This window comes from Sinohyriopsis cumingii, chromosome 5, assembly GCF_028554795.1.
Source record: "Sinohyriopsis cumingii isolate HCF-2022 chromosome 5, ASM2855479v2, whole genome shotgun sequence".
Lineage (NCBI taxonomy): Eukaryota > Metazoa > Mollusca > Bivalvia > Unionida > Unionidae > Sinohyriopsis > Sinohyriopsis cumingii.
In genome coordinates, this window is record NC_142965.1 from 143,549,446 (window position 1) to 143,621,534 (window position 72,089).

Genomic DNA, 72,089 nt, shown 5'->3' on the forward strand with positions numbered 1-72,089 from the left:
CTCTCCTGAATCAGAGTGAGGAGACGAAACGAAGAAACGGTTATTTGTCAGTCATTTTCAAGCAAAAAGTCAGGATCGAATTGATGACTTATTATTACCTGTGAAGAAGAAAAAAACAACACAAATCAATGGATACCTGGGAACTTTATTACCTTTTGAACCACAGTTCGTACACGTCTTCTTGGAATCCTGTCGTCTGTGCTCAAGATGAACTCCCTCATCGCAAACCTCAAGACCATCTAGCTTATGTGATCAACACGGACGACAGTCATCTCCCATGAACCCACTGGGTAGCCGTTTACTTTCCTCAAGAAGGATGTGTGGAATATTTCGATTCGTACGGATTGCCCCTTTTGGAAGATGATATCATTGACTTTATGAGAAGAAATGCTCAGACCACCCGATTCAATAATGTGAAATTACAAGGCACATATTCCTTGGTGTGTGGACAATATTGTGTGTATTTTCTGCATCATCGCAGCCTGGGCTATTCCTTAGAACATTTAGTGACTCATTTTGATCCTCGTTCATCTTCTAGAAACGATTGAAAGTAGATCAATGGTTTTGTGACCATTATGCTTATCTTTTGTCTCAAGCTAGGAAACGTAGTGTCCATCAATGGCCTAATGAGTTCCAACAATGGAAATCACAATTTCATTCACAACGTTGTCAACCCTGTTTAAAGTAGAGTGTTAATTAAAAAAATGTTTGATGTTATATTGTTGAATTATTATTAAAAATGTTAGAGTTGTTGTTGGTTAGTGTTAAGTGATTTTGAATAAAAAATGTTGTGTTTTGAAAAAAAATGCCGTTGTCTTTTGTTTGGCTATAAGAATGTTGATTCATGCTCTTTGACTTCTCTCTATCTCTCTCATGACACTCATTGATCGTTTCGGCTCGAAAACCGTGGAGGGATGTTTTCCTTCACGTCCGCGTATTGACTTTAAGAACCGGGACAGTTTCCAGTCAAACCATCCATTGTCGACTCATCCTCCTACGAAAATGTGCTCCAAACTAGCTAAGCTAAACGAAGCCTACGTGAATTTGCATAGGGTCAGACACAGTCTGATACCGAAGCCAGGAGAGATAGAGAATGTGAGAATGTTAAAAGTCACTGAAGACCTGATAGAAGAGCTCTTCAGAGAAGAAGTGAACAGGGAGAAAGAAGAATGGACAGAGAAGTACAGACTTCAGAGACAGCAGCAACAGCAACAACAGCAGCAGCAACCTGAACCTGACAGAGGCTTTGTCGATTGTCGTATCGACACCAAAGAGTTCTTCTTCTCTTTCCGAAGAAGCAGACCTATCGTCAGAAAGTCTATCCTCAGAAGACAACGCATTCTTAGAAACTAAAAGATTGCCATAGCAAACAAAAAAAAAAAAAACCCAGCCCTTTTCAGACCTACCCCAAACTCTAGAAAAGAAATAGCAATCGATTTGCCAATGTGTGTAGGTAGAGTAGTGTGAATATAAACACTGACTATTTTGTGATGTGAGTGTATGTGTTTGTGTATAGGATTGTGTGTTTGTAAGTGCTCACGTACGTTTGTGTGGATAGTAGATTAAGATGATGTTTTTGGCTGTTTGAGGTGTGGGGAGAGTAGATTTGGAGTTTGATTGGATTGCTTTACGTATGTGAATAGTATATTACTTGTTTAATAAAATGTTTTAGAATAGTGATGGGCAGTATAAAAAAGTGAGTGAGTGTTTCTTTTAGGTCCGCGCGTTGTTTGGTCATGATCTAGGTAAGATCAATTTTGTTTTAAGGGATGTTTTCCATCACGTCCGCGCTTTCACTATGAATTGAAACTCTCTGGGGAGTCTAGCTACCCTGTTCATTCGTTAACAAGACAATGAATACCAGAATTGTAAAGCTTCTAGAACTCCAGATGCACCTGGAATATGCCAGGCGCATACTAAATGAACTGGCCGCGGAGGCCATTGTCGAAGAGGGAAGGATGAAAGAGGAGGAGAAAAGAAGAAAAAAAGAAGAGGAGGAAAAAGAGAGAAGAAATTTCAGAATCCCAGAAACAGAAAATTGGGATTCTGAAGCCACTTATCCCGCCTCTGCACTCCCAAGAAAAAAGGTAAGAGGAGACTGGGGAAGAAGATGTGTGTGTGGTGCCAGGCCAGGAAGGTGCCAGTATTAGATAGGTGCATCTAGAGTTAAAAACAAACAGCCCTTTTCAGGGCTACCCAAACCTTTAGAAAAGAAATAACAATCGATTTGCCAATGTGTGTAGGTAGAGTAGTGTGAATATAAACACTGACTCTTTTTTATAGTGTTTGTGTTTGTGTTTGTAAGCGCTGACGTAGGTTTGTGTGGATAGTAGATTTGGGTTTCATTTTAATGCTTTGCGTGTGTAAATAGTAGATTAGGGGTTTGTTTATTGATGCTTAACGTATGTGGATAGTAGATCATATGAAATGAGAAAAGTAGGGGATGTTTTCCTTCACGTCCGTGCGTTGTTCGGTTATGATCTAGGTAATATCAATTTTATGTTTTAGGGGGATGTTTTCCATCACTATAAGAACCCACAGTATTCGTCGTTTAAACCATTCTACAAAGAATAAAAAAGAAGATGGCTTCGAACCAGCTTGATAAAATGAAAACATTGCAAGACGTCCTGGACAATTTGGGTATGATGGAGCAAATGTTAGTGAGGTTAAACGAGGAACACTATTCTTATAGCCCCAATCGAGTGAAGATGGAGATTAACAACTTAAGAAAAGTAAAGGAAATGATAAGTGATGTGATGAAAGAAATAAAGGAGGAGAAGGAGGATGAAGAGGAAAGGATAAGGATAAGAGCATGGAATAAAAAAATTGAAAAAGAAGAAGAAAATGAGAAGAGGAAGAAAGAAGAGGAGGAGAAGAAGAAAGAAGAGAAAAAAAAGGAAGAAAAGAAAGAAAAGAAGAGAAAGAGTGTAGGACAGAAAATACGAAGTTGGTGGAGAAATAGAAGAAATTAGACGCAGAAGAAAACCAAAGGCCCTTTTCAGGGCCATTCATAGGTCTCGAAAAGAGAATGACTTTCCATTGCCTACCCTTTTTTTATTTTTATTTTTTTTTTTTTTTTTTTTTAAAATCCCATGTTAATTTCCCCTTGTCCCTATACAGGCCCACAATTTATTCCCATGTTAATTCCCCTTGTCGCTAAACAGGCACACAATTTATTCCCATGTTAATTCCCTTTGTCGCTAAACAGGCCCACAATTTATTCCCATGTTAATTCCCCTTGTCGCTATACAGGCCCATGATTTATTCCCATGTTAATTCCCCTTGTCGCTAAACAGGCCCACGATTTTTCTCCATGTTAATTTTCCATTGTCGCTAAAAAGGCCCGAGGGGGTCTTGTAATGCTAATTCCCATTGTCGCCAAATCGCCCCACTTAACTACTAATCACGTTCTGGAAAGTCTCAGCCTATGACACTTATTTAAACTGGTACAAAAATTGTTTCCGCATTGATTCAACTTTGTGATTTTTCGATATATAACTCTCCCACCCATCCCAATTCACCTTGCCGTAACCTGTCTGACCGTTACCATGAACTCTAACTAAAAATCAATCACGTCAACATCCAGGGATATTTAAACCACTGCTGTCTAGCGAGGTAATAAGGTGCCAAGCCCATTAGTCAGTCTTAGATGTTATGTGACTCGCTGACTCGCTGCTAATGTACTTTATCAGATCTTCTAAAACACACAATTCATCCCTCAATCCATCCTATATATATATATATATATATATATATATATATATATATATATATATATATATATTTATATATATATATGTATATATATCTGTGTGTGTGTGTGTGTGTAGTTATCTATATTACAATTACTTGCTTGTCTGTTAGTTTTACAATATTTTCCCATTAAATGTTATTGTAATGTAACAGTGTTTACTGGACTTGATTTTGTCCAGAATTTAGTTAAGCTCTGTTTGACTTGATTGATTATTTTAATTTATTTCTTTGATGTAAATACCTAATAATAGAAACATTATATAAAGCTGCTGATCTTAAAATTATTGACAGTTTTGGTAAACAGCATTTTTTTATTTTTTTATTCATTCTATGAGTAAGAATCATTAAGTTGAGTCAAGGTCATACCTGGACTACATGATTTGAAGCACGTGTCAATTTGTAAACAAACGTCTATTTTTTTCCAGAACAATGATCCTTTGATCCTCATCCGGGAATCTATTTTGCGTTTTAAGTATAACATATATTATGATAAAAAATTCTATCAGTCGTGCTTTAACATCTGATACATTAAGTTGTATTATTTTGTGACCAGATTGGGCTGAATGTTTTCTTTTCTTCTTTAAATTATTTGAATATAAGTGAATATGTTCTCTGGAAATACAAAATTGCTCTAAATAAATTATTGGGCAAAGACATTCACTGGAATTTGTACGGAATTAAAAACTGGAATAATATTTTGTGTGATTCAACAAGAGACTGTTGACGCATCAGTACGGCGCTGTTTGTTATTATATACATCTATACATACATATAAATATACATATATTCATATACATATACATATAGACATATAGACATGAATCCTTTTACGAACCATAAATAAAGGTATTTATACCCAAGGAAGACATACAACATATTTGTTTTCTGTAATACAAAGAAAGAACGATAGCCCCCCCGCCTTTTTGTTTTCAGTGTTTCTAATGAGAAACACAACTTTAAATTTGTTTCAGTTCTTCCTACCCAATAAGGCTCTGCTTGTAGCAAGATCAAAGAAACAAATTGCCGGATTCCACATAAAGAGTATGTCAACCGATGAAGAAATCATGGAGGACGTTCAAACCTTCAGGCAAAGACCAAATGTGTGTATATTTATGCTATTAATATTGGGTTTTTGTGTCCATTCGCTAGGAATATATCATATTCATATATGTAATGAAACCTAACTTTGTATTGCTCTACCCCTATTAATACACTACGGAGTTTGCATGTCTTAAAATATTTTACACGTATCATTTCATACAAAGTTAAGGAAGGAAGACAGAAAACACACACACACACACAGTATATATATATATGCCATTATTACATCAATTAAGTGATACCCAATTCAATCAAAACAGCAAGCTTCACAGAGGACGGTCAATTACAGACCAAATAACTAACATCACAAAGGACGGTCAATTACAGACCAAATAACTAACATCATATACAATAGGCTGGACATTATAGATATTATTATTCTATCCATGCTAATTTATTTTATTAATGCTTTAGATATCTACAAAACTATTACAAGCTATTGACACTGTCATTGATTCAACACAAAATCGGAAAGTTACATTTACTCTCATCACGAATTCTCAATTGTGACTTTAATTTATAATGTGGACTTACTGGTCGGAATAAGCGCTACTAAATTGCTTATTGTGCAGATGCCTGAGAAAGCAGCTTTAAAACTGCAACATGCTATCAAATGTATTAAGCGACAAATTACCTTGATTGACACAGCTGAACCGCATTACCACTGCATAATGCCATATCATATATCATTCCAGAAAGAGACTCACAAATAACCTATATTATAATTAAAACGATTCATTCCCGAAAGAGTTCACGTTTGACTTGTTCTAATACAAATGATTCATTGCAGAAAGAGGATCACATATGAATTTTGTAATAATTAAAATGATTTTCATGCCTGAATTCTCCATTTACAGCTGGCAAATAATGATTGCTACGCTGAATGCACAAACCACCATAATGGAATATTTTATGATTAATATTTATCGTCCTTTACGTCAGACATTTCGTGAACCTTTAGAAACAATCGCGTTTTGCTGGACATTCATTACCAATAATACAAAGATGTTTCAAATGTACGTAATATACTTGTATTCTGTTTGTTGTCAGGTTTTTCTCTCAAATAAAGTAGAACTGTTAGAGAGACACGTGAGATATTTTGGAACCAATGATACACAGTGGTCAAACATGTGGCAGATTGTAAGTTGATATCACTTCACTATTTGCAATTGTACATCCCGTTTAAAATACATTGGATATATGGAACTTTAGACCAGTTACCAACGGAATAAATTATCGCAAATATGGATAGAAACTAAAATATTTTAGCCTGTGTACGCTTTAAAAAAAATGAATATATCTATCTATCTATCTATCAATATAATCTAATGTATCTAATCTAATCTATCTTAATCCATCATAATCTAATGTAATCTATCGTAATCTAATGTAATCTATCGTAATTTATCGTAATCTAATCTAATCTAATCTAATGTAATCTAATGTAATGTAATGTAATCTAATCTATCTATCTATCTATCTATCTATCTATCTATCTATCCCACGAATACTTTAACGCACCCTAAATAACGATATAACTAGCGCACACTGTTGACCATATTCCATGTTCATTAAAGTGTCATAACAATGGAAGAAAATGTTGTAGGTTTCAGCAAATTCTACCGCAAACATTTTAACTATTAGATGCATTTCGGGTGGTATTGTTTTCATCATCGAGGACGGACTTTAATTGAACTCAGAAATCACAGCATATCATTTTTACTACTACTACTACTGCTAATAATAATAATAATAATAATAATAATTCAGAATGGGGACGTGTCACCGTCTATGAAAGTCATGGAAGCCTGGCAGTCTGGCTATAACGGAAGTGGAATTATTGTGTCAGTTGTGGACGACGGACTGCAAACGAACCACAGCGATCTGGATGCAAATGTTAGAGTAAGTCTTCGTCGCGAAATGGCCACGAAAATTTAGCTATGTTTCGGATTTGTTATTTCAGATCGGAATAAGAAATCAGATAATTTTTAAGAACAATAAGGGTATTCTTTCCTGGCCTCCTAAATTTCATTATGATTGATCACCTCAGTTCGAAGTTAATCTGGATAGTATCTTCAGATGATCATTTTGTGTTTTATAGTACAGTGTGCGTAAAACATATTATCTTTTTGTGCGTCTTACAGTACCGTGTGTTTAAAACATAATTATCCACTGTATTTTGTAGTACAGTGTGTGTAACACAGATAATTATCTACTGTGTTTTGAATTACAGTTTGTGTAACACAGATAAGTATCCACTGTGTTTTGAATTACATTGTGTGTAACATAGATAAGTATCCACTGTGTTTTATAGTACAGTGTCTGTAGCACAGATAATTATCCACTGTATTTTGTAGTATAGTGTCTGTAACACAGATAATTATTCACTGTATTTTATAGTATAGTGTCTGTAACACGGATAATTATCCACTGTATTTTGTAGTATAGTGTGTGTAATACAGATAATTACCATCTATGTTTTGAAGTATAGTTTTTTAAACATATGATTATTCTCTGTATTTTGTAGTAAAGTGTGTATAATGTAGATAATTATCTGTTCTCTAGTATATTGTGTGTAATATATATCATCGTCTTCAGTGTTTTGTAGTATAGTGTATCATAGAGATTGTCATCATCTGTGTTTTGTAGCATAGAGTGTGTAATGAAAAAGAGCATCTTCGATATTTTGTAGTATAGTGTGTATAATAGAACATCATGTCGGTTCTGATATTTAAAGGAGACTAGAAATCAAAATTTTCCTTCTACGTATGTAATTCTCTACAGATTTTAATTCGACTGACATGTTTATAAATTAAATATCGTAAGCGGGTAGTGATTTTATTGCATGGAAGATACCACGATTCCGTAAATTGCCGAGTTTTTCCGAGTTTTAATGAGACGACAGATCACGTGGTACCGTGACGCAATACTAGCCAGTCCTCGAATACAAACATCAACATTGGCGAGCGAGGCAGACGGAAGGAGACCACATTTGGGTTGCACATTCAAAACTTGAATCTGCAGTCTGATATAATAGTTTATGTACTGTACTGGTCAGTGTTAAAAGAATTTTTTTAGGCACAGGCCCCGGGCAGGTGACTTAAATAAACTCAAGCCCTGACTGAAATTCCACAAGCCCGGACAGTTCATACCTGTCAACTCTCAAGCCGGGAGAAAAACCTCCTGATTTGGGGGGTATTTCCTCATCTACATCTCGATCTCGCAATATCTCTAAATTTTTCGCAGCGAAGTCCCGATAATTACAGTATGTCTGTCAATTTTAATTTGTCAGAAGAAGAAAAAACCAACCCCAAACCGTTTATAAATAGGTACAACGTATGCAATCCACAGTCTAAGCTGCCACACTGCAGACATCGTAGTGATATGACTGAAAAATTGTTAAAGCTACGTTAAAAATTCAAATCACACGCACACACGTCTAAATCCGGCACTGGACGAAATAATTAATATCACACAACATTTTTTTTCTTCTTTTTTTTTCTTCTTCAGTAAATAGAACGTGAAAATTAAACATTATTCAAGTAAATTTCAGATGTTTTTAAACAACTACAACAGTACTATAGTATAACAAAATTAAAAGAATACAATTGTCACCAATTAGCTTAAATGAATGATCACTGTGAAATTTTCTCTGTAAACAAAAATCGCATCTCCATTTCCGCCAAAGAAACTCGGCCAGTTAACATCTGACATTCCTCGACCGTATATGTAAAGTTTAATTACCATAATTAAATTAAAAGGAATAAAACAAAATATACCATGCAGTATATGTGGCCCTAAAGAACTAATTCTGAATAAATATTTTGTTCAGCAAACACTGTTACATGCATTAAGACTTAAACCTGAAGTCCATGGCATCGTAAGTAACAACAAAATAGGCATCGTTTATTTTGGCAATCAATTGCTGGTGCTTACACACACACACACACACACACACACACACTGTCGAACAGGGTTTCTTTGAAGTATGTCCGAAGGGCAGTCCTTTTCACAAGATCAATGCAAGGATGGAATATGTTCATCAGTCACATCGGCTTTATTGTGATGTGATGTGATTTTGATTTTTAACGTAGCTTTAACAATTTTTCAGTCATATCGCTACGATGTCTGCAATGTGGCAGTTTATAGTGATGTCTAGCACTGGGGCATCATGCCGCAGACATGTAGCATGATGTCCCACCCAGTCACATTATCCTGACACCAGGCCGACCAGTCCTAACACTAACCTCTTAATGCTGAACGCCAAGCGAGGCAGCTGTTAGTACCATTTTAAAAGTCTTTCGTATGACTCGGCCGGGGATCGAACCCACGACCTCCCGCATCCGAAGCGGACGCTCTAACCACTAGGCCACCGGAACGGTCACATCGGCTTTATTGTTTGCGTACTTAAATCAAAACTTTAGCTATTTTGCAATTTAGCCAGAGCTGACCAGAATATGCAAAATGGGCTTGTCCTGGGGGAATAATAAGGCGTATCACATGGAGAAAAGGTACGTCCCATGGGCGCTCGCACATTGGGGCAAGGGGTTGGGTCAATAGTACTCCCCCCCCCCCAGTTTCTATTGTCAGCCATTTAATGTGAAACTTTGACCTCTTTTCTTTTAATCGCTGTTATTTAAACTGCCCAAGGAATAATTTTATATCAATTCCAATCATTACAGATTACCGTTTATACATACTACATGTATACAATGATTTTTTTTTAAATTTGTAATTTTTATAAGATTACTGAAAATTGTGTTTTCTCGAAACACGACAGGTTTAGAATATTATTTTTTGGCAAAGCCTCCATTTGATTAAAATCAAATCTAAATTTCACCTTGGACAGTAGTGATTTGATTTAGATTGTGCCGTGTTAAGGCATGCATGTCAACATCTTGAAAATACATTTACTAATTTCACCAGCGCGATCAAAGTTTCCTCAGGCAAACAATTTTTGTTTCGACAAGCCTGACGGGCACCTCATTTTGAATACAGGATGGGCCGGAACTAAAACCAGGGGGACGCAGGGTGTCGGGCTATCCGATTTATTTTTAGCACTGCTGGTGTAGATAAAAGATCTGTGAATTGATTGTTGCATTTTGTGGTCACTTACTCGGCCTTCTGCCTATTTTCGTAACTCGCACGTTCAACACTTTTCCCAGGATTTAAAATATTCAACGTTATGTCTGGAACAGAGCCAACTTTTTGTCTAAGCCTAGCATTTGCGTATCCTTGAGCTGCCATTTTTTCTGAATCCCTCTCGTAACAGTTCTTTGAGAAATGTAACGAGCACATAGGGCTGTATGGTGTTGCTTTGAAATCGACTCGTCTGTAATAATGTATCCATTCTTTCAGTATGCCTTTATCTTTCGGAAAAGAAAAAAAAATGTTGTCCACTGGCTTTTCTTAATGTTTTATTACACCCGTAAGCAACGCAAAACGGTATTGTCTTTTACTCTGGCAACTCCCACTTGGGCTGCTGGAGTCGCTACTATGACGTCACATCCCGAAAGTAACCGAATAGGCGCGGAAATTTTGCATACCAGGTCACGGAAATTCAGCTCCTAGAAGATAGGCCAATATTTTAATATTGGCATTTCGGTCGCAGATGATACTTCAGAATAAGGTTTACAGCTATAGTACCTTTATTATTATCCAATATTTCCATTGGTTTCTGGTCTCCTTTAAAAAAAAACGTATTTTCCAGAAAATGGTTAATGTTTACTGTGAATGGAAGTGTATTATTGGAAATGAGTTATGAGAACTGAATTATTGTCGAAATTCCAGAAAGTTTAAATGCTTGACATGTTCAAAGTATGTGGACTGTTGTTGCTAAATAATATTATATGACATGGAATAATACGATAAAATATTCAATTTAATTTTATGATGCTGCGTTCTATTATGTTCTGTCCGTTTTTACACTATCCTGTAAGATACAGATTTATTTCAGTAATTAAACTGTATCAATAGGAAAATTTTATAATGCAAATTCAAGTCAGGATTCGTCTTTCGTTACAGTTGGACGGCCATTACGACCTTGTAGATAATGACACTAATCCTTATCCACCTATTAACTTCAGGTGAGTAATACTGTTGAGCAAATGGTGATGCTAATACTACTTGCAATAATATAGATACTATTAATAAGAACAATCTTTGCTAAACGATTACACACTTGCTTATTAAAGACGTATCTTCCGCGCGATTAAGAGTGTATAAACAGGTTATGACATTCAAAAATCAATTAAGAACATTCAGGTAAAATCGCACACCCACACATACAGATTTAAAATGGATTGATATGTTGGATTTATATTTTATATTTGTTAATGTTTAAACAGCCCTGTCCGTGGAAAGTGACTCTAAATTATGGGTATGGATCATTAACTTCAATATATTTTTAATATATAGAGTTGAATAAATATATAACATCATCTCTCTCACAGTATATATATATATATATATATATATATATATATATATATATATATATATATATATATATATATATGACTAGTTTTCAGAATATAGAACTATGAACATGCATGATAACGTGCCACACATATTGTACGATGTCGGAAGTCATAACAACAAATAAGGAATAAAAAAGCCATTGCTCTTTGTTTTATTGACGGGAGTAGAGAGTTTGGAATAATTAAATAGCTTTGAAAAGTTTTCTTCTCGACCTCGGAAACTGCAGTTCGTTATTAGCGGAAAATCTGAGATTACGCTGAGTTTTAGATGATGTTATCTTAGTTAGGTTAAATATATAATGCATAGAACGTCTGTGCAAACATTTACACGGCATTATTCCTTAAAAATAAAGGAAATATAAAATACCTTTCTGTGTTGGTATTGTAGGTGTTAAAGCAAAACATTCGAAGGAGAAAAAAGTAGATCGTTTCAGAATTATGTGTGGGTTTTTTATGTAGTTTGTGAATTATACAGAATTGTTTATTTGACTTGTTTCCCAATTTACCAAAGCCATAATCTCTCAGTGGTAGTATATTTATAAACATGAATTTTAAGCGACTGGGGACGTCTCATGTTCAACAGCAATTTTAAGGGAGCAGTTTCTCTGGCGACCACAGTACAATTGTGATCCACAGACGTATTCCATATGAGGTGTTCATCGGTGTAGTTACGAATAACTACTCTGTGATTTTGAACACAAAACATGTTTTAGTCATTTTCAGTGGGATAAAATGTCAGTGGTTAAGCGTTGTTTTGTTACAATCGTCATACATTTCGTTGTAGATTCGTTGTAAACACGGTCTGTTTTGTTTACACCAAACACAAAGTGTTGATGTCGATTGTTTTCAGTTGAGTTAAATTATTTACCAGATTTATGCAGTGTAGAAGCTTTACAGAAGAGATCCGTGCTACAGTGTACTTGACGCTAAGTGAAGTCATTGATAAATAATATAGAAAAGAAGAATCCCTAATAAAGAGCACCAAGGAACATTCCTTAAAATATGATTCGAAAGTGAAGTATATTTCTCCGTAAAACCAACAATTAATCTGTCCACGAGTTTAGAAGTAAATTTACAAACTATGTATGACAAACATGTGTAGGCCGAAACAGTCTGATGGACCTCCGAATGGTCAACCAAATTGATTTTTAAACATGATCAATAATATCTGCACCAGTAAATTCATCGGATTCAGTCGCTACATAGCCACTGTTTTATGACTGTTGTCAAGGTAAACTGACATAAATATGTTTGTTTGGTATATGATAGTGATTCTTTGTAAGGAACTGGTACTTGCAAAAATATCCTAAAATATGCTTGTTGACATGCTTCTTCACTCATATTTAAAAGTACATACGGAATAGATAAGAGAGAGTGATTGTGCGTCATTCCCTTCGTTTGCCTCGTACATTTTTGTGATTGTGCGTCATTTCTTTCGTTTGCCTCGTACACTGCTGTGATTGTGCGTCATTCCCTTCGTTTGCCTCGTACACTGCTGTGATTTTGTGTCATTTCCTTCGTTTTCCTGATACACTGCTGTGATTTGTGACATTCCCTTCATTTGCTTCATACACGGCTGATACCGTGGCTAATTTAAATGACGTTGGAAATGTATGATATAGCTGATTACTTCTTTCAGTGAATCAAAGGTTGACAACATCGATATTAATATAATCTTGTTGTGACGTGTATCTAGATCCGCCGATTAGTTAGTGTCTCTTTTATTGATAATGTCAATATTATATATATATATATATATATATATATATATATATATATATATATATATATATATATATATATATATTATATACATATTAGTATATTATGGGATGATACTGAAATGAACCGGAACGGGCACACCTTCATTAACGAAGACTGAAATCCTCTGTTGGACCAAAGATGGACCTTTTATATGTTATGGGAAACCTGAAATTAAAAGATGTGCATTTTGTTTTGTAATATCGGGATCACCAGTACAACTAGTGTTATTAACTATAGTTTAGGAAGGACTCAAAATGCTAAATTGGCAGAAGTTAATTTTCGCAATGCTTCCAAAAGTATATGTTGTTGGTGTCTCAGGCAAGCATTTATGTTTCATCACAAGGGATTTGGCTTGGTTCGAACAGAAAAGATATATCTTTATATATATGATAGTGCCTCATTTACGTTGCACCTCAGCTGTTTTATTGGCATACCATTATGTTTGTTTTTAGTGTTTAATTCTTGTAACCTTTAGTGGAATATGTGCATTTATGATTGCTAAACAACATTGGTTCGAGATAGACAAGTCATAATCCTGCTTCGTTTCATAAAAAGTATATGTATTACTATTTAAAGACGATTCAGATAGAAATGCATTGTGGTAAATTCTTATTTGGTTGGCATTCTTAGGTATTGCACACTAAATGTGAATTGTTTTATTTCGCTCTGGTTCTGACAAGTTAAAAAGCCGAATAGTGATCGTCAGTAAAGGTAAATTTACTTTGACCATGAGGAGATTGTCAGGGTGGTTAGTGTGCTTGTAATTTTTATGGTAGCACAATGAGATGATTTTTTGTAGAAATATTAACTATCTGTGTAAGAACTTAGTCTTGTATAATATAAAGCCATGTCGAATTCATAACGGACGTTAAGTCAATAATATAGTCTCCCATGATTATTTTTGTGTTCGCTTTGGCACTGATCAGTCCATGATGAGAGAGAGAGAGAGAGAGAGAGACAGAGAGAGAGAGAGACAATCATGTACTCTGCAGACAAAAAATGTCACAGTGTATAATCGTCATTCATCTTCGGCATATGGGCATCAATGTACTGATTACATATTAGACGGTGAGATGCGCCTGTCTTTCTCTCCATTTACGTCTTCATTTACGTCCTCATTTCGTTACTTCTTGTTTCAGCTTTCGAGCATTCGGTGGTACTTCAATCATAGGCATGTTCTTTATATAATAAGTTTCGCTTTCAGGAAATCCTTTTTTATAATTATTATTGCAATTGGGTAAAGACGAGTGTCTACACAAATCGTTTAATTTTACTGACATTTTATTACAAGAGCTTATCGCATTAAATAAGAGATCTCTAATCAGGGATACATATCTTTTTCGTTATTCCGTCTAAGCTTTTGCACGTTTTTGACTCCTTTTCGTTGTTTCACTAAAGACTTTACTAATTATATATTTTAAGGTTTGTATTCAAACCCTACACGAATACTCTTACAGTAAACATGATTAGAATAAAAAAGAGTGTTATATTAAGAATATATATATATATATATATATATATATATATATATATATATATATATATATATATATATATATTGTATTTTGAGCTGTATAGCTTAGATCCAGTACAGACAGTGTAGTAAAAGTAGTCCTTATCTTAGGTAATGCATGGTGTGATAAGCTGGATCATTAGATCTTCGTGGGGTATGAAACTGCAACCCGTCCGACCACCTGACCTATAATTGGGTCAAACTTGGGTCTGACACATATATATATGGTATATCTATTAAGTACATATTATTCTCCTGTCAAACACACGCGGATAATTTAAGAGGTAATTTGAAAAACCACTTTACCGTGCCAATACATGATTCATAACTTTTGCGCATTACAGTCGTAACACAAATGCTCATGCTATGTAAGTGTACACAACGTAATACATAATGTTAACGCTGACATAGTAAAAGCTTCAGAAATGTACATGATAACAAAGTTCGTACATGAAATATATGTACTGTATATTATATTTCCCATCATTTGACCGTTTATCTGACTGCAAAAGCAAATGATGATGAAATATCAAAACTCATTGTTAAAACAAACCGTGAAGTAGAAACATACGGTAAAATTACTTAGCTTGGGCATCATACGTATTTTCGGCATACCAAGTAGCAGCTCGCACCAGCCTTTATAATTCAGTAATTTGAGTGAGCAAATCGGCACGTTTGATGGTTGATTTCAGAGACACTGAATACAAATCAAGCCAAAATCCTTTAAAAAATTTGAGGTTTCCAAATCATTTTTGTTGATATTAATTTCAAACCCCTGCAAGAAAGTACAGAAGGAAAAAGTCTAACGAAGCAATATCATGGTGTTTGTGTACCGAATATTAAACGGACGATATGTCCCTCTTAATGTCAAGAAATGTAAAACGGAAAACAAGGCCAACCTCTGGAGTCCGTCAAAAAAGTTTGTGAGTCTTAGTTGCAAATTTCATTATCAAAGATGGTTGCGACGATGGCCATAGGAAGTCTGGAAGTGGTCAGTTTTAGTATTCACATCCAATGAGAGAGACAAGCAACATTAATAACGTCTCTTTTATGTGTTATAAACATGTGAAGACATTCAGAATGTAATCTCGATTTTATAATTATCAGACTGTTTACCCTCTGATGCTTTAGTGATAGTACAGAAATCGAATGTTTTTTTGACATGTATTTGTTCTATTGTTTATCTCAATATTTTGAAATTTAAATTCATATTTGTCAACAGTACCAATTTCGTAAATAAATAAGTGGCATTTTTCGTGTTACATTGTTTTTCTATGGCCATTTTCCTACAAAATAACAAAGTACAAATATATATATGAAATTCTATGATATTCAGCTGAAGCTATATGTTGTACCTATCATCCAAATAACCGAGCAAAAGTGCTTTGAAACAAAAATAGTTAATATTATCATAAATGAGTGGAATGATGACCTTATTAATAAAGGATAAACCCGACAAAATCCACCATATTATACAATAACTTGTGCATACGTTTATTTTATAATAGTTTTAATCATTAACATGATCATCTTCATTATCATCGCTAGGAACGGGTTGTCGATCACATTGTTCTACATCGAATGGAGTAAAATAATATGATTCGACTAATCCTGGCCCCATTATCATCACCATGTTATGAATGTAATACGTACATTTATTATTATTGTTATTATTATTATTATTATTAAGGCACGGGACGCAAGTTGCAGGGTTGATAGCAGCAGAAAGAGACAACGACAACTGCATTGTAGGCGTGGCGTACGGCTCGACACTTATCGGTATGTTCTGAAGAACAGATCATCCTTGAGTGGATACCTTAAATGATTTCTGACATTCAGATGGTCCATGAGTGGATACTTTAAATGATTTATTGAATATTGGTGGCAGGTACACGAGTACAATGCTATTATGTTCTTACGTCAGTACCAAAAGTTCATCAATAAAATGGGAATGGCACCTAAACTCTAGAAACATATCATGGCGACAACATGGTGCCACTACATAACAAAAATAAGCAAACACAACACAAACAAAACATACAATAAATCATAATATATAAATGGTTCATTTATATCCATAACTGAGGGTTTAAATTGATGTATAGTGACGGAGCAGCAGAGAGGGTGAACAGACCATAAAATTCCGACAAAAACAAATAAAACAAACAAATAAATCATCTCGTAGAAAGGTCCAGATTTTACAAATGAACTTTCCTTGAGATGTTTATTTTTGCAATGACCGATTGTGCTAATAAAACCTCAGTTTGAAATAGTAGCTGAAAAAAATAAAGTACTCTACGTGTTTATTTATTTCTTGTTTATTTTTTTGACGACCAATGTTGGTAGGTACCCTCTCTGCTGCTCCTCTTTTGCTGATATTAATTAAATTATTATGTTATAATAAAAATGGTACATCCAGAATCTCATACTGCAAGAACAGCTCGAGAACGATTAGAAACAATTAAAAAATTTCTTCCTGTCAGAGACTCATTTAGAAAAAATCTACAAGCGCAACAAGAAGCAAAAGTTGAGTATGAAGAAGACACTAAAAAACTGTTTAAGCCCGTCACTGCAGCTACTGAACAAGTTGCAACTGTCATCAAAGAAGATCTTCTTCCGGTATCAAAACAAACTGCAGTGCAGGCTGAAAAAATAGCAAGAAGAACCAAACAAACAAAGAAGATTTTACGAGACCTTCCAACTGACATAGCCGCAGCTCAGCCTCCACCTGTTGATGAGGAAATACTTGAAGGTATTGAAGAACTTCGTGCTGAAGTCGCCGATGTGAGAAAAAAACTTGCATCTGAACCCAAAACAGCAGAAGAGAGCTTAAGATTAATTGCAAGATTTAACGAAGGAGTTGTTGAGGAAATTAGAAACACTGAAAGAGAGAGATTACCTGAGATGATATTAAAAAATATATCTAATAAATCTAGTATTTTAAAACCCGGTCATGAAAAAACAAACGATGATAATTTCATTAAATGGATATATCGCGTATATTACAATAAAAAACAAGCTAGAGGTCAAGAATTTGAAAGACTTAAAGAAGAAGTAAAAAGACTTAGAGGGAGACGGGAACAACGAGAGTCCTCCCAGTATCAGCTTCCTCCACCTCTGCAACAAATAGAACAACAACAATCTTCTTCGCCGCAGCAAAGGTTGATGTCGGAAATTAAAAAGGCTAAAGAGTCACTTAAATCACCCTCCTCGAAGAAAATTCCTGCACCGAAAATGACATTTACACCGACAGATTCACCACATGGATTTCGAGAAGGTTCACCCCCGGACACCACTGAAGTACTTACTTCGGTAATGCAACCACCACCCCAAGATGAACCTAAAACAGGATCTGGTTTATGTCCTGATAATATCATCAATGACGTGTCACGGTTAGAAGTTCTCATAGGAGGAAAACGAGCTGGAAATAATTCACCAGAAATAACCAATGAAGCAGCTGATATTTGTCGGCGACTATTTCAAGGTGGTATCATGAATATTGGCGTTTACCGAGAACTTATTGATGAGCTCGTTGATGACTAGTTGTTAGATAAATGGTAAATAAAATAAGATGATCGTGCATGATAATCATCGTAAACCCACACAGGTTAGAGCGGTAAACTCACGATTACCAATCTATGAAGCAATTTACGGAAATGGACTTGGTGATGTCATTCGAGGATTATTCACGAGGATAGCTCCCAAAGTAGCACCTGTTGCAAAACAATTATCGATGAAGGCTATTGATATTGTTCGTGATAAAGCTCCTGGTGCAATTGTCAATGTTGCTGGTAAGACGTTCTCGGCGATCAAAGAAAGATTATCACGATTATTGCGACGAAAACAACAACCACCGGTGAAACTGGCAAGTACTGAGGTGATGCCCGCAGATGTTAGTAAAATAATAAATCAGGCTGCAAATCAAAAACTAGCGGCGATATCTGAAGAAGCAGAAAAAAATATAACAGCAAATTTAATAGCAGGAAGTGGTCTTCGTCGACGATGATCATCATTTGGAAAAATGGTAACTATAATAAAAATGTTCAGGCGCGAATCAGACCCAGCATTTGATATGGAGGCACCTGTCCTTAAGTACGAGTCAGTACGTGATTATCAATTTTATTCTTATGACGCAAGACTACCAAATCAGCGGGGGAGAATCGAATTACAGGTTCATGATACAAGTAGATATTTCTTGCCCGCTGAGGCGTTTATTGAAGTAGAAGGTAGACTTGTAAAGGGGGATGATACGCCATATGCTGCTAATTTGCGTGTTGGTTTTGTCAACAACGGAATTATGGCACTGTTTGATAGCGCCACATACATGATTGATGGAAAAAATATTGAATCAATTCAGAAGGATGTTGATGTTGCTACAACAATAATTGGTCTGGCGAGATATTCTGACGACTTTACAAGATCAGCTGGTCCAACAATGATGTTCGCTAAAGATATCACCGACAACGCTAACCATAATCAGTATACCAAGGTATTCACTCCAAGGGCTACTGCAGTTGATCCACAGGCAGAAGCTGCCAACCCCGATCGTAAAACTAGACCAGCTGCTGAATTTGAAATCATAAAAGATATTGCCCCGACTTTCAACTTAGGGTTTGCAACACGCCGGGCGGCGCTGTCGGGAGATAATAGAAATTTTTCGTGTGCAATTCCATTATCTCACATCTTTGGATTTTGCAGAAATGTTAGAAAGGTCATCTTTGGAGCTAAACACACAATTGTGCTCGTAAGAAAAGGTGATGATAATGATGCAATCTGGCGAGGTGTTGGTGTTGCTGATGCTGGTAAAGTAAATATATCAAAACTTTCATTGTGGATGCCAGTAATGACACCATCTATTACTGAGGAACAAAAATTACTATCTTTTATGGATCAAGGCGGCAAATCATTGCTATCATGGTTAACAGTAACCACAGATGCTGCTCAAAGCAATATTAATGGTTTATTTACATGGCATATAGCATCACAACAGGGTGTTTCTGGACCACGACATATTTTTATTGCACTACAAGATAATGCTCGGATAAATGATCAACAACAATCACATATGATATTTGATAACCTTGGAGTTAGTGAAGTTTCTTTACGGATAAATGGACATCAAGAACCATCCGAGGATATACAACTAAATTATGCACAAAATCATGTAGCGCGCGCATATCATCGTTTAATGTCATTCATGGGACGTGATCAAAATATAGATACCGGGTTGCAAATATCACAACTAGATTTTACAGGTCGATATCCAATTTATTATTTTTCATTAGAACATCTTGATTTATCCAAACAATCTGTTGTTGATATACACTTTCGAGCTCATGTTACTGCCCCGCCAGCTGGTGGCTTTTACAGAGCGATCGCGGTCATACTTAGCGACAAGGCCATGCTACTTGAAGGTGGTAGTGGTCGAATGAGGGTCGTTGATGCACCGGTGGAAAATCTTTAATCGTGTTATTTAGAAAAATATATTTTATATAAAAATGTCGTATGGTCATGTTAATGTTACTCTGACCCCGGGTCAGGTAAAAAAGCTTCAATCAAAAACCGCCAACAAATGCGGAACTAAAATATCACTAAAACGAGATCAGATTAGTGGTGGTCCAAACAAATTATCGTTGACAAATAATCAGATTAAACATTTCAATAAAGCCCTAGAATCAAAAACTGGAGTTCAATTCCATCTCTCCTCGAGCGCCATCAAAGACATGGTTAAAACGGGTGGTATATTTCCACTTCTTGCGGCCATTCCGGCATTAATAGCTGCAGCTGCTCCAGCCGTAGCAAAAGCGGCCGCGTTAGGTGCTGTTGGAACAGCCGCTGGAATGGCACTAAAGAAAGCAACAGGGCGGGGGTACAAAAAAAAGGGGCGCGGTCTAAGATTACCGGGATCTCGTTGGGGGAGAGGCCTAAGGCTTCCAGGGTCATTTCGTTAAACGTTCCATCATCAAATTTTGATTTACTTGATGCTGCTAAAAAATTAAAAATATCCGCCTTTAGAGGTGTTTTTATGCGAGATCAATTACCGAAACAACCAAACAAACTAGAAACAGGTATTATTAATCTTGACAAACGTTCCGGACCTGGTACTCATTGGGTATCATACGCGATTGATCCGCGTGGAATTGTTTATTTTGACTCGTACGGGTTAGCTCCACCTATTGAATTTATCAAGTATGTCGCACCACTCCACGCAACAACTAGCGGTTATAAAGTTTGGTATTCAACGCTACCCACACAAACAATAACAGATCCGCCAATATGCGGCCGTGAAGTAATTAATGTACTCGACGCAATATCAAAATCATCCAAGCCGCCACATAAAGTCGTGCACGATTATACAAGCAACCGATATGTTGCGCGTAAAGCATTTTAAACAACGGATCTTATTATAATGGTTGACATTTACGGAAGATCTTCTACTGGTAAGAAAATAAAATCCGACGTTGATCTGTCAAAGTATGCGACTAAAGATGACCTCGCTGATATTATGAACCTTGCTGGAGTTGACCCAGATGAAGTTGTTATTTTTCAAGATCGATACGGTAAACTAAAAACCAGCAATATCAGATGGAATGATATAGTCCGGCGAGTACTCGGTGCAGTTACGGATAATATTCCCGTGTTTACTGATAGCGGCAAAATCAGAGATTCAAGTATGTCACTTAAAACCATCAGAGATGAAATTGTAAAAAGTGTTGATAATCGCGTGAGAAACACCGGTGACACAATGATGGGTGAACTCAGCATGAACGGAAACAAAATAGTAGTTTTAAAAGATCCAACATCTGACGAAGACGCAGCAACAAAAAAATACGTTGATGTCAACTATGGCACCGTAGACGGTAAATTATCCACGCTACGGGCCGAGTATGACGTTCACACGGGCGCGTTTACAAGGCTTCGAAGAAATTTTCAGAAAACCGATGATGCCATAAATAAGTTCTTTGGAAATCCTCCCGTCATTGACATGAAACTTTCTGATATCAAAAGTAACCTAGACACGATCAAACGAACACAACTAGACATCGTAGCGGGAATTCCTGAGATTATCAATAAAACCAATCTGATTAAAATTCCAGCTGAAATAACTCCCGGGCATATCACAAACATCGTATGCACGGTATCATCGGGATTTGCAACATGGTCAAAACAAAATAATACCATCAAATATACCGCAACAGTCACTGGCGTGTACAGGCTGTCTGTGTTTAGTACTGCAAAATTTTACATATTTACAACGTTTCCATGGCGTCATTCCACCGACAGGTTTCCCGGGGTTGTATCTGTTGTATTAAATAGCGGAACCGAAGAAGTATTTATGCTGGAAGCAGCTGATAAGGAATTAACCGCAACATCTTACTGGTGGTGTTTGGAATTTGTAGCTGAAACACCTCAATTATTTACTGCATAAAAATATATATGGACGGTGCACAATACAGATACAATCAAGCACGTGAATGGCAGGCTGCGCTAAAAGATCAAGTCGATCAATATACAGTAAAAGTAAAAAAATATCGACGACGATTGGTTATTGTTGATGTGATTGTTTATTCAGTATCCGCTGTTGTTGCTGGAACCGGTGTAATATTATCAGCGTTGACAACGATGGCACCAGTAGCTGTAACTGTTTGTATTTCAGCAGCAACAACTATTGCAGGTGTGCTTGGTATCATCACAAAAAAAATATGTACTTGTACGAACGAAAAGTTATCCGATTACAAAATAAAATTACATACAGCGACGGTAGCATACTCGAAATTATCCTCGTTGTTATCAGCGAGTCTCAGTGATGGAATTATATCTGATTTCGAATTTTCAATGATGACCAAAATATACGATGAAGGTATTAAAGATACAAGTATTAATAATGACAGAATTACTCCAGCAGATCGTGACCAACACAACTCCGCCAAAGATAACGATGATCTCGGTAAGTTCAATTAATCCTGAATTTAGCGTTAATTTTCCTACTGCAATTCCAGTAAAAGAAATAGCACTAGCTCAATTACGGGTATATTACAGCTGGCCCAATATCAGATCCAAATCGTTTCATGGTACACCAGCAAATAATTCGCTTGTATTTGCTAACAAGAACAAACCCGATGGAACACCTGACTGGGTTGTTGTTGGAATACCAACTGGCAGTTACCAGATTGAAGAGATCAGTGAGGAATTTGCACGTAGAATAAAATCAATAACGGGAAAGGAATCAAAAATATCAATAAACGTTCATGAGCCGACGTTGTCCTCGACGGTTGAAATAAACTCGCCTGATTATGCCGTTGATATTTATCAATCTTCAATCAGATCAGTGCTAGGATGGCCTGAAATCCCCCCGGTGTATGAAGGACCACCAGAACCAACTCGGGCTGATTTTATCACAGATGAAGCAAAATTTATGATAGTTCCTGAATATAGAGGTAAATATCCATGGATCCAGACCGGTGATCTTCACGTGTTTACAGTTACTCCTGATGGTGACGTTCCTAAAATAATAAATAATTTACGTAGTAATCGTTCAGGTGCTCTAGTATATCCACTCGTAGATGAAGAATTTATTAAATCATATTCTGATCCTGTTAATTTTGAATTTAAACAATCAATCAACAAACTACGAAATTTCTTTACTGATAGCTACAGCGATGACGTAAAACAAAAAATCATTGAGACGATAAAACATCTAAATCAGGTCATATCAGATATTAGATACGTTAATAAAACTATCATTGTGAACATGGTTAAACACGGTGATGAAGATATTGATAATTATAAAGCTGGACCATGGTTTCTCAATCATTACAAAATAACTAAACAACAATTACCAACATTTGTAATACCGGGGATTGATGCTGGAGAACTAGTAAAATTATTAAACGATCTTATCGACGAAAACTTCCCTAAAATACTCGATGCATGGAGAAAATTAATTCCACCAGCAACCGTTCTTAGACATGATAATGATCCACACGGCGGCGGAAGACACGTATCCCCGCGGATCGTTAATATAACATCGACGGTCGCGGTCAATCTGGTTTGTGACGTAATCGATGGCAGCTATCAAATAGATCTCGGAAGATCAAATCAGGCTCAACAAGGATACATCCTATACACGTTCACACCACAAGTTCCCCCTGGAAATTTAATCGTGCAAGAACCAACTAATCCCGTGTATTTGCGGTGTCACAATAATATGTTAACGCGAATCAATTTTAAACTCACAGACCACCTTAATCGCTTAATTGACATACGTGAAGAAGAGCTTGTAATAAATCTGTATGTAAAGTCGTAAGGACTTTTGTCGTAAAGACTTTATCGTAGATCTTCATGTGGAGGAGGGTTTTACACGCGAGGATTTCTTAACAGTTAGAAGAACATTTGTAACAGAGATCAGAATCAAATTCGATCAACTTAAAAAAATAAAAAAAATAATATTTATTAATTTTACTGAAATTGTACAAATTACTTGATTTTGACTACCAACTACCCCCTCAGAAATATAAAAATGCACGAATTACTTGATTTTGACTACCAACTACCCCCTCAGAAACATAAAAATGCACGAACTACTTGATTTTGACTACCAACTACCCCGTCAAAATCAAGAAAGTTCTAACCTTGTCAAATTGTTCCTAACAAATTTTATTTATTTATTTACTGAGATTTTTATTTTTTTTTTACTAAAATACAACGAAATTGCTCAATTTTCCTGATTTTGACTACCAACTACCCCGTCAGAAATCAAGTAATTCGTGCATTTTTCTTTGATTTTGACTACCAACTACCCCGTCAGAATCAAGTAATTTGTGCATTTTTCTTGATTTTAGTAAAAAAAAAATAAATCCTCAGTAAAAATAAAATTTATAATAAATAAAATTTATAATAAATAAAATTTATTAGGAACAAATTTGACAAGGTTAGAACTTTCTTGATTTTGACTACCAATACACGTGGTCAGCGTTGACATGGACCCCAGTTACCAAAACTTTCATTTTCATTATCATCAGTAACGAGGTTACTCTGAATCGTTTCATCAGTAACGAAGTTACTCGCTGAAATTATTTTTCTTAATAGTCTTATGCGAGTACTAATCGTTTTCTTCGCCTCATACTCGTGGGATAATAACGACTTAATTCTTTCTACGGCGGTAGAAAGAGGAACGAACTCCTTCACATGATCATCTTCTACGGTAGCTAGCGACTGAAACATTGCCGATTGAATCCGTTTCATGAGCCTGTATTCAGATGATAGTGTGTGTGTCCCCATGGTTTTACGTTCTTGTAAAATCTCAAAGTCAGAAACTATTTTTTCAGGATTAAGTTCATCAGATATATTAATTCCATCTTTTTTTAATTTTTTAATAGCGACAATTACATCATTGATATTTTCATGGTTCATTATATAATATATAAATCTTTAAAATAAAAAAAATATCCCTGAACCCCTATCGAGTGTATTAGCGAGTTCGTCGGGATGTTTCAGGGACAGCACAGCCAAGAACTTGTAGCTTGCCACCGCAATCTACCAAGTTCATTAGGCAAATATTCCCTCTACGAGAGCCCCTAACCCGCCAAACAACGGTCTAGAGGCCCAAGAGGGGAGGACGGCACAACCCTCATAAACTCGTAGCTTGCCACCGCAATCTACCAAGTTTAGAGGTATACACATAACATATAACTAACTAAGGACAGCACAACCCTCATAAACTCGTAGCATGCCACCGCAATCTACCAAGTTTAGAGGATATACATATAACTAACTAAGGACGGCACAAGGACAGCACAGTCCTCATTAAACTCGTAGCTTGCCACCGCAATCTACCAAGTTTAGAGGATATACATATAACATATAACTAACTAAGGACGGCACAAGGACAGCACAGTCCTCATTAAACTCGTAGCTTGCCACCGCAATCTACCAAGTTTATCGGACATACATATATACAATGAAATGGTTATATACAATGAATGAAGAGCCCCTATCGAGTGTATTAGCGAGCTCAGATTATGAATGAAGTACAAACATATAACTTAACTAAGGACAGTACAAACATGTACGCTCAGCAAAATCACACCCACAATAATTAATCCAGTGGGTGATACGAAAATATGTATCAACCACAAGTCAATATTGTGGTTTGTGAATTTGCTGAGCGGAGGGGTTCTTGCGGTTCCCCCCACTATTATAAAAATCGCAATTATGCGCACCACCGACAAATTGTCAGCCATGGGGATTCGATCCTGGACCGCGAGCGCCACAGTCCAATACCATACTGATCGAGCTATCAAACATTGTTACGAACATATGTTTCGGAAGTTAATATATAGCTAAGGAACCAATATTTACACTAAACAGCGGTTTCTGAATAATAACGGTTTCTGTATTTAACAGTTTCTGTATTTGTAGCGGTTTCTGTATTTATAACAGTTTCTGAATAATAACAGTTTCTGTATTTATAACAGTTTCTGTATTTATAACAGTTTCTGAATAATAACGGTTTCTGAATAATAACAGTTTCTGAATAATAGTTTCTGTATTTGTAGCAGACCGAAAATCAATAATAACAGTAGCATTAATGCACCAGTCAAAGAACTTTCCAGAATGTAAGTTCAGTGAACACACAACTGCAGGTCAATTACAATGAGTAACGGTTTCTGTTTCACACACAGCTTCCTACGGATCAATAATATTATCTTTTGTATGATGGGAAAATATTTAAAAACCATAAATAATACTTCTACGAGTAATTAGTTACGATGTAATTAGTTACGATGTAATTAGTTAAACTGACCAATTACGATCATAAAAAACCAACCATCTACGAAGAAAACTATATATTACAAAGTAATCTCCCCTTAAATAAAAAATTCAGTAGTGTATGGAGGACCTACTGTGACATAAATTAAAAAAATTAATTCAATGTGGTGATGATAGTTAATAATGTGGTGATGATAGTTAATAATGTGGTGATGATAGTTATTGATACTGAAATGTAATTTTCTGTTTATATTTTTTCGAGAAAGCTGTTTTATATATATTTTCTGCCACTCTTTGTACTGATTGCGGGTGAATATCAAAATATTTCGCAGCAGAAGATATTGAACGAAACATAATTTCTTCACCAGTTTCTATGTTTGTGGAAATTACCGCCCTCTTTCCGATTGTCTTACATCTTCCTGTATTTCCACGTGTATTATTCTCGCTGTAAGAGATAGCTTGTAAATTGGATAAATTATTGTTTTGAGTGTCCCCGTCAATATGATCAATAACAAGACCATCATTGATCAACCCCCTGTGACACTCGTAGATGAAACGATGACAATGATATCTTTTCTTTCCAACTGTGAACCTTAGATAGCCAGTATTAGTAACATTACCAACTGGTTTTTTTAACCTACAGTGTCTGATGATACCATTAATATTTGATTCATAGTTTGTTATGACAGGATGTGGGACAAATATATTTTGCTCCATTATAATAATATTATATGTTTAAATCATTGTTTGTCTGAAATCTTGATATATAATCCTCCACGGATTTTATAGCGTTTTCACCGCTATTATTTTTTTTGTCATAATATCTTTTAAGTTCTCTGAACCGTTTCCCGCCGCACTTCCCACATAATTTTGTCTTTCCACGTACTCCAATACCACACCGTAGACATGGTATTGGTCCTAGACTTCCTCGTCGTATGTTTTGTGAGTGCATCCAACAAAATTCCTTTCTACAGGATTTGTTGCATCGATTTACTGAGCCGATCATCAACCATCTACATTGGGACATTGTATATATATATATATATAATTTTCTTTATTTAAATATTTGTTTTAATTATATGAACGAGTTTGAGAGATTATCCCAAACTAGGCCTGTTAAGTATAAATTCAACCTTGACAGATTATCTTCTGACTTGCCAGTACGAGATCTGGTTGATCCGAAAAATAAAAGTTTGATCTCGAAAATTCATGACGCTAAGAAAGAATTTTACACGGATGGTGCATCTCATACATGGTCAACGTTCAAGATTATACGCCTTGACTCTGTCAAGGACTCCGTCAAGGACTTTGTCACGGACGCTACAATGAATGACAAGCGAGCGGCAACTATCATTAACTACATCGCTGAATACGAGGGCAATCAAAAATATTTCTTCAGAGTAAAATTTATTGTATTAACAGAAACAGGTAGTTGGATTATCCGTGACAAATATGATCCTGTCCTTGGTAATAATAAAACTATCATATTAAGTAAAAATTCCAGACCGGGTCTATTGACTGGTATTGATAAACCGTATTATGAGCGAGCGTATCCTGTAACAGCGGTTATTTATGGAATTTATGAGATAAATAAAAAACCTAACGTTGATAAACTAGCGCCGATGAAATTATCATCCTTGACCTCGTCAAGGCTAAATTGTGTGGCTGAACGAGTAATAGAACACTTTACAAACGCGATGCGTGGAAATGGATTAACTGATTTAAGGCGTGAAAAAATAAACTCGTGGGCTGATTCAGTTAGGGATACCGGTGCTACAATAAAAGATGTTGCTGAGTTAGGAAAAATATTAAAATTTCCAATAACCGTAGCAACAATAACGGGAGAAGTACTGTACCAGTCGAAATATAAATCGAAAGGAGCTCCAATAAATATTATCGATCATAACGCGCACGCATGGACTAACGCAGTAACAATATTTCCACGTGATCGAACTGTTAGATTTTACTCCACAGATATGGCTGTGGCAGATAATTCTGCGGCAGATATGAGTATGTTTGATTTTATTAACGAAATAAGTAAAACCGATCCTGTATCGGTATGGTTATTCAAAAGTAATGAGGAGGGTGAATTTGATCAGTTTGTCAAACCGAACGGTGAAATATATCGCACAGAATCCCTCCATGACGAGATGAAAAATCTTGCGACGTTTTTACAGTGCAAACACGCGGAAAATACTGACAAATTACTAACTAATTGTTTTACCGTTCTATCTGTTGCGGCTCATTTCGCCAGGGAACGAAATTCATGGAAACCAACACGATTTGATTTACTCGAGGACGTACGTGCAAGTTGCGTCGAATATGGACATGGCGGATTATGGAATACCAAATACAATTACAATGATGTTATTTCGGTTGATATGGTTGCATGTTATCCAGGAAGTTTTCTGGGATACGGAGATTGTTCTACGTACTTTGAAAGATTTGGTCACCCTACAAACGAGATGACGCGAGTGGCAATTAATGGACCATTACCTGATTTTGATCTGACTGGATTCGCCTGTATTGAGTCGTTCGAGTTTAACGAAAATCTTCACAAGATTTGTTATGTTTGGTTTGGCAGACATTTTTGTGAAAAACGTTGGGCACCTATAGTTCTGTTGCGATATATGCTAGATTGTGCGATACTGACATCGTTGGTGGTCAGTGAGGCAATTATATCATATCATGCACAGACCAAAGTTTGGTTGCCCATGTCAGATTCTGAAGTTATTAGCGAGTTTAAGGATGATATTCCTAATAAACTCAAAACCGCAAAAGATCTCGGTAGAAAAATTATAGGTAAATTTACTCAAGGTGGTGCATATGATTATAAAAGACATCACGCACGATTAATTCTAGATGATGCCGAGTACGATTTTATAATCGCTGATACAACGGCGAAAAATACATTTGTAAATCGAGAGAGTGTTTATTTATCCGACGGAACAAAATTAGGTACGATCGTTAGTTACATAAATGACGTATCCCCGCAATATACTCATCTAAGATCTTCCATGTTGGCTTATGTTTCTATAAATTTATTATCGATGATTAATAGATTTCCTGAGACCGCAGTCAGAGTCGCAACAGATTCGTTTTATATTTCAAGTAAATATTTAGAACCTGTTATGAAATTTACAAGTAATGATGAACGATGGGGTTCGTGGAGAATAAAAAAGGAACTATTACACAATTATGTAGAATCAGCAGATGTTCCAGTGAGAGATGTTTATCGTGAGGGTAATAAAATATCAGAAATGTCGAAGGCACCATCGTTGAGTGATCCAATAACTAGATATAAGACAGTATATCTCAATGGACCTGGTGGATGCGGCAAAACAACTCGAACGATTAATGTTTTTAGAAATTCAGATATAATCGTGCTGACACCCACACATAGACTTGCACGTGAGATGAAACAGCGGCAAGTACAATCGTGCACGTATCATAGTTTCTTCCGATGGCGCGGGGATACATGGACTCCTCAACGGATGGGGGAAAAATATATACCTAAAATAATTATTTGGGATGAGATATGCACGGTCTCATTGGATACATTAAAAAAGTTTCTTGATTGGTTGTTGACGAAAAATACCGCTATAATAATGTGTGGCGATCATGGTCAACCTCCGCCCTTTGTTGGACCATCTCCACATGATTGGTTAAAAAATTTCGTTGATTATTACGAAGAAATAGATGATGATCATAGAGCTCTTGATGCAAATTTGAAGGAGTTTAAAAAATTAATCAGATTACAATCAAACAAAATTCAGTGTGAAATAATACGTGGAGTGATCTCAGAGACATCAATGAGTGATTTTTTGAACTCATGGAGACCCAACGATTTGATCGTAGCAAGTAGAAAGATAATCAGAGACGCTTTACAACAACAGTTATTTCAGCTACATAAAGAACAATATTCAGAACTACCCGTACCGTTGTGTTATAGACCATCAGATACACGAAAACAGAATATTAATGTTGATATTCCAGGACAGACTGAGAAGCAAAATCTCGTATTAAATGATATTGTCGCCGTTGATATCAGTGTGGTCGAAGATGCATTACGCGCTGACAAATCTCCATGGGTGTTGGGATACGCCATGACAATCCACTCGTCTCAGGGATTAACTATTTCTGACACACGAGTCTGGATTGTAGACGATCGCATCGAGTGGTCAAATTTAGTTTATTTAGCGGTATCGAGGGTCAGAAATATATCTCAATTACGTAGAATTATAATTCCTGAAATCGTTGATAAATTTAACATCATCGATGATGATATAATAAGAAAAAAATTAATCGGATACAAACAATCTGACAAAAAAAATAAACGTGACTTTGATCTTGATGTTGAATTTATTATTGAGTTAAAACAGCAGCAGAATAATCATTGCACCAGTTGTAATTGTATAATGTTATGGCGGTATTCGAGTAATGATTCAAGACAATTTACCGTAGATAGAAAAGATAATAGTCGCGGTCATACACGAGAAAATACCATGTTAACCTGTCTTGAGTGTAATCGACGTAGAGGCGCTAGCGCCTTGGGTGCTGGCACTAGTGCTAGTTAAGTGATCGAAATCACCGAAGTGATCGCGGCGGTAGTTGTGTATCCGCGGGAATTATTTGTAGTTGTTCACGTGTAAATCCACGTTGAGGAGCAGCAGAATCTAATCTGTAGATTGCAGGTCTGGAAACGCCTACATTTCTTCCAGTGGATCTTGTCACGGTAGATATTTTGTGTGTGGTAACACTCCAAATAGGATCAGTTGCTCTCGCGCTACCACCTTCAAGTTCACCAGGCTCATATAAATATCTGACTGTGACATCACCTAATATTTTTTGTTTTCCAGCATCTTTTCGTTGTGTTGGTATATTTTTTTTTGTGACCGCGCTAATGGGTTTCATGTTGGTTGTTCGTGTGATTTCATTATTTAATGCAGCTATCACGATTGGTAATCTTGCAACCCATTCGCGAGATCTTTTATCCTGAATAAATTCCCTCGCGTATTGATATCCAAATAACCGTTCAGCAAGTGTTCGATTAAATCGCTCAACAATTGCTTGATCACGGTGAATTGCAGTATGACCTCGTCGTATTTTGGTATTATGTTGTTTCATCAGCGATGATACTGGACCAAGAAATTCCTTACCAGGATCAACCTGTAGTAGCTGCGGCCATCGTAGACCACCTCGTTGATAAATTCGTTCAAACGCATCAGCTACTTCAGATGATGTTTTCGCCGATAGCGGTTCTGCTTCTTTATATCTACTTGCAACATCAACTACAGTTAACGCGTATTTGTACGTTTTTCCACGTACAGTATCATGCGGTAAAAACAGAATATCAGCTTGATGAACTTCATTAGGAACACTGACATCGAAATACGAGTACTGAATTTGTTTAGGACGTGGTAGATAAATTTGCCATATTGCTTGTTTAGATAACCACGTTTTAGCAGTAGAATGTTTAACCGATGCTGCATCAGCGAGTTTACCAATTGCTGCTTTGCCTCTCCAGTATCCTCTCGGTGAATAATAAATTGATTCCATTATTAATTACCAGCCCCAATCGCTAATTTACCTTTCATCGAGGATCTTACTAACCAATTAGCTAATGATTCTCTAATATTTTTATTTTTTATAGAATTTAATGAATGAATTAATTTTACATCTGCAATATGCCTATCTTGTAGATTTTTACTTTTATAAGCTACATCATGAGCATGACAAGCTCGATCAATAGCATTTATTGGTTCCTCGCCTGGTTTTGGTTGATCTTGATTATCGAGCCTGATATCGAGTCTGGTACCAGGACCGCAATAATTATATCCTGGTAGATGTTTTTCTCCGCTGTATTTAGCCCATGGAGCACCTGGAAACTTTGACATCAAATTAGCAATATCACCCCCCCGCTTATTAGGTAAAAACGAAAATTTCTTTCTACAGCATACAGAACATTTTCCACCGTACCCTATTTTTTTATTTTTTGTTGTAACTGTAGCTAAATCAATAGTTGGAGTTTTAACTTTACAGCGTAAACAATATAAATTCATGTTATAATATATATGGATATAATTGATTTCTCAGCAACTCGGCAGCGAGAGCCAGTTAAGCATCATCCTGCGCTACCGAACTCCATCAGAATGATTATCATAGGACCATCTGGATCGGGTAAGACGCAGTTATTACTTAATCTGATAATGAGATGGTTGAAATGGGATAAGTTGTATTTAGTAGCACCATCCGTTGATGATCAACGATGTTATGATGTACTTAAAGATTTCAATGAAAACGCGCGATTACTGGATGAAGGTAATGATGTTATAGAGTTTATAACCGATATTGATGAAGCACCATCCGTAGATTCCATAGACGGATTTATTAATAATTTAGTTGTATACGACGATGTGATGCTAGATAAACAATCAAATCCAGCCAGAATATTTTCCCGAGGGAGACATAAAAATACAGACGTGATCTATGTTACTCAACGATATACACAAATTCCAAAGGTGATCAGAGACAACTGCAACATTTTAGTTGTGTTTAATGGCGTAGACACACACACGTTGCGAAATATTCATCAAACCTGGTGTGGTGGTGACATGGATATAATTAAATTCAAAAATTTCTTCTCACGAGCGCAAGCTACCCCGCATGGATTTATAACAATAAATTTACATGATCCAAGAACAAGATATCGTGTGGGTATTGATAAAATATTTGGGTAACAGGGGGAGCAGCAGAGAGGGTACCTACCAACATTGGTCGTCAAAAAAATAAACAAGAAATAAATAAACACGTAGAGTACTTTATTTTTTTCAGCTACTATTTCAAACTGAGGTTTTATTAGCACAATCGGTCATTGCAAAAATAAACATCTCAAGGAAAGTTCATTTGTAAAATCTGGACCTTTCTACGAGATGATTTATTTGTTTGTTTTATTTGTTTTTGTCTGAATTTTATGGTCTGTTCACCCTCTCTGCTGCTGACGGTTATTATGCAAGTTTTGTCATTATTATTGCTAATTGGAACAGCGACATAATTATGCGGACATATAAGTCTGATAAATTCTGTTGAGAAACATTTTGTCTAAATTCGGCAAAAAGCAGTTCGAAAATCGCATAAGAAAGAATTAAAATGATGAGATGGAAGAAAGACGATTCTGGTTTCTTAGAATATGTTCAAGGGTATTGTGATTAATGCAAAACTATTTACGTCTTCCCAAGAATACATTTTGGCATGCAATGTTGTATAAGAATTTAAATGTTCCAAGGTAAATCTAATTAAGACATATTGATATTTACATTCATTTCTGAGTAAAATCTGTAACAACATCTTTATCATCTTTAATCATCAGAGATGTTCGATTTTCTGTTTTTACTAAAGCATCATGGTTATTGAAATGACTCGCTTCAGACCGGACAATCAACACAAGCATCAAGTAAAGTAACAAATAAACAGAGGACGATCCAGTTTATTTTACATCATATGTAATTATAAGTTATACGTAATAATTTGAAACAATTCTGACACATAATTATAAGAAGTTACATTAGGCAATAATGAGTTTTCTGTGTTCCATATGCAGTTTTAATACATATTTGCAAGCTTCTTACCTACAGTGTTTAATCAGTTGCGAAGTCTTCCACTGGTGATTCAATGGGAACATTTCAGTATTACGAATGTTTAGATTGCGGTTTAAATCTTTCAGGAATTCGGTTTTTGGGCTCCAGCCACACGACCGACATCAAAGAAGCACAGGCGATAACTCACGGATACGACAATATTGACATATCGTGCAATAGCTGGGGCCCACCAGATAGGCGTGGGTACTTTGAGCCAGGGGCCTTAGCTGCGGCAGCCTTTGAATTTGGAGTAACTCAGGCAAGTGTCCTTACGGTCGTACTGTGAATGCAATATATAACAATTCTACTTGGAATATTCAAAACTCGGTCGTCTCCAAACACTTATCGACATGATTCATAGCTTATTAAATTATATGCCAGAAAGAAAGTTCGTCAAAGGTATATGATAATGAACCTGCATTTATCAAGGTCAGGAAAGAATAGGAAATGAATAAGGTTGACTAAGTATTTATGTTAATATTTTTATTCGCTTATCCATGGCATCTCATCAGAAGCCACACTAATTATCAAAGACAGTATATTTATTTTAAACTGTCAAAAGGTTACTCAGAAATGGTCCAAAATGTATCGGCATAAAGATTTGTTTGTAAAGCGACATTTTGTACCCGCTAACTTAGGCGAGAAGTTCAGAGTGATTTATATCACATCAGCACATTAATTTCAATGACTATTAAAATTAAAGGAACATCTGCAGAAATAAAAACGTTGGGGCTTTCTTCTACTTTTTCATAACTAACTGAGTTAATAGAAAAGAACCATATTAATCAACTATAGTAATTGCCGAGTCTCATACGTTCATTAATGTTTATTTTCATTATTCCATTCAATCAATAGGGTCGAAGAGGAAAAGGTGTAATTTACGTATGGGCAGCTGGGAATGGAGGAACAACGGACAACTGTAATGCAGATGGTTATGCCAACAGTATATATACAGTGACCATATCAAGTGTTAATGCTAAAGGTCAGCCAGCTTATTACTCCGAAGTTTGTCCTCCTGCCTTGGCCGTAACTTACAGTGGAGATCGATATTACAAATATATGGTATTCATTGTGGAAATATATAAGCTGAAAGATTGGGCACAATTTGCAGTTAGTAGATTGTTTTTGACGAATAGGGATTGTTAAAACATTATATAGAAAGTAGCACAAAAATGTACCTTAAAGATATTTCATTACTTTATTGTGCGGTTAGCTCTTCAGATCTACGATAAAATGTTGATTACTCTTCGAGGTTTGTCTGTTCAGATAAATCATGATATGACCTCGTTTTTGGTGTAATGGAATAGCTTAGAAATAGTTATAGTTTTGTTTTTACCCACTTTTGTCATTTCACTATGTATTTAGGTCATTTAATTTCACATGACCGCAACCAAAACTATACATTGTAGGTAGTATAATACATTCAATCGTTTAGTAATATACCATATAATAAACTACCATCAAACTAAAACATTTTGTTAGTTGATAAGCCTTCACGACAATTGAATAGGTCAAAAACATGTCAAAGGCCTTTTGAAACAACTCCCCGTAAATGTACAAGGAAGCAAAAGGTTAAAATGTCTTCCACCATAATGGTTATGTACTCAAATCATGATGATCACTGGTGTGTGTAGCAACATTGGGAAGAGGGACTGTAGATCAATAGTGAGTGACTTTTGCATCTTTCCCGCCTCTGCTTACTACGTGTAGCAATCGTGCATCATGGGCTTGTTTTACCCAAGGCCCTAGTTAAAAGATCTTTCAATGATGCGATCTATAAGGAAAGGAATTGGCCAGAAATGATTTTCCTACTGCAAGAAATCACTGTTTCCTTTGCTAAGATGTGGGCCTGAAATGCCAGTTATGTTAACCTGTATATGCACTGTGATATCGACGGTGTCATGTTGAATATTTCAAAAGTGTTAGATGGTGCACATGCTGATGATCCTGGTGATATTCTGCAATGCCTTACCTTGTTGCAGTGTTCATGTTTCATTTCTTTCAGTAATTTGAGTAATTTCCTTTTTGATACTGCTTTGCGATATCCGTCAATGTATCAGCTTTGTCTTTATATCAAAGTACGTGAATCTTTATAAAAGAACTCTTCAGGCTTTACTGTCTAAAGATTGCAACGTGTAAGTATCCTATTCCATCATTGGTTTACATATATATGCAAATCAGTTCAGAAAACGCTTTGGTGATGCAGATGCAATGAATTCGTGTAGGATTGATGGTATACTGTGAGAAAGATAGCGACACACGATCATTGATTATCGTTATACGGGTACTCTTAAATTAGAATTATCTCTGCACCCTTGATACTTTTAAAGTAACATCTCTTTAAATTTGTTGAATGCTTCCTAAATTGGAAATTATTCTTTACTACTCCTCCTAGAGATATGTTGATACCTTCCATTATGTCATTATTTGTTTCAACTGATTTAAATTCCAATCTCCACCCTTTTCAGGTCACTACATCCAATTTAGATTCGTGTAGTGGTGGTATGGAGGGGTCTTCCTTGTCGGCTCCTCAAGCTGCTGGAATGGTGGCTCTCACCTTACAAGCCAAGTAAGTTGATTGTTTTAGTTGATTTGATTTTCTAAACAAATATGTATCTTTTAGATGTCTTATATTTGTATTTCTTCTGAAGTGTTCTAACACTATTTACTCTTTTAAATAAATGTGTACAATATATTTGTACAATACAAGAAAAGTTAGATATTGATATCATAGTGTATTTTTTAGCGATAGGAGGAAATCTCTCGTTGAATATTCGCAAACATTGTTTCATCTTTTGTATATTGAAATTTGTTCTTGTAATATACTTTCTTTTTTTTCCCCAAATAACAATGTCACATAACTTACTCAATACTTTACTGAGAATATCGTAGGACATATATTAATCTACACCTCCCCACCTCCCTAAAACCCAAAACAAAACAAAACAAACTAAATGTAACTCAAACACACGCACGCAAACACGCACACATACAAGACCTGTATGATTAATCAAACAATTGTTTACACATAATTAATGAATTTACATAGATTTTGGAATGCCTCAAATCAATAGCAAACGAATTAGCTATATATAAGTTTCTGACTATGTAATGAGACATTAATATTGTTTGTATCTATTCAATTTATTCATAACAACTGATGGTCATATAATCTAGGCATGTCTCTTGCAACATTGCATTATATGAGTTTGCTTCAATATTGTTAATGAATTATGATAAAAAACTAAAATCACACTTGATTTAAATCAGAAAATATACAACCTTGGAAACAAACTCTAATGTCTTTTCAACAAATCGTTTCAGTCCAAGCCTGACATGGAGGGATGTTCAACACTTGATTGTAAAGACGGCAAAGTATCAACATCTGACGGAGGCTACAGAGTACGGTTTTACACTCAACGGAGCCGGAAACTATGGTAAAGATCATTCTAAACTTAAAAGGAATATACGACGAATGTCGTTATGAAGCGGAAATAACACCCCCATAAGCAGCAACAAATATGCAATTACACAGCTTGTGTTCATTTGTGTAGTGGGAACTAGTGGCTATTAGCATATACGATTTATACTGTATAGACTAATAAATTCAAAAAATGTTCAGGGGATTGTACTCGGTCAAAATATTGAGTAAAGATAATATGCAACTCTGCATTTTCTTTATTGAAAATATGTCTCATGTAAGTGTCGTTAGATATACATTCTTCGGAAATGTTACCTTTCACCAATGCTTATAAAAGAATACCTGAACAAGTTTTTAAACGTTTAGAAAAAGAAATGATAATCATAAAAAATTCAACGTTTATCAAAACAGCAAGGTAAATGATATGTTGGTTATACATTCAGTAATTTTGATATGATATATTGAGAAAAGTAAGCATTTGTGATACAAAAAGAATCTCCTTCAATGGACGAATATGACAAATATCACGCTGCGTATATCGACATAACCCTGTTATCGCATGCATGATTTAAAAATTAGGGTCTACAATATTCACTTGAAATCATTGATGTAATGAACAAAGTGCAGTATGATTTGCCATCAGATTATGTGAAATAGAATTACATGCAATAATTACCTAGACCAATCAAGCATTTGCAGCACTCAGGAGTTCATGGAAGCCAGGAGCATCATGGTGAAAACAAAGATCAGGCTTTGCACGAGTAAAAGAGTAATGTATGTATATATATAGGTACACTTCCATCCTCTCTCGAGACCTACGGATGCCAACCAATATATATACTACAAATAAACTGATTCCACATGCTCTAAACATACGTCTCATTCATTTACTCTATCCAAATATTCACAAATAAGAAAATAAAAACATGATGTTTCATATATTCAAATGTATGACGGTAAGATTCGTATAATCTCCCGTAATGAAAGTAAGATTCAGAACATCTCATACAATGTCATGTAATGAAAGTGAAATTCAAATAATCTCGTGGAATGAAAATGAGATTCAATAATCTCCTGTGATGAAACTGAGATCACATAATCTCATGTAATCGAAATGACTCAAATTGTACTCAGTTGAAACAACAATTGAAACAAACATAAGACTCGGTCATTTGTACAGCCGCACAATTCATAAATATTTGCAAAAACTTGCAAATGTGTCCACCGACAAACCGCACAGTTCTCCCGAATTCTTGGGTCGTCCCACACTTGTATCGGTCGCACACACCGTTCATGGATCCACCATGCGCACAAGTTTACAAATTAGTGGTTTCGTCATTGTATGACCTAGATGGTTACATCATCTCCCATATCCATATAGACACACAGTTGACCAGACAGACAGCCTGATATACCCGCACACACATACGTAGAGACAGACCACAGTTCTCCTGAACTGGGTTGGCCCACTTGTATTGGCCGCACCCATACTTCATGGATCCGTCATGCGCACAGCCATACGTATAGAACACATACACACAGACAGCTACAATAAAACCAGACTGGTAACGATAACAGGTACGGAATTTAAATATATAGATACATGCTACTAAATTAAACCCCGAATAGCAACTTGTAAAATTCAAAAGTTCACAACGTTTCAAATTCGCATAGTAGTAAAGGCATCATTTCACGATACGACACAAAAATACTGAATATGATTCACATATCAAATAAAATACAAATGTAACATTTACCCCTATGGCTGGAGAACAAAAATGGAGAACGTTCACTCCTTGACAAGATCCAAAAACCAGTGTGTCAGTTAGAAAAGACCTTGCCTTAATCTACGTGAGAATGAGTATTAGTAAGGGTAAAATATCCGTGCATACCGTGCTTTTAGTGTCTCTGACCGCAAGCGATCTACGACGAGATACATGCTAGTTCAGTTGCTTACATAGAAAACCATTATACACCCTAGGTAACGTTGTATTCATTACAAGGAAAATGATCAAATCGTTCTAAGGCGAAACTAAGTTATTTCTTGCCTTATTCTGTGACTATATATATATATATATATGGAACGGAATCTCGGAAAATGACCAAAGCCATAAGCCATAGGTTAGAAGTGTTCCATGACAGATGAAAGCGCAGAATCTTCAACATCTTCTAGCCTCACACTATCTCGAACACTGAACTGCATAGAAGGACTGAAACCAAACATATCACCCAAGAAGTTCAGATGCGCAGATGGAGGCGGATCAGACGCATGCTTTAAACGTCACTCTCTTTCCTGCACAGAAGCGCCTTCAGATGGACCCTAGTCGGCCGATGAAGGAGAGGCAGACCCAAATAGACCTCGAAGAGGAGAGTGGAGAAGGAGAAGAATGAACATTAAGTGGACCTGGGGTCACCTGGAGAGATGTGATTCAGACCGACCGACTCTCGTTGCGGCCTTGTTCGCAACTCCGCGCGAAGATGATTAAGTATTAAGTATGAGAACAGATCTTACTAATACCGTTCATAGATTTTGAAGAGAAAAACACACAACAAGGGGAAAAATACTTTATTTCAAAATGAAGACTAGTGATTTATAATGAAGAATGTTATCATAATTTGTTTTTAAATGCCGATTAGGTTGTCTATTTAATGTGTAAAATCCGTGAAGTTGCGTTTTATGGAAAGATGTTCCACCAATGTTTAAGAAGAGATTTTGTTCGAGTTGTTTTCATCAAATTATTATGATCAGTTCTTTTCGAATCAAGTTATTTTCATCATCATGCCCCAATTCATGAATGGGACAATTCTGAGAGAGAGAGAGAGAGAGAGAGAGAGAGAGAGAGAGAGAGAGAGAGAGATTATTCTGTTTTCGTTTTTGGATGAGACACTCTAGGCGATGAAGATATTTTACATCGCTTGGGTGGGGCAAGGTTGAGGACTCGAACTGCAGAAGGACGTCAGACCCTGAAGCTTGTGGCGCAGCAACTGTTGTTACGAAAAATCAAACACCACTTAATTTAGGAAAAGTATGTGTACACCAAATGCTATATTTTAGAGAAAACTTTATTATTATATTTCTTCAATGTTTACAAAACCACACAATTCTGGAATTTGTGTATCTTAGAATACAATATAAATTGATAAAGGTAATTGGTTGTTAGCAAAATCGTTTACGCAACACGTCTATACTATAATAACAAATTCATACAAATTCTAAATAAAGTTGTATAGTAAAAACATTACAGAACGCTTTAAAAGTAAGCGAAACATTTTCTAAAGACGTCTTTTATCAATAATTAACTGTGCTAATGCTTTAGGAAAAAGAAAGCTATACAATATGACTAGATATGTTTCTCGTACCTGGAAGTTAGACCATGAAGCTTGTGGTCAGCAACGTTTGACTAGATTATCGGATTATATATATATATATATATATATATATATATATATATATATATATATATATATATATATATATATATATATATATATGTGTGTGTGTGTGTGTGTGTGTGTGTGTGTGTGTTTCTACAGGAATGTATAAATGGCTATGGGCTATAACACCTAACTTGAACCCTTGTACTCTGGAAACATCTAAGCAGCGTGCTCGTATCGTATTCCGTAACCCTTGTACTCTGGAAAGATCTAAGAAGCGTGTTCGTATCGTATTCCGTAACCCTTATACACTGGAAACATCTAAAAAGCGTCCTCGTACCGTACTCCGTAACCCTTGTACTCTGGAAGCATCTAAGAAGCGTGATCGTATCGTATTCCGTTCCTAAACAATTGCCGATCAAATGATGCTCCCGTTGCTTGACCTCTGACCTTTAAACATTTATTTCAATGTTATTGACGCCAGTACAGAGGAATTTGCTACCATGCACACCTCTCCTATATTGTACGGGTTTTGTTACCTTTCTCGCTCGAATATACGAGAAACAATATTATATTTCTGCAATGTACACGTGTTGTGGAACATATACAGCAATTATACTCTTTATTAAAAGTATACAGCATTGAGTTACAAAAATAATAATCATAGCAACCATAATGTTTATTCAAATACTATATATTGAAATCAATGTCATAACAATTGCGTTTTATAAAAAAAAATCTTTAAAATCTCAACCGTAATACCTATACAACATTTAATTATAACCAGACTTTGACGAAGTTGATGAGGATTGTTACTGATCACGATTTCCATTCATCAACAGTCAGGAATATTATTTCCAGAAAATAACTTAATATTACTGGAAATAACACTATTTTAACGAAATTTTTTCTCAAGCCTTATATCGATAAGACTTGGAGAGATTTCTGCAACATGTATTCTAGTTCGTAATTTAGTGGAGTAATGTGTTCTGATTGCCCGTCCTATGAAGAATTCTTTCCGATGTTACTTCTACCAAGGATTGCTGTATTTTATCAGTATTTATTTATCACGGAGATAGGAATGCTTTTGATCTTCATTTTTCAATAATATCATTTACCAAATTATGTTCCCTGATTTCCCGTCCTCCTGAATTTGGTTTCCGCAGTATAACTTTATCAGCAATTATTGGATTTCGAGCGAAGTTAGAGGCTGACGTTATCTAGCAAGCCTTTAGGAGTGTCATTTACAGCATTCGATTGCACCTTTAACAAGAGTTACACTATACTGATTGCCTTTCCTGTGGGATTTTGTCTCAACAGCATAACGTGACTAATGGTTGCTGGATATCACTACCGAATTTTGAATGATCTTTATATTGACGAAGCCTTAATTATGGAAGTTTGATTTCAAGCTTTCACGTAATCATTCCCACGAGACATGTTTCCTGATTGTCATACTTCTGACACTGGTTTCTGAAACACAACGTTACCAAATTTAATGTTACTTGATGTTGATCAGACACCAAATTTGATTTATTACCTGATTTTGATCAGGCACCAAATTTGATTTATTACCTGATTTTGATTAGGTACTAATCAGGTAATTGGGTATGTTACGTGATGGTGATCAGAAATTTGTATATTAAAATTTGCAGAATTTCAGAACACCATCTTTTAAATACTATGCTCCAGATTTCGCATCCTTTAGAAATTGGCTATCTTTTACGATTGATTTCAATCCAGTTCGTCACAGCATCTGTATTCATGAATCCTTAAAGTGTCTTTATTTACAGAGTTTAGATTAATGTACGGACACCTATTTTAAGTCCTCCTTATTTCATTTGTTTGCACATAGGTTTGAACAGAAATGTGGATTTAACTGACTTAAACAAACACCTTTGTGTTGATAATAATTTGAATTTTGGTAGCTTTTATTTGTGGCCCTATATTTATATTATCTAACATATCTTAATAGTCATTTTTATAGGAATCTTAAGCACTGCATTCACACTAACATTCACATTTTAGGCTGAGAATAGAGGATAAATCAAACTCTTATAATGTTTATTGCCTATTTGTCTATGCTATAACCATCCTCACCCCAGCCAGCCCCAATAGCCACCCCCCCCAAAAAAAAAAGAAATCATAGAAACAACGCTGTGAGCAGGTACTAAAGTGTATACTGCTTCGCCAGAAAATACAACATTCGGAACTACATGATTATTTTATGTAATTTATACCACTCACATCTACAAGTTCGAAAAACTTGGGTATGATCTGTATATCTTAAAACATATAACAAAATATTAAACATACTCTACGAAGCAAAAGTATAATTTTGGTGAACGACTTTTGTCTTGAAATTGGCAGTTGGCCAAATGTTTGGTTACGGTCTGATGGACGCGGAAGCAATGGTCAGGTACGCCAAGACCTGGGTAACCGTACCACAGCAAGAAATCTACACTAGCAACATCAGCACTCCATACTGGTAGGTAAACAATACATCATATCCATTTCTATTTATGTAACTTTTGTTACATATATTTTTGTATTTATTAGTTTATATACGGCACAATATAGTCATTATACATAATATATAATCGTTATATAGTATAATGTATACCCTCTACCGCCGCCTGTCTTTCTCACTCACCGTTTTGGTTGGTCAGTTAGTATGTCAGTTTGAAATCATTTGATTTAAATTACTATGTAGCTGCACCTCAGAGTAGATATGTGTTGATAAAAACTGACAGACTAAATTTCCAATAGAAAAACAAATCGATCGACAATAAAAAAATTCGTATGGTAGGTCACACACACGCAGACACATACACGAACACAGACATGCACACACACACAAACATTAAACGTAACATGCGTAACTGAGGCACGCAATATACAATGCAAGAAAAGATGAAGCGTTGGTTTCTATTGTTTTTCCTATTATTTTAGGGTGCTTAATTCAACATTATATGAAGGATCCGAAACCCTGGAAGTAGAGAAAACATGCCCGATCAATTACTTGGAGCACGTAAGGGTACTAACAACTTTTCAAAGCAGTCAGCGTGCGAACGTAGAGCTAGAGTTGATGTCCCCAGCAGGGACACGAAGTAAGCTGATGACCCGAAGAATTTTCGATCATGGGGTCAGTAGTGAACAGGTGTGGGCGTTCATGTCTGTTCAGTTTTGGGGCGAAGACCCTAATGGAAACTGGACATTCTCCATTAGAATTCCTAGTATTGATACAGGTGAGGTGATTTTATATAATGTATTCAATTTGAAAGCAATTCTATTTTTTAAGACTGTGGATGTGGTTATAAGAGTGCTTAGAGTATATGACTAGTCACGCAAAAACATTAAATATTTTTATAATATACCAGCAACAGCCGGTATGAATATCATGTGTAATACACCAGCAAAAGCAGGTATGAATATCATGTGTAATACACCAGTACAAACCAGTATGAATACATTCTGTAATACATCAGAACAAATTAGTATGAACACCATATGTAATATACCACTAAAATCCAATATGAATATCCTGTGAAAAACACCAGTAAATACCAGTATAAACATCATGTGTAAAACACCAGTCAAAGCCAGCATAAAAATCGTGTAAATGCACCACTAAAATCCAGTATGAATAACATGTGTAATACACTATACAGAACCAGTATGAATATCATATGTAATACACAAGTAAAAACCAGTACAAACATCATGTGTAAAACACCAGTCAAAGCCAGCATGAAAATCGTGCATAATACACCAGTAAAATTCAGTATGAATGTCATGTGTCAAACACCAGTAAATACCAGTGTGAACATCGTGTGTAAAACACAAGTAAAATCCAGCATGAATATCATGTGTAATACACAAGTAAAAACCAGTATAAACATCATGTGTAAAACACCAGTCAAAGCCAGCATGAAAACTTTGTGTAATACACCAGTAAAATCCAGTATGAATATCATGTGTAATACACTATACAGAACCAGTATGAATATAATGTGTAATACACCAGTAAAATCCTGTATGAATATAAAATGTAATACACCAGGAAAAACCTGTATGAATATAATATGTAATACACCAGGAAAACTCGGTATGAATATCATTTGTGATACACCAGTAAGAACCACTATGAACACAATGTGTGAAACTCCATATAGAACCAATATGAACACCATGTGTAATACACCTGTAAAAAACCAGTATGAATAACATGTGTAATACATAAATAACATCCAGTATGAATAACCTATGTAATACAGAAAGAAAAACCAGCATGAATACCAGGTGTAGCAAAGGGCAAATATATTGTACTTTCTTACCGAAATGATGGTAATAATAATAATAATAATGATCATTACTCAGAATGATTTTATCAACTTGAAAGCCGCTCATAATACACGAGGGGTTTATTGACACCAAATGGCGTATGTTTCCTTAGCAAATTGGATATAAGTCAAGAGCCAACCCCTCTTTTAAAAATGCACATCACACATAAGCCATTTTGTTATTCAAAGTATACACTACCCAGTCAACAAATAGACATCCCCAACCATTAATACTAGGCAAAATGGTTGCATGTTTTACTAGTAAACCAACCTTTATAGCAAACCTGGGATTTTACTGCACAAGTGATGAGCTATTACTTCAAAAGTATTTGCACGCCTGAGATTTTGCTTACATTATAGGCAGACACTGTTCGACGTTATTTTCAACATTTTGCTTTTAGGAAAATACTCTTGAAAGAATCATGTATATCAGTAAGCAAGAGAGTGATGATTCAACCGACCAAAATAAAGAAGAGCCATGTTTTTGTTGTGTTTGATCTGTTTTGTTTCAACTGTACTTCTCCTTATAGCCTCCAGATCTCATACGTGCTGTGACAGCCCGATGGTTTACTTCACTTTTAGCAAAATAGCCTTTGCTACGCGTAAGAGATGCACGTTAACTATTGTTAGAGTATTCTCACATTTTGGATTAAACCATGCATGGCTGATGCCACACGTATACATGAGACCTTTGCCGGACGTCTTGCCTAGTGTGACCTAGATTTCATATATATATATATATATATATATATATATATATATATATATATATATATATATATATATATATTGTTCAAATTTATGTTTACACTGACTTTCTGTACGAGGTCCAAAATGTACTTAAGAAACCACGAGTAGATGTGAATCTCGAGGACAAGAGTGGGTCAGAGCTGAAGAAGTGGGCGAAATACGTGTAACCTGGTTATTATGGAATCTGTTGATATCCGTATTTGCCACAAGTTGAAAAGTGGTCATTTTATGGTGAGACCAATATTTTATTTCTTTTAACCATTTCTTTATGTTTGTTATCACCATGCTGTTCACAGGATACTTAACCTCATGGCAACTGATACTGTATGGCACATCAGCGGATCCTCTTTCAGGTAATCACGCAGTCTGCATTCAGTATTTTTTTTAATTATATGAAAATAGTTTCGGCTTGAATATGTGTAAAGAATCAATTGATGTACATTACATAAAAAAGAAGTGATTTTAATTGTAAGAAATCCTTTGTAGGATGAGAGCTTTTAGGTATCAGAATTGTTGATCTTAAAATTGAACTTAACGGCACTTGCTTTGCTTGATTTAGGGTACAGTAGTACATGTATGATCATTATTGCTCAGATCATACATATCTTTAAGAGTGCGTAATTTTAGGCAATATCACAGCCTTCATCAGCGACCTATGTTGATCACGTGACATACAATGATATCGTTATATGAGGAGTCTTGTGGGTGGTAATTCAAGCTCCTCGTCCTTGTTAAGTGTTGGCCCCCGCTGTCAGATTTCAAACGCCTCCTTCGCCTTTCTTTTCCATACATTGTCTTCTCATGCGATCACCTTTGATTTGGTTGGGGACGACGAAATGTCTAAAATTGCTACAGTGATCATATATGACCCATGACTACCTACTGACATGTTCTTGAATCCTGGTATCTAATATTCTGCCTATTTCCGCGATGTAATCCTTGTAATCATTACATTTTTAAGTAATAAACCACACCACATTTGTTTTCAAATTTTAAGTTTTGTCCTTCACATTGGCACGTTGTTATCTTAAAGAGCTGCATGGTCTGTAATATACGTTGATCCCATGTTGTATTAATACCCTGGTTAGGGCTTCTGATATACCACATATATATGGCATGCCAATGTGGTTCTATTTTAGTCAAGTCGCCTCGTATTGCGTGACCATTATATGTCACGTGATCAACATTAGTCGCGGAAGAAGGCAGTGTGATATTGCCGAAATGTTGAAGATATTTTTGCTTTGAGTTATGGAAATTACTTAAGATCATCATCTATAGCAATGATGCAACTATCTCAGTAGTAGTACACTGACTGGAAGTAAATATGCATTTCCTACCATAAATTATTTTGTTTCAAAGAATATTACAGTTAATATGCAAGTCCTTGAAAATTGTGTTTCGATAAAGTTTCAATAATACACAAGGGTTTTACTTTGGTGCATTCTCTTTTTAAAATTTAATTTGCTTGCGCTGAATGAGTCTTTTTTTCATCGGCCGTTATTTGGATCAACATAATCTGCTGTGGTTTTAATACTTGTAATGCCATTTTATATTTATCAAGATTCGGTAAAAATGACTACCAACTGCATGGTGCAAACTTTCTCTCACAATCTGATCTAAATAATTCGACTGGTGCACAATGCATCTCGTATTGCTGTTCAATTTGCATTTGATTTAGAGCTTGGAGTAAATTACTTGGACTCAACATGCATTAATCCATTCCTTTTGACCTCGCTCGAACGTGTGAGCAATTAATTATTCTTCGGGAATTAATAATACTGGCTCTTAGCGTTGCTCACGCAACTGTCGACATTTACTCTCCCCCCCCCCCTTGTCTCTCCACACGCATATATAATATGGTGTACGTGTTCAGGTTCCTAATGCTTTATGTTGTACTCTGCGCGATCTCGCCGAAATACATATACCAAATCTTTTAGACTTTGATATGGAGTGCATTCTTTTTCTTCATCACTGGTTACAGTTTCTTTCATCTCTTGTAGTCAATGTCAAGGAAAGCTAGCAGCAGAGGGGGCGAATCCGACATTTTGTCCAATCGTTATTTTGCTTAATTATTACTTTCTGCACTCAGCGGATCCGGTGTAGTCAGCGCTGGTAAAAAAAAAAACGACGTCGGTCCATCTTACACGATGGTGACGTCATTTGGTTTAATTAACACCTTCTGCGCGCCGATCCCCAGCGTCGTCAGCGTCCGGTAAGCACATCGACGACCGCGTCGATGTCATCGCCCCCTCTGCTGCTAAGTAGTTATTTACAATGAAAATTATTTACAACTAACCGAATATTTGGTCAAGTCCGATACGATATCGTGTCCGAGGATCATGTAAATTTATCGTTACGAATCCATGTGGGGTCGACTGAGCATGACTAAAAAAGTTTCGAAAAACATTGAAGTCCATGTCACCGCCGCACCATGTCTGCCAAATATTTCGTAGCGTGTGTGTATCAACGCCGTTGAATACAGCAAGAATATTACAGTTATCTCTGATTACTTTTGGAATCTGAGTATACCGTTGAGTGACATATATCACGTCAGTGTTTTTATGCCTGCCTCTGGAAAATATCCTAGCTGGGTTTTTTTGATTGTCTAACATAACATCATCGTACACGACTAGATTGTTAACGTCGCCATCAATATCATCAATACCCGGTGCATCATTGATATCTGTAATAAACTCAATAACATTTTTTTTAGCGATCGCTGATGCATTCTCGTTGAAATCTTTCAACACCTCGTAGCATCGTTGATCATCTACGCTAGGAGCAACCAAATACAACTTATCCCACTTCATCCATCTCATTATTAAATTGAGTAACAATTGCGTCTTGCCGGATCCAGATGGTCCGATGATAATCATCCGGATCGAGTTTGGTAACGCTGCAACATGCTTAACTGGTTCTCTTGTTTTAGTCGCCGAAAAATCAATTATATTCATATCTCTATACATAAATTATGGATCTATATTGTGTGAAGTGTAGAGTACGTACTAGCACAAATGATATGACAACCGCTACAACAAGAAATAACAGATCGGCCCTTACTGGTAAGTGTGCACAATGCGGTACAAAGAAATTTAGATTTATTTCTATTAGACCCGGAGATGTTTTAAAAAAAAGCGAGGAGGTGACATCGCAGCCAAATTGGCAAAACTCCCCGGAACACAGTGGGCAAAGTATCCAGGAGAAAAACACCTCCCAGGATATAACTACTGTGGCCCCGGAACACGATTAGATATTAGACTCGATGATCAAAATCAGCCCAAACCCGGTGAGTATCCAATAAACGCTATCGATAAGGCGTGTCATGCTCATGATGTTGCTTACAAAAGTAGCGATCTGCAACAGCGTCATATCGCGGATGTAAAATTAATTCACGCGTTAAATGCTATTCCTGATAAATCCGTCAAAGAAAAATTGGCCTCATGGTTGGTAAAATCGGCTATGAAAGGTAAATTAATGATTGGAAGCGGAGCTTCTCGCGCTGGTAATTGAAAACGCTAGCGTTTATAATAACAACATGGAATCCATCTATTATTCTCCGAGAGGATACTGGAAGGGGAAGGCCGCAATTGGTAAGCTTGCAAGCGCTGCAAAGGTAACAAAGGCCACTGCGGCTAATTGGTTATCCAAACAGGCTATATGGCAAATTTATCTACCACCGCCTAAACAAATCAACTTCTCGCGCTTTGATGTCAGCGTACCTAATGAAGTTCATCAAGCTGACATATTATTTCTGCCGCATGACAACGGTTACAAATACGCGCTAACCGTAGTTGATGTTGCGAGTCGATACAAACAAGCGGAGCCGTTAAAAACAAAGTCAGCAACTGAAGTAGCCGCTGCGTTTGAAAGAATTTATCAAAGAGGTTCTCTGCGCTGGCCAAATCTATTACAAGTTGATCCCGGTAGTGAATTTCGCGGCGCTGTTTTATCAACGCTGAAACATCATAGCGTCGCGGTACGACGAGGTCATACTGCGCTACATCGTGATCAGGCAATTGTTGAACGATTCAATCGGACTCTCGCTGAACGGTTATTTGGATATCAATACGCGAAGGAATTCATCCAGGAAAAACGATCTCGTGAATGGGTTAAAAGGTTGCCAGGCGTAATTGCAGCGTTAAATAACGAGATTACCCGAGTAATCAACATGAAGCCCAGCGACGCGATTAAATACGAGTATATACCCGGAAAATCAAAAATAAATAGCGTTTCCAAGCCGATTCTTGGCGATGTCACTGTTAGATATCTATATGAACCAGGAGAGCTTGAAGGCGGTAAAAAAAGAGCTACTGATCCTATTTGGAGTGTTACCACACATAACATATCAACGATAACACGATCAACTGGTAGACCACCGATCTACAGACTGGATTCAACTGCTCCTCAGCGCGGATTTACACGCGAGCAACTACAAGTGATACCTGACGATACTCAATTACCCCCGCGTGGTCTTAACTAGCGCCGTTGCGTCTATTGCACTCAAGACATGTCAACCTCACATTGTTTTTAACATGACCGAGACTGTTATCGATTCTGTCCACGGTAAATTGGCGAGCGTCTTTATCCGAATAACGCCAGCGCATTACACAATTACAACTCGCGCAGTGATTATTCTGTTGTTGTCGTAACGCAATTATTAATTCGGCATCAATATCAAAACGCCGCTGTTTTTTTTTATCCTGTTGGCGGTAACCCGAGAGTTTTCTATCAATGACGCTTGCATCGATAATGTCGTTGTCGTTGGTGACTCCGTCACTGGCTTCGTCAATAACAATTCTTCGAAGCTGATTTATCCTTCGTACTCGGGACACTGCAAGATAGACTAGATTCGACCATTCGATGCGATTATCAACCATCCAAACAATTGTGTCCGTGATGGTTAGTCCCTGCGAGGAATGTATTGTTGTTGCGTATCCTAGCGTCCACGGGGATTTATCAGCACGTAGCGCGTCCTCGACGACGCTGATATCAACGAGCACAATATCATTCAGCACGAGAATTTGTTTTTTTGTCCCTGACGCTGTCGGGCCCGGGATTTCAACTTCAATGTTCTGCCGCCGTGTGTCCGCGGGTCTATAACATAACGGCACTGGACGCGTTGGAAACTTTTCCTTATGCAACGCAAACAACTTCCGCTGAAGTGTGTCTCTGACTATCTTTCTACTCGCTACAATCAAATCGTTTGGTCTCCATGTTTCCCAGAATTCATTTAACGGCGTTTCCGGAATCACCTCGCGAATTATTTCACATTGAATTTTATCCGGCTGTAATCTGATTAGTTTTTTAACCTCGCGCAGTTGTTCATCAAGTGCTCGATAATCAGTATCGGTTTCTTCATAATAGTCCACAAAACCCTTTAACCAATCATGTGGACCCTCGCCGACAAATGGCGGTGGTTGGCCATGGTCGCCACACATGATTACCGCTGTATTCGCGCGCAGCAACCACTCAAGAAACATTTGTAAAGTATCTAATGAAACAGTACATATCTCATCCCAGATGATAATGTCGGGAATAAATTTTTCACCCATTCGATCAGGAGTCCACTCACCGCCGCTGTATCGAAAAAAGCTATGATAAGTAACGGCGTCAACATTTCGTTGTTTTATCTCTCGCGCTAGTCTATGGGTCGGTGTAAGCACGATTATACTTGCCCGCGTACGAAATAATTCAATTGCCCGAGTCGTCTTTCCTGACCCGCCACAGCCGCTTAAATAAACTGTTTTATGTCTACAAATTGGATCAGAACACGATGGTGCATTAGACCATTCTGACAATTTATCACCGCGTAAGTAGTTGTTCTCAACGGTGACATCTGCTGACGGAGAATAATCGCGTCGTATTTCATTTTTAATTCTCCATGTACCCCAACTCTCGTCCGGACTAGTAAACTCGGCTACGTTTTCCTTATACGCTACGTCAACATAAAATGAATCAACGGCTACTCTAACCGCGGTATCGGGGAATCTATTTATCATCGAGAATAAATTGATAGCGGCATAACCCAGCATAGACGCCCTCAAATGTGGATACGCCGGGCTGTCTCCGTCGCTGTAGGTAACAACTGTACCGAACCTTGTTCTATTGGACAAGAAAGCTGTTTTGCAGTTCACGTATCTATTTTTTGCCACTGCGTCCTTGATTACGAAATCATATTCTGCGTCATCTATAATCAGCCGTGAGCAATATCGTTTGTAATCGCAGTTTTTTCCACCTTGTGTAAACTTACCAATTATTCTTCTACCGAGATCTTTTGCCTCTCTGTTTCGTTGGTTAAATATCCTCCTGGACCATTCGATGATATATTCCTCGTCGGCATCAATGTTTTTTCTGGACTCGTCAATTATGCTATCTAGACGCTCCGGTTCTGGTAACCAGACTTCAGTCTGCGCCCGGTATGATATAATCGCGTCACTGACAATCAACGAAACTAGCATGCTACAATCAATCATATACCGTAGCAGCGCTATTGGCAACCACTTCTTTTCAGCCATGTGTCTACCGATCCAAATATAACAACAGCGATGAAGTCCTGCCGCGAACTCAAATGATACTATGCGAGCGAATCCGGTTAAATCAAAATCAGGCAGTGGTCCATTAATAGCAACACGAGTCATTTCATGTCTGGGGTGTCCAAATCGTTTGAAATACTCAACGGCGGATCCATACCCGAGAAAACTCGCTGGATAACAGGCAACCATATCAACCGAAATCATAGCGTCGCGGTTGTATTCAGTGTTCCATAGTCCACCGTGATAGTATTCCAAACAACTGGATTGTACATCCGGTAGAAATTCCTTGCGCGTTGGTCTCCACGCATTTTTCCTTGCTGCAACATGAGCTACAACCGATGGAATCGTAAAACAATTTGTTAGCAGTTGTTCATCATGCTCTTCAAATTCCATGGCGGTTTTTTTCATCCTGTTGTGAAATGCTTCAGTGCGATATAATTCGCCGTTTGGTCTTACAAACTGATCAAAGGTATCCATGTCGTTTTCAGCGCTGCGAAGTAACCACACTGACACAGGGTCATTTTTACACAAGCAAGCAATAGCATCAAATAGTTTCCTCTCCGCGAGAAAACCGTCCTCTCCTAAAAATTCCCCCGGGATATACTTTACTGTTCTATCCCGTGGAAATATTGTGATCGCGGGCGTCCATGCGTGTTCGTTATGATCAATAATTTTGATTGGGGCCCCATTTGATTTGTACTTTGATTCGTATAATACTTCACCGGTTATCGTTGTAACGGTTATTGGAAATCTCAACGACGTTTCTAATCTCGCTATGTCGCTGATGGTCGCTCCACGCTCTTTTACGGTTAGTTCCCACTGGTTGATTTTGCTACGTCGTAAATCAGTCAATTTGTTTCCTCGACATGCATTTGTAAAATGTTCTATTATTCGTTCTGCTACACAATTTATCCCCTTTGACTGTTTCATCGGTTTCAGTTTTCCGATATCAGGTTTCTTATTTAACGGGTATATTCCATAAACAACTGATGTTTCAGGATACGCTCGTTCATAGTATGGTCTGTCAATTCCGGTTAACAACCCCGGCTTGGAGTCGCGGCTGACAATGACTGTTTTCTTGTCGCTGAGAACTGGTTCAAATTTATCACGTATGATCCAATCGCCTGATTTCACCCGGACAATGAATTTTACTCTGAAGAAATACCTTTTACCGTCAAGTTGTGATATTATCATTGCTGCGCGGTTGTCGTTCATGGTATCATCAACAACGCCATCAATTCGAAATGTTGACCAACTATGAGATGCACCATCACGTTTGAATTTATCGATACAATCGCGTATTTTATTCAACAGGGTTCTATCGTTTATTAACGCTTTTGGTGTGTCCTTGAGGACTCTATCGAGATTGAACTTAATATTTTTCCGGGGCTTAATTACTGCTAATCTCTCGAACTCATCCATATAATTAAAACAAGTATTTAAATGAAAGAATATAGTATAATGAATAAATGCAAATGGTTGATGATTGGGTCGACAACCCCGTGCAATAAATCATGTAGAGGTGAATTCTGCGGATATCATTTACAAAGCGTTCGTAATGGCTCTCTTGGCCCCCTACCGTGCTTGGTTTGCCACGTCGGTGTAAGAGGAAAATCGCAGTTGTGTATCAATTGTGGCGGAAAGCGATACAGGGAACTAAAACGCTATTATGACAAGCGAATTAAAAACGCCGTCATTGACCCCACCGCAGACTTCGTCATCAAAACTCCTCAGGACTACATTGCAAGGTTTATAATTAAACCAAATAATAAATTAGACAAGTAGTATTATTATACAAATGGACCAAGAGTTCAGATCTCACCCTGTGTTTGTTAATTACGAGGCATCTCGCGACGGTATTGTTAGAAACCGCAGACTGAAGAAGCCGGTTGGTACCGTAAATAATCACGGATACTTGCGATTTAATGCTGGGAAAAAAATCTGTCTTATTCACAGGATGGTGTATGAAGCGTTTAACGGACTGATCAACGACGGTCTCGTTATTGATCACATTGATGGATGTCCTCAAAATAACAGACTGTGTAATCTAAGAGCTGTTACACCGAGTCAAAATTCCAAATTTGGAAAAACAGGAGGGATGAGAAAGGCAAAACCCGTAAAGTCATTTGATACAATAACGCACGAGGAAAAAATATTTCGCTCTATGAATGCGGCTGGTAAATGCTTCGATATTTGTAGTAAATCAGTTCTAGATGTTGCGGAGAATATAACTAAAACAGCGATCTCAAAAAAGACGGGTCACAGAATTCGATTTTCATATATAACATCAAAGGGAGATAACTCGTTTTGTGATAGCGTCTCATGACAAGAGTTATGTCCCTTGAAGTCCAATTAATGTTGCGATTAATTAATCATTTTACGATGAAAACTAATGAAATACACGCTATTATCTAACAGCTGTATTCTTTTTTTTAATGTTTTATTTGAGTATTTGGTTTCATTTAAATGCCGTGAAACACCATTAATAAGTATTTAAGGGTTTAACGATTCAAGGGGATTCAAATTAACACACACCTTGTGACTGACGCCGCTGTATTAGTCACTTTATATATAAGATGACTCGTTATAAGCCTGGGGCTTTCGAAAGCCAATTCAACTAATCAAAACTAACCCACGCTCTTAACCCGGGCGTGTGGTTGTCTTTTGTTTACAATCATGCAACCGGGTTAATTTAATTGGGTTGCTTTTGATTGGTTGAATTGGCCGTAGAGTTCCGCCCCGTCGTTTTATGTTTGTGCTGTCTTGTGCCGTCCCATCATCCATCAATCATTTCATTGTAAATATATTCATCCATGTAGTGATGTCCCTAAACATATCTTCTGGGAGGTCTACGATGACGTTTGTCACCCTAGGCCTCCCCCCCGGAGATGTATGTTTAGGGTTCCAAGATGTGAATGTCCTTAATTAAGTATATGTGTATGCCTGTAATCTGCCACAACACTCGAGTGGAGATTTACGGCATTGTACCGTCCATGTATGCCTGTAATCTGCCACAACACTCGAGTGGAGATTTACGGCATTGTACCGTCCATACAAAAAACGGGGTCAAAAATGACCCCCAATAATTTTATTAAATTTTATTAAAATTTTTGATATTAGAAATAAGATGTTTTATAAGAATAATGAATATCGAAGACATCAATAATATATTAACTGAGATTTCAAAATTAAAAAATCAAGGAATTGAATTATCTGATGGTCTCGACAGTGAAAAAATATTATCCGATTATGAGATTATTAACGAACAGTCGAAACGGGGGCGTTTTACCCTGGCCCGCGAGTACTTTTTTATAAAACGATTACAACATACGATTAATGAGAACCTGTACCACAATGACGCAAATGCATTCATTGGACTATTCACTGCCGTTGAAATAATACGAAAAAAACTCGGACGTGTTTATGAACGACGCCGGGAGATTTCTAGTAAGATCAAAAACATTAGAAGGATTATAGACGAAAACTCCGTGGAGCCCCCGATGGTACACTCGGCGGAAAATTAGAAAATTGCGGATCAATTTACAATAATGGTAGGTGAATCACTTACTACTCGGCTAGCCAGAGAGCGGCTAGCAGCGCTTAAAAAGTTTATACCGTTACGAGACAGGGTGAGAGAGAAACTTCAAACGCGACAACAAATGCAAACCGATTTTACTGTTGGAAGCGAACAACTCTTTGCCCCGGTAACTAAAGCGACTAAGGATGTTACAGCAGCAACTGTACCCGTTCTTGGTGCGCTTGAAAAGATAGCGGCAGAGACAAAACAAACAAAAAGGTCTTTAGAAACACTCCCTGCAAAAATAGCGGCTGCTACAACACGGAGGCCACCACCACTCGCTATAACCGAACCACAAGAACCTTATGTTACAATGGCCGACGAGGAAGAATTAGGTGCTACTGCGAAAGAACCAGAAGAAGAAATACCCGAAGAAACACCCGAAGAAACATCGAAAGAAAAAAAGAAAGAGGGAAATATACCCCGTAATGTTCTTAAAAAGTCCGCAATAGATCAAATTAGAGACATCGACGACGATGAAGAATTAGTTAATTTTGTTGCTACAACATCAACTAAGAGCATTCGAGATGAGTATATCAATGAAGGTTACAAGAAAAAAATAACCTCGACGGAGAACTGGGCAAGAATAGTGTATTTAGCGAGTAAACATAGAGAAGCATTACCACATCGTGGTGATCCCGATTACGATAAATTCCTCGAGAAAGTTAAGAGTAGAACACCAAAAAAAGGAAAAGGATACCCTGTTGGTAAAGAATCCTACGGTGTTACCTGCCCTAATAGTGTTCTCAGTGATATATCACGGCTGGAAGTACTAATTGGAGGAAAACGAGCCGGAAATAACTCTACGGAAATAATCAATGAGGCCGCTGATATTTGCAAGCGGTTATTTGCAGGCGGTATTATGGACATTAATGCATATCGAACGCTCATAGACGAACTCGTGGATGATTAATTGGAAAACTGGTGTTTTTAATAAGGATGATCATACACTACAACCATGATAAACCAGTACTCGTCTACGTGGTAAACTCGCGATTGCCTGTTTACCGCGCGTACTATGGAGATGGTCTCGGTAGCACCATTGCGGGGTTATTTACAAGAATGGCTCCAAAAGTAGCGCCGTTAGCCAAACAATTAGGAATGAAGGCTATTGATGTTATTCGTGATAAGGGTATTAGTGCCATTGGAGATGTTGCCGGAAGGGCGTTTTCAGCCGCGCGGGACAAACTAATGTCATTGGTGAAATTCAGGAGAAAAAAACAGAAACCACCGGTAATGCCATCAACGACAGTGATGCCTGCAAATGTCAGTAAAGTAATAAATAACGCCGTGGAAGAAAAATTAGAGTCGTTGGCGACGACTTCGCCATCCGCCGATGCGGCAACCAACGCGCTCATGAACGCGATAGCGGGGAGTGGTTTAAATTCAAAGAATTTACGACGAAAAAATCGCAATTGAAAACATCAACATGATAAATAATAGAATGTTTGCGCGTACCGCTGATCCCGCGTTTGATATGGACGCCCCAGTACGCAGGGATGATTCTGTCCGTGATTATCAATATTATTCTTATTATGCAGCGCAACCTGACCTACGATCGCGAATTGAACTTCAAGTCCAAGATACCAGTAAATATTTTTTGCCGTGTGAAGCGTTTATCGAAATCGAGGGAGAACTCGTGACAAATGCCGCCGATAATGCACCATACGCAGATGACCATCGTGTTCGAGTTGGCTTCGTCAACAACGGTATCATGGCGTTATTTGAGAGCGCCAGATATCTTATTGACGGGCGAGAAATTGAATCAATAGAACGCGAGGTTGATGTTGCAACGACGATAATTGGGTTGGCGAGATACTCGGATGATTATACAAGATCGGCGGGCCCATCTATAATGTTCGCAAAGGACTCCACCGATAACGCTGATCATATTCAGTACATTAACGTGCTGGTGGAAAGAGATACTTCAGTTCCTAATCAAGCTGAAGCAGCCAACCCAGACCGCAGAACAAGACCGGGTGCTGAGTTCAATATCATAAAAAGTACTAACGATAATTTTAATCTAGGGTTTGCAACACGAATAGGAATGTTGCAAGGACCACGCCGAAAGTTTTCATGCGCGATTCCACTCCATCACATATTTGGATTCTGCAGAAATGTTAGAAAAGTCATCTATGGGGCTAAGCATACAATCGCGCTGACGCGAAGGGGCGATGATAACAATGCAATATGGCATGCTGCTGGCGTCGCTGCCGGTAAAGTCATTTTAACTAAAATGGCATTGTGGATGCCGGTGCTGACTCCATCAGTTGCCACGGAAGCACGATTGTTAGCATTTATGGAACAGGGAGGGAAATCGTTGTTGAGTTGGTTAGCGGTAACAACTGATGCTAAAGAGGATAACGTCGCCGATACGTTTACATGGCACCTAGCATCAAAACAAGGTGTTTCAGCCCCGCGTCATATATTCATAGCGCTACAGAATAGGGAACGATTGGGTAATCAAGAACGCAGCCATATGATATTTGATCGATTAGGAGTCATGGAGGTTTCGCTGAGAATAAACGGACAACAGGAACCATCCGAGGATATACAGCTTAATTACGGTGACAACCATGTCGCACGTGTGTATCATCGATTGCTGTCGTATATGGGTCGTGATCAAAACGTCGACACTGGTTTGCAAATATCACAACTTGATTTTAAAAACCTGTATCCGATTTATTACTTTTCGTTGGAACATCTTGATTTAACGAGACAATCCGTCGTTGATATACACTTCCGAGCTCGTATAGCCCCAGCTGGTGTTAATTACAGAGCGGTCGCTGTCATTCTCAGCGATAAATCAATGCTGCTAGAAGGTGTTGGTGGACGAATGAGAATCGTTGATGCGCCAGTGGAAAACATGTAATTGAAAGCACAAAACGCGTTTACAATAAAATGTCGTATAGTGTCGTCAATGTAGAGTTGACTGATGGTCAAGTCAAGAAATTACGATCAAAGTCGGCTAAACAATGCGGGATCACAATAACGCTGAAGCCGTCACAGATGGCGGGTGGTAATCATAAGATATCGTTGACGGCGCGTCAAATAAAACATTTCAATGATGCGATGAAGAATAAAAAGGGTGTTCAAATAGATTTTTCAGCCGCAGAAATTAAAAACATGGAAAAGACCGGTGGAATATTTCCGCTGTTAGCTGCGATTCCGGCATTGATTGCCGCGGCCGCACCAGCAGTGGTTAAGGCGGCGGCGTTAGGAGCCGTTGGTACCGCGGCGGGGATGGCATTGAAGAAGGCAACCGGGAAAGGCTACAAAAAAAAACGACCCGTGGCCGGAAAGGGTCTAAGACTACCGGGAACCCCGTATTCATGGTACTCGGGAAAGGGTCTAAGACTACCGGGAACCGTTTATTGACTCGGGAGTCAATGACTCCTGAGTCTATGACTCCAATGTCTAATTTTGATTTAATAGACGCCGCAAACGCGTTAGCGATAAAAAACTTCAGAGGTGTTTTTATGAGGGATCAATTACCGACAAAACCAAGGAATATTGAAACCGGTATAATTAACCTCGATGGGTCCTCCGGAGCGGGAACTCATTGGGTTGCATACGCGATTGATCCGCGTGCGATCGTCTATTTTGATTCATACGGGTTAGCTCCGCCGAAAGAGTTTATGCGGTATATCCGGGCGTGTTCAGCCCGGGCGTGTTCAGCCCGGGTTTTTTATTCCACGCTGCCAACACAGCAATTGAGTGACCCGCCGATATGTGGCCGTGAGGTATTGAACGTACTCGCGGCGATTTCATCATCGCGAAAACCACCTCATATGGTTGTAAACGAATATACTAGTGGGGTCGTAGAGGCCCGGCGGGTTAATTAGAAACGCTGTTTTTTTTTACAATAACGATGATTGATATCTGGGGACGACCGGTTTCGGCGCTGAAAAAGCCCACGGAAACGCCCGCCACCGATGACATAAAAAAACTAATTGAGGATGAAATCGCTGATACGTTGAACTTAACCAGTGTTGACCCAGATGAAATAGTTGTATTTCAAGACCGCCAGGGTAAATTGAAATCCAGTAATGTGTCGCTGAATGACGTTTTAATACGACAGCGTGATGCCGCCGAGGGCACTATCGCGTTGTATACCGGCGACGGACGACTCAAACCGGGTGAATCCATCTTGACAATAAATGGAAAAATAAGTACACTTGGCGACAATTATATAACCATGTCAAATTCGTTAAAGGGTTTACGTGGTGAATTTAACTTTCATGGAGAACAGTTCAGGTCGATGATAACGCACGTCAGCGAAATGCGAGACATTGTCAATAGTTTTTTCGGGGACCCCCGACGGCAGACGAACCAAATCTTGTAATAATAAAAAATGCTATTTCGGATCTTATGGAGATGTCGGCCAATTTACCCCCGTTGCGAAAAAATGTTAACAGGATCGATGACAACTTTGATAAATTCTTTGGTAAAAAAAATACCAAGCCGGATGAGATTACAATAACTATAAATGATATCACTGCGTATGGACAGGAAATAAAAACAATCAAAACTGATGTTGCAACAAACAAAAGGAGTGTAGACGCGCATGAACGGGAAATAGAAATAATCGGCGCTAATGTTGCAACGATCATAAATAATGTAGACTCGCATGGACGGAAAATAGAAACAATCAAAACTGATGTTACAACGATCATAAATAATATGGACGCGCATACACAGGAAATAGGAACAATCAAAACTGATATTGAAGCGAACAAAAAGGGTGTGGACGCGCATACACAGGAAATAGGAACAATCAAAACTGATGTCGAAGCGAACAAAAAAAATGTAGACGCGTATTGGCGGGGAATAGGATTAATCAAAACTGATGTTGCAGCGAACAAAAAAGGTATAGACGTGCATACATATGAAATAGGAACAATCAAACTTGATGTTGCAGCAAACAAAAAAAGTATGACCGAGAATACACGGGAAATAGAAACAATCAAAACTAATGTTGCAGCGAACAAGAATAATATAGACGCGCATTGGCAGGAAGTAGGAATAATCAGAACTGATGTTGAAGCGATTAAAGACGGGCTACCGAGAGTAGCAGATCAATTTGAAAAAATAAAAATCCCTCATGAGAACATCATCAACACAGTATACACAATTCGGCATGGATCATTCGATTGGACTCCTACACAGAATACAGTAAATATCACCGCAACTGTTAAGGGCATTTATCGATTGACACTGATTTCAATGATGCAGTTTAATATATTATCGTCGAGTTCATCCGGGTTTAACAATACAATATCAACAATTATAGACAAGAACGCAACTGAAAAGTTTACAATTTATGCCGTTGATAGAAATCTAGCCGGGGCAAACATTACATGGTATGTGGAATTTGTAGCGAATCTAAGTAATTAAAAACACTAGTTCTTTTAAAATAAAAATGACCACCAAGGAAATTGAATCAGAGGTATCACCGACGTCACATCAATATCGATTCGATACCGCAAAAGAATTCTCCGCGAACTTGAAAACGCTTTCCGAACAATACCGTGCAAAAATAAAAAAATACCGCCGAAAAATAACCGCCATCGACGCGGTCGTGTACTCGGTGTCGGGTATAGTGGCCGGTACCGGTGTTATTTTATCCACGGTGACCACGATAGCCCCGATCGCTGTTCCAATCGCTGTCTCCGCGATGACAACAGTTGCTGGAGTCGCCAACGCAATCACTAGGAAGATATCATCGTGTTTTCAGAAAAAACTCAACGAGTATACAGTAAAACATCAAATAGTATCCGACGCGTACTCGAAATTATCCGGGTTGATCTCGTTGTCAATTGATAATTTGTTCGTATCCGATGTTGAATTCTCCACGATGGTCCAGTTGTATAGCTCCGCGATGTCAAAAATCGAGGATTTTCAACTGGAAGCCGGAACCACCTGGTTGCTGAAATTAGACACTAAAGACAACGAATAATAATAATGTCGCTGAACCCCGAAGGGTTTCAATTACTTCAGCGGATCGCGGAGAACACCACTCCGGTACAAACAAATATGATATCAATAACGTCAACGAAACCCGAATTCAGTGTGAACTTCCCGTCGCCGGTTCCAGTGAAGGAAATAGCGCTGGCAAAATTGCGAGTATATCACAGTTGGCCTAATATTCGAGCGGACGCATTTAACGGACAACAACCTAATAACTCGCTGGTTTTTGCACGGAAAAATAAACCCGATGGGACCCCAGACTGGGAGGAGGTTACAATACCAACTGGGTCATACCAAATAGAGCAAATCAATAAAGAATTTCAACGCAGAATAAAATCGATCACAGGAAAGGAATCAAAAATCGCTATTACGGTTCATGAACCGACGTTATCATCGACGATTGAAATAAGCACACCGGGGTATATGGTTGATATTTATAACAGTTCAATAAGAACCATACTAGGATGGCCTAAGAATCCACCCGCGGATTTGCACACAAATGTGCAATCGTATCATGAGATTAATCCCAGTTATCTGAATGATTTGTCTATTATAAGAAACACGTTATTACCCAGCGAGTTTATATTTCAAGACAGGAATACCATGCAATGGTTTTTTCCGTATAAGAAAACTCCTGAATTGTCAGCCAAGGTCACAGTTCGTTTAGATGATATCACTGGTGCGTTTGCCGAGATTAATCATTATTACCAATTACAACTAGAACAGCTACGAGAGACAAAAGCACAAAAACACGTTGAGGTGTTAAATCAACTTATATCAGACATGGAATATATCAATGAACGAATCGTTAAAGTAATATCCGATAGCAGCGATGATAATAAACAAAAATTCCTAACCGGGTATAATATCACAGAAGCCGATTTACCCGATTTCAAGTTTCCAGGATACAACGCGCCAGAACTAAGAAAGTCTCTTAATGATTTTCTCGATCCATCAACTTATATCCTCAGACACGATAACGGAGATGGTGGTAGGCATATTGCTCCATACAACGTAAATATCGCATCGGTGATAGCAATCAATCTAGTGTGTGATGTTATCGAAGGGAGTTACCAGGTAGATACCAATCAATCAAATCAAGCTCAACAGGGATATATCCTTTATTCATTTTCACCAACAGCCCCTCCGGGATTTTTAATCGTTGAGAATCCGATTAATCCGGTCTATATGCGATGCCATGATCGGTTTTTAACGAGAATTAATTTTAAACTCACCGATCAGTCAAATAACCTAATTGATCTACAGGAGGAGGAGTTAGTGATCACTCTGTTTGTAAGATCATTGTAAGCAGCAGAGGGGGCGATGACATCGACGCGGTCGTCGATGTGCTTACCGGACGCTGACGACGCTGGGGATCGGCGCGCAGAAGGTGTTAATTAAACCAAATGACGTCACCATCGTGTAAGATGGACCGACGTCGTTTTTTTTTTTACCAGCGCTGACTACACCGGATCCGCTGAGTGCAGAAAGTAATAATTAAGCAAAATAACGATTGGACAAAATGTCGGATTCGCCCCCTCTGCTGCTAAGCTTCGCATTTTCGCACGCATTGAAAGCGCTATTGAGAATATTTTCTTTTTAAAGCAAGTTTTACAAATAAGGAAGACTTATATTTTAACGTATCAGTTGCATTGTAATATAATATTTATACGTATTAGGGTTCTAAGTTAAGAGTTGGTAAAATTTGTCTGAGATTTTCAAGGATTGTTTTGATTTTTGTCGCTGTTCTTATGGATAATAAGTGTTCATTGCTGAACTAAAGAGATTTCTTTTAACTTGTGTGTTTGGAAGTGAAACAAGATAACTGGGTGGGATTTCCGGATTCATAAACAAAACAGTTTTGACGATGATATAAATACAATGTTTAATAATTAATGATGCAAAGGAGCAATTAATTATGAATATGTGCGTGTATATATGATCCAAATATTGGAATTAATTAACATAAGGACGCACAGACTTAATGAAAAATACAAATAAATTAATTTACAAAATGCAAAAAGACAATGGGTGAATGGTTCACAACGATTTCACAATGAAAAGATGGATATAGTTTACTTAGCTAGCAAACAATGTAGAATTTTACTCGTGTAGTGAAATTATGGTGATAAAAAGGGACAGATATACAACTTATCTGTACAGTCCCGAAATATACAATGGGTTTTACGAACCCCAAAATTAGCTAACGGCTAATCGATTATATGTACGGAGATACATTCATCAGCACACTATTTCAGCTCGACGGCTGCTACAGTTCAGCTTCACGGCTGCTACTGTTAATTCCTGTGGTTGGCTTTACAGCTTGCGCCTCGTCGAACCCAATCACTCTGATAACTTTGAACGCTCGGGTCACTATGGTCACTTTAGACACTTTAGATACTCAGGACACTCCAGACAGCGCTAGACACTCATGACACTCCAGACAGCTCTACACACTCCGGACATTCCGGACAGCTGAAAATATATCCAATACCGTGTACTATATATGACACGATCATAATAACGAAATGACATTATACACGGTAAATTATACGGATTACATTACCGGTACAATAATTACACAACAACAGGTTCAGAAGTAAACCTAATCCTGCTTGATGAGAATCCTACTAAACATTTCTTAAAAATGTAGCTTTATGTTACTAATATAAATACATTGCTACTTCGCAAACAAGAATATCAATACGTGCATTATACTGCGTAAACCAAACCTACACAGCAAACATACAAAAATAAATGTGGTAGTGCAATAATTATATCTTATACACAAGAAATTAATAAACTTACTTACCTCTACAGCTGAAGATATGCAAGTCCTTACAGTAGACCGCTGACTGACAAGACTCTCCGTAATGTAAAGAGTTTTACCTACTGTGAGGTATTTATACACAGATATCGTCTGTGCACTGAAAGCATTCGGTTCGTCCCATCGAAATCCTTTCGCACGTGCGGGATAGGATGAACCGAACTCATTATTTCGAAATACAACGCAATATACATAAATCACCCTCGGGTATCGTTGTACATAAAAAACGAAACCCGAGTACATTTAATTAATAAATAAAAGAATTTGTCCAATTCCGTGACAGGAAGTAAAAGGAACCCGTCTCTAACTATCAACTACCGGCTTTGGCTCAAAACGTGACTGATGTTAGGACAATATAGCACCCACAGGCGGTGTTTATAATATGTTGTTTACGTAATAATACATATTAATCATAGATTATTATTCAGTAGATACTGCTTGGCAAACAATTAAAAGGACGAAAATAATTGTTCTCAAATCATTCTCAAATGTCAGATTCTCAATATTTTAATGCCTGTCGCTGCTTTGAAGGTGACTATTTGATCTTTGTACAATAAATGGATGAAATGAGTTGAGTTGTGGGTATAAATATATCACTACAACCAGTCTTGGTATAGTCCATGCTCTCTCTCTCAGACGTAAATATTTAGCTATTCCCAATATATTTTGTACCTGTCCCTTTATATGCATGCAAGTTTGATTTTGCTCTCTCAACTATGTCTGCATTTCAGGTATTTCTAATCAGAACTAAATATATATTTACGTGTATTATTTACATATATTCTTTTAGATAACATTAACGTTACAGCCATATGCCGATAGCTAATGTTATCTGAAAGTACAGGCATATGGCTTTTAGGTGCCAACAGAGATACAAAGGAAATACAAATTTCAGTAGATATAATGCGACTTCCTTGAAATATACCATATTTTGTCCTATTGTTTACCTCATGTTGGATATCAAGCTTGAAGCAAGCTCTAATTGTCCAAGAGAAAGTTCAATTTTTAGTCAGCTTGCCCCAGGTATGCTGACTTTTATAATTTGCTTGTAAATCAAGGTGTATATATATATATATATATATATATATATATATATATATATATATATATATATATATATATATATATATATATATATATATATGTATATTCGTTTACATGCAAGAACCTCTGAGGAATTATTGCCCTGACGTTACTCACAAATGATCCAGAGTAGCCATTTCTTTTTTCTTCATTTAAATGAAATGTAAATGTATGTTAGGGTGCATGACAGCAGAAATATGATTCATCTTGAATCACGAGTCAGATGGTTTGATGACTTTAGTAAAACTTGATCTTCAACATCAATCATTTCTTTTCAGAATAGGAAATGTCATCGATGTGCATAAGTAAAAAAAAAAATTGTTTCCAACACCAAGCCACAGGCCTGCACCAAAAAAGAAATCAATCTCATTTAGGACATACGCACCTTTATTAATATGTGAAATAGACCATATACTGCCTGCCATATCTGTAGGGACACTATTTGTTGATAGACGCATATATGAAATCAAGGAAGCAAAATACTGGATAAAGCACATGCTATAGTTGGTTTCGTCGATTTACCTCAGTTTTGTCCTGTAATCTCCAGGGATTTAAAATTGTAACCGTTAGAAAAATTGTAGCAATCAGAGAATCAAATTTAGTTAGATATTATTTCTTTTTGCCGGCATTTGTATTCATTTTTTAAATATATCTAGGAATACCCCCATGTGACGAATCGCCATGCGAGAATGGTGGCAGCTGCACGTCAAACTCAAAGTATGACATGTATTCTTGCAAGTGCGCACCTGGGTATACTGGGAAAACATGTGAGACAGGTACAGCAAACACAATGAAAATAAAGTTACATTTTACATGTAAACGTCCTGACTAGCGATTAGAGCAATCGCTAGATCTGCTTTATTTACACTAAACATGTCTATTGTATAAGAGAGATTTAACATTCACGTTGTTAGACAGATCGAAATTTGTTACTGACTCAAAAATGAGTTAAGACATTACAGTTAATATGCAAAATGATCATGTAACTTAAATTTGCTTCGAATCAAAGCACAGATACTATTAAATGTTGGCAGATATCTGGAATATGTGTGCCTGAAATACAAGTAGGAAAAGACCATAGACTGTTCTGTGTACAGAAAACAATCACCTATTTAGTACGCAGGATACCAGTCATCAATGTATAGAGTACACTGGATACCTTTTTTACTTCTAGGAAGTCGAACAGGTACCTGTAATATCATTATTCATTATTTAAATACGCAATTATTTATATCAATTCACTTGGTTTACGTTTGTCTCTGTGCACAAATGCGACTCGACCCGGTGACCTGTAATTATTTTGCGCCAACCAATTTCGAATCGAATCTGATGATTAAGGATGTATTTTGTTTGGTTTATTGGTTGGCCGATTTATGGATATTTATCCTAATATAATGCCTATCAGTGCGTATAGGTTGTGCTTATTTGAGTGACGATGTATATGTATACACCGTGTCATGTACTTTATACAATAGTTGTATTTTCAGAAACCTTAACATTGATGTCAACGGAAAATGGGTTAGTGGGTTTATTTAGTCATATCAAAAGAACAATGCGAACCATATTTTAAGTAGTTGCGTCACACCAAAAAGGGCATTATGTGATTTTAGTTAAACTACTTTTGCTTTGCAAGATATTCACTTTTGGAGAAAATCCCATATGTAATGTGATATTTCATGATATAAGGATTTCCTTATTTATATAAATCCAGTTAGTTTAAGAATGGCAATACAGCAAGAAACCCCACCTTAAGGTCATTACACACCGAGTTAGCATGACACTACGGTCCCTGCATACAGTTTTCATTTTCTTCTCCGTTGCACCTACGATTGGAAAGTGTGTTTCGTTCACATCAAAAAAAAAAAACCCGAATGAATAACCAGAGCCTTCAGGCTTCATGGAAGGACTTCGCGTGCATTTAACTTTGTGGCCAGTGTAATGTTATACAGTCAATATATTTTCTTGTAGGGAGATATGAAAATGTTTTCTCCAAGGCACGTTATGTTCTATGAGGATTATTGGCTTAAACTAATGAAATAACATAATTAACAATTGCTGCTTTTATAGATATGATTTGGCGTATAACTCTATCGAATCCACTGTAGTCATCGTTTGGAATCAATACTTTAATAACAATATATAGCCATGTGTTAGTCTTCGGATCATTTGCATTTTGATGTCAATATATATTCAGTGTAACATGGTTCAAAACAGAATTAAAACTTCATAGAATATATATATATATATATATATATATATATATATATATATATATATATATATATATATATATTCTCTGTATCAATGATATACCGCGAGACTATACATATATTTTATTTATATCACGTACAAATACACATATTTGCCTTTGTACGGAGTTAAGACTGGCTACGGGGAATTGTGTATTGACCGAGTGAATAAACTCACTTTCCTCCCGCATGTGTCCGCTACAAAATGTAGTTCTGTCATTTTGTGGCTATTCACAATCACCTTTGCATATTGATAAGTTGATTGTTTTCCTTTTTGAGTTCCCATTTGTTTTCACATTGATTAAATCAATATTAGTCGCTCGTATGATTCCTAAATGAAACATGGTTTTAAAGGTCTATTATTGTACTCAAAAACTTTTGTTTATGTGATAAATTTGATCACCTAGATGTGGTTTTTTAAAAGGTATTATGCCAAATACCTCATTGTTAATGAAAATAATGACTACAAAACACCGATTTGTTATCTCTGTAGGCAGCACGCTCCTAGACGATTTTGATCTCGGAAATTTCGGTAAGACAAAGAGGAATTGACGTGGTGTAGGGAACAGCGCATTTCTACTTTTGTTTTTAGTTGCATTCTATAGCCTAGGTGGTACCACAGGGGTTCGGTACAAAGAAAATTAGGAGTATCCGTCCACGAACCAATGGATGGGGGTTCTAACCTATAACAATATAACACAAGGGAAGACACCAGTCCGCACCCCTCGGTAGTTCCAACATTGCTAGTTTATCATAATTGCGTCTGCTAATTTCCAACTGAAGCGGTCGTAATCAAGAATAGTTCAATTTTCAAAACAGTTCGACACACTTCGTTCATTTTGTGACATATTGGAGAAAACGCAATCATTGTTCGCTGATTTTGACGTCTGGAAAGTACTGTCTGGCGGTGCCGTTTTGCATTCGGATAGTCTTCGATTTAAGCATTGACCGCAAGGTAAGATCCGAACAACATCGAGTCCGCAGTAAATATCGTTAATGTACATTGTGATGCGTTTTAATTTTTGTGGTTAAAAACAAATGTTGATTTTCGTAAATTTGGTGCTGATTGCTGGTTACATTGTTGCATAGTGCATAGTTAACTCAGTACATGTAGTGAACAAATCGCAAAACTCAAGGGGATGACGTGTCTCTTAAAGCTTATAGAGTGCTGATGTCTCGACATTCTTTTGTTGAATCACAGTACCATAACGCCAGGTTTGAGCACACTGTAAATTCCAATGAATGTCTTTATTCAAGAATTTTATTGAAGTACTTTTGCATTCCCAGAAAATCAATTATCAATTGAATTCAATAATTTTAACAAAAAAGATTACAACCCAAAACTACTGGTCGCAACATAATATAACTTGAAAGTGCTCGATGTTAAGGCATGAATGACCAAGTCCTCACATTATGTAGTTCTATACTTGACATCAGGTCACAATTAGCATTTTCTAAAGAATAACCACTACATAATGGAATACAACCTCCTAGAATGATCCTAATGTTTAAAAAAAATAACCTGGATTATATATAATTCACTTAGGAAATTCCGAAACTTTGACCCCAATAAACACATTTACTTCTTCTGTTAATAATAATACTGAGTTTAAACCAATACATATAGAAAATAATGTCGCTATGTATTAGCTGTTTACAATGAACAAAATAAAAGGTCAATTTGCATATAATGAAATAAAATAAAATATAACTAACAACCAAATCAAATAAATATACGTAATACAAGTCACTCTACTGGATTTTAAATCTTTCATCGTTCATACCAAAAAGGAACACTTTAAAAACTATATCCTCTTACCCAACAAATAATGGTTTAAACAAGTTAACCAAATAACACAATCAACAGCAGTCGGTACTTCTGAGGCAAACATTTCGATAATCAAAGAATGCAACACTGCCCATAATTCCCCTGAATTTTCCTATTATGAGAATCAAAATTTCATTAAAGCTTTTAGTTTCCTCAATGACTCTGAAACAAATTTGATATTCTGAGCTCTAATAACACAGTTTTAACATATATGTTCCGTTACCAACAAGCATTCAGAAATAAGATATGTTTTAATGATGTAGATTGTGAACAAAATAGTCACTTGTTACATTTATATTTTGGCAAGGTAATTTATTTTTAAATAATGTTTGCGCATGACAGCAAGCACATTTTGCCAAAATGAACGTTTGGTTTCAGAAATAAATGAGTGTGAAAGTTTTCCATGCCTGGATAATGCCACATGCGTGGATTTGGTGAATGCATTCAACTGCACGTGTCCTGCTGGCTATGTCTACAATTACACCAGTGATCCTAACAAATGTCAAGGTACTCTCTCTCTCTCTCTCTCTCTCTCTCATCAACTATAGTAATGCATGAAATTCTTAGATTACCCACATCCTTATAACAATCAAGAGAACAAATTGAAACAATTCGTCAAAAGTATATAAGGACGATCATTGTACGAATTCAGATAGATGAACTTAAACACATTTACACTCATATCAAGAAAATTGATCTACTGATTTAATCAAACAAATTCATGCGAATATAAGCAAACAAATTCAAGCAAATCATTATATTGGTATCAACGAATTGCATGAGATTGACGCAAATACCTTGTGCTTTCAAGCTTTGCTCGCTTCTACCGCCAGAATTATGTCCGTCGACTTATCAGCCATCCTGTCCCTCTGATAACTCTTTTACGAGAGAATTTCTTCTAAATTCAATTTCGGAGTCTGCTATATTTTTCCACTTGCAGCAAAACGTAGACTGGCTACATTTTTCGTTGCGACATATTAAAACCAAGACATTTCGAGTGGGAAACACCCCCTCCCTATTTACTGTAACCAATTAGGATTAAATATATCTACCTCCTTTTATAAGAAGGCGCTAAATTGTGGTCAGCCTGATTTCTAGATTTCCAAATAACTGATTCTAGACAATTTGAACTCTATCATGTTTGATAAAAAGATCGAAGTTCATCTTTTCCTTCCAGTCTGTCTGACGGTTGAATAAACAAGACCTAATTAAGAATCACTTCCTCTCACGACACAGACACTAAAAATCATTGCTGTATAACCAGTCCCCGTAAATCTAGTTAATTGTTCTCTTACCCAAATTAATGTGCTCTTTATAGATGGACATAAATTTTCATCCTTAGACGGTCACATTAGGGTTGCTTTCAATCCAAATGATGATGTAATCAAACGTCATTTAGGGGCACTGAGAAGGAGGTCGAATTTCGGCTACAAAATAAAGACAAGAAAGAATCCCATGAGTGACACACTTTATGCCGTTCCACATTAGCTTTGCAACATACGTTATAGTTAATTCCAAAGGAAATATGATCAAATACCTATGCTTCCAAACACCAAGACTTGTTTTAGTGGAAAAATCTCGCTTCATAAAGCAAGCACGTTTTGCAATGTTAAACATCCTACTATTATCATAAACTAGAAGAAAGATATATCAATAAACAACAATCTAACTTCCACTGATAGCCATGGGAAATTTCCACTCTTTTTTGCTTTGTACTCTTGCACCGTACGGTGAACCCCTCTTTTAGATCCATTTTTTCCCCTGCAACGTAATGGTTACAACCTCTAATCCCTCTCTCACTTGGTTGCCACAGTGGCAACACAAGTACCTAATTGTTGGTCTACCTAGCTGGTCAGAAGGAGATCGGGACAGCGATAGACAATATTAGCTTTAAAGTCATTTCAGTTAACTCTTATTCACGAGGTTTGAATATTCCCACAATGACTGGGGCATCATAATCGAACGCATTCCAAGACAAAAACATTGCCTACATCAGACAACTTTTACGATATGCGCTTGGCATTAAAGGTCTATTCTGCACCTCATCCCAAATCGAGTAGGAAACGAACGGATATCCGATTGGCAGGAGTGCATGCTTATAAAGCATTTCAGCT

At 37.0% G+C, this 72,089-nt stretch overlaps 1 protein-coding gene across 1 annotated transcript; it reads left to right on the plus strand.

The window, feature by feature from the left end:
- Positions 1-4,734: 4,734 nt before the first annotated feature.
- Positions 4,735-44,158, plus strand: LOC149800388 (furin-like protease kpc-1). Its single transcript, XM_089958412.1, has 10 exons — positions 4,735-4,853; positions 5,905-5,994; positions 6,625-6,756; positions 10,831-10,940; positions 16,301-16,389; positions 34,106-34,278; positions 34,875-35,081; positions 36,488-36,588; positions 37,344-37,421; positions 43,768-44,158. The coding sequence occupies exons 1-10, from the start codon at positions 4,797-4,799 to the stop codon at positions 44,156-44,158; spliced, it is 1,428 nt and encodes a 475-aa protein (XP_089814538.1). The 5' UTR covers positions 4,735-4,796.
- Positions 44,159-72,089: the final 27,931 nt, after the last annotated feature.

Excerpts from the sequence above, each read along its gene's own strand:
- LOC149800388 (XM_089958412.1), top strand. The coding sequence starts at position 4,797 with ATGTCAACCGATGAAGAAATCATGGAGGACGTTCAAACCTTCAGGCAA. Across the intron at positions 5,995-6,624 it reads GGTCAAACATGTGGCAGATT|AATGGGGACGTGTCACCGTC; the intron begins GTAAGTTGATAT and ends ATAATAATTCAG. Across the intron at positions 6,757-10,830 it reads ATCTGGATGCAAATGTTAGA|GAAAATTTTATAATGCAAAT; the intron begins GTAAGTCTTCGT and ends CTGTATCAATAG.